The following is a 72,089-nucleotide window of genomic DNA, read 5'->3' as shown; positions in this document are numbered from 1 at the left end:
CAACTACTTTTTAATATTATTTGTTTTTCTGCTACAGTATATACAATGACTGGTTATTAATGCAATTGGATCTCCGTCCATGGGGACTGTACTTTGAAAAGATCCAAAACCAGAATGTGTTTTATAGCGTATATATTTCCGAGATCCCAATAAAAAAACAAACAAAAACATTTATGGGGACCCTTTATGCTCTATGAAATACATTATTTAAAGATTATATTACCATTCCACTGACCACAGAGCAATACATATTTCTGTTGGTTTATCTATGCAACAGTGACTCAGAAAAGGACTTAATGTACATTCTTTGGATAAAGGTGGAATACATTGTCCTGATAGACATCCAGAAGAAAGCAGATTATTAATAATTCACAGGGAAATAGCCTGAATACAATTGTGCGGTGTGAAGCTCGGCAGTCGGCGGCCACTCACATTTCCAGTTAAAGCTTTCATTATACTTTTTTGTAATGAACCGCTTTTGCCCAAAAGAGTTTTATGACTCAATTATTAATAAAGCCGTATTATATCTGATTCCAGCGCTGCCGACCCCTAGGTCATAGAAAATGCCCGTCGGTTTGATGTCAATGCAGGTAAAGTTTGCAATAATTTCTTACCGGCTTCTCCCAATATTGTGTGCTGAGCAAAAGTCAAAGTGGGAGACAGAAGAGAACAAATCTACCAACCTCATTTACACATAAATCCAACGGAAAGTTCTGTTCCTTTTCATAAAGGTGGTAAATGGATGAATGGGCAATAGCTAGAAGCCGGTGGAAAGGGTTCTTTCCTGTAATAGCAAAAATACAGAATTTCTTTCACCATAATGTATTGAGAACAGTAGGATGTGTCCTTAATAAATGTATTCAGATCTCAGGGCAACTTTGGCAATGGGAGGTAAAGGTGATCTAATTTCGAAATCTTTATCTTATGAAAAATATGAAGGGTAATTTGTGAAAATGCAAGAATAAGGGGTCTACAGTATTTACTAGGGACGAGCGGTTCCGATTCAGTGGAATCTGAGCTTTTCCGAACAGTGGAGTCGAGAGGAGGAGGGTGGTGGTTTACTTTCCACCTGGCTCGGGTCTGCTGGTGGGGCAAGGAGACGTTGCAGGGAGCCGGGCAGTGGGGAGAGAGATGACAGGCCGCCACCACAGAACTGCAGCTCTATCCAGCTCAGCACATGCTGCTCAGTGCCGTGTGCTGAGATGGGGGAGAAACAGCTCCAGCAGCAGCCTGTCCTCTCTCTACCTCTCATTTATTTTTTTCATAGAGGTCACATCCCCTTCCAGTGGCCACATCCCCTCAATTTTTACTGGGGCAGCCCTGGCTCTGAACAATTGGAGACACCTGAGTTGTAGTTCTGGTGTTCCCACCAGACTTGGATCCCACTTCAAGGCCAAAACGTCATCCTCCCAGTATCAGATTCTCGCAGGACTTGCATCCTATATAAGGCACTGCAGCCCAGTTCCATTATACGTTAATGCGGGTGTGGTATAGGGTTCCGACAGTCGGGATCACGACAGTCATTAGCCCAACGTCAGGATCCCGACTGGCCGGACCCAGACAGCATTGTGAGCGCAACTAAGCCCCTTGCTCAGGGAGAGTAGCTGGTGGCAGTCGGGAACCCATCTGTCGGTGTTTTAACAGTCAGGATCCCGATGTCGGGTAAATGACTGTCGGGATCCGGACTGTCGGGACCATGTCCGGAACCCGTTAATGCACACTGCTACTTGCTGCAGTGCTATACTCTGCTTTGGCACACTGCTGAATATATAACACTTATTATATTATACTTATATCCTTACATGGTATAAAGTAAAGTCCCTGAAGCAAGTTTGTCTGTCTGAATGCCATAATCTCAAAAAAAAAACGGCCAAATTTTTGTGCTGATTTTACTATTCGGTTGTACAGTTCTCCCAGAGGGTTTACGTATATCAAGGTTGCCTACTTTCTGTCAGCCAGCTCCGTGTGGCAGGGGGCGGGGCCATCAGCGGGGCAAAAAAAGTGAGCAAGGGCAAAGCTACTATGGAAACATTTTGGGGGCATGGTCAGCGTAATCACATCATTGTGGCCATGCCCTCATCATGCAATGCTGGTAAGGTGGGGATAAGATGGCATTGCATAGCAGGAGGTGGCGATACGATGGCGAGATTCTCGTCATTTAATTCCCATGGATCCACCCACTGAGGGGAAGCAGAGGAGACAAGGGACAATGTGGGGTTTTAGAAAGGGGGGCAAGTACATAGTAAGTACTTTATGCTGTGTAAATCATAGATCAGTGCTAGCAGTACAGTTTCCATTCTAAGCATATTCATGTTCCTGGAACATACCCTATGCTAATCCCAGTAACCCATCTATGCCATGCGCCTTCACCTCGGTGTCACAGTGTTGCATCTCCTACTTCCTCTGCCCCACTCAGTGCTTTGGATCTCCAGCCCGCACTAATAATAACATCCGGCACACAGCTGTTGATGGCGCTCACAGCTCTGAACAGGACCGGAAGGAGGCTGGGGGCACGGCACAGGATGGCAATTGTGCTGAGGGATCCAGTTTGAGATCCAGCGGAGTCTTGCAGCTGCATGTGGGACCCGACTTGGCCTTGGAGACTGTGTGGTGGATCGGACTTGGGTCTCTGCAAGTGTCCCTGGCCATCGGGAGCAAGTGAGGGCAGTTTTCAAATGTATCCGGTGGTATTTGCGTAGAAGTGAAGAGGAGACGGGTGGGGAACGGGTGGTGGGAATGAGATACTACAGTATGTCAGGGGTGTGGGAAGGTGCCTGCATGGGGGATTCGGGGGGCAGTGGGTGAACGCCAATGTGTGTGAAGATGCAAAAGGCAGATAAGTATATGACAGGGGTGTGTGGAAAGTCAGGTGCACATTGTGTTCTGGGGAGCGTTGCAAGTCCTGCGAGGCGATGGTGACTATGTCGTCACCAAAAAACGTGAAAAACACATATCGACCTTCTCAGTGTTGACCTTATCCAGTCAACCTTTATTGAATCGACCCTATGGCCCATACCCCAATAGCCTGGGAGATTTTAGCTATTAAGCCGTCCGATTAAAAAGATTTTTGTGGTTTGAAAAAAAAAATTGGTTTAAATCTCGCTGCTATATCCCAAAAATGTAATTGCTACTGTAGCTGCAACTCTGAGGCTATTACATTTGTGCTGCTGTGACGCACTGGGATGTAAAGCTTATTTTACGGTATTTAATACCTGGTAGAGCCAATATTTGTTGCTCCAGTTATTTATTCCACAGAGCTATATACATTATTACAGGATGGCTGCATATCTTATTTCTATTTTTACTTATATTGTAATGAATTACCTCTTATCAGTTAATTAAGAATATCATTCAGTTTGTTCTCGTTTTGCTATCGTAACACCGGGGTTCTGTTTATCGTTTAAGTTCAGCTAATTTAAATTAATAAATTACCCAAAGGTTATGACAATATGACATAACTTTGGTAGCAGAAGTGGAATTACTACAATGTACTAAATTCCAAAATTGTAAACTCTTTTACACAGAGGATTAAGATGAAAAAAAATACATTTTTAGAGTATATCAGCTTTCACTATTACTAATCTGTTACAATGTAACGTTTAATAGCCTATTGCCTTCTTGCAACAACTAGTTTCAGGCTTGTGCCCTACTGAGATTCAAAACTGGGCAAAAAGATTACATTTCAAGCAGGTGCGTACATGGGGGATTCGGGGGGCAGTGGTGCGGGCAGCTACGGGGAGGACGTGGGAGCAGCGGGGAGGTGGAGGAGGGTGGCAAGCTCCATCAGAATGGAAAAAACACCAGAAAAATAAAGTTGCTTCTGGCAGGCGAGATTGACAGAACCATAAACAGATCAATAAGATCTGTGCATGGTTGTGTCCAAAAAAGTCGCCACACTATATAAAATCAACTCCATGCCGACGTGGATAGTGGGGGTATGAAAAGGTCAGAGGATACGTACCGCCGTCCCTCGCGGGCTCGCTGCGCTCGCAACGCTTCGGGTTGGCGTTGATCGTGGTGTGGCGTTAACAATGTGGGGGCATTTGACATAGTAATTACCCATCAGGTAATTACTCAACCTGTTAATGCATGATTGGCATCACCTGTGAGGAGATGGGTAATTGATATGAAAGGTGTTTCCCCAGAAAGTGCTGGCAATCATACATTACCAGGGAATTCCAGGAACAGAGCATTTTCTCCCTGAAGGAGAGGGTCAGGTAGGCAACCATGGGGTACCTGTTGTAACCGGGGCAGTGTCTGAAGTCGGAGAAGGGGACCAGTCTATCAACATAGGTAAATATGGATGAATGGGCTACTGGAGAAGGGGACCAGTCTATCAACATAGGTAAATATGGATGAATGGGCTCCGTGTGAAATAAAGTTTTAATTTTCATGTGTCGGTGTGCTTTTATTTAACTATTGGTTTTGCTGTGGAACTGAGTTCCATCAAGCCCATTAATGGGCCCCATGCTGGGACTTGTGGTTCTCCAAGTCCCAGTATGCGTTCCAGGCTTGACCCAATGGTTTTCTCTATTTTTACACCTACTGTATAATCAGCTTGATGCCCACCGCTGGCATGGAGGACAGCACCCTGGGCAGGTAAGTTCTGGAGGGGGGGACCCCTTTATTGGGGTGGTCCCCACCTCCCCAGGACCCCTGCCCAGGCTGACTGGTCGGTAGGGTGAATGCTTTGGCGGGGCAGTGACAATCCTTCCAGATATTATACAAGTATAAAGAAACTACACTGGTCAATTATATGTTACAATGGAGTAATGAAGAATAGCAGGTGGAATGTACAATTGCCCAGTTCTGAAGACCGGAGGTAAGGCTTTCATCCTAAACATACTGTAGTACTGATGACATTGAGTCTGGAAATCAGAGCTGGCATGTGTAACTCGAGTGCACTTATATTAAGATATAAATGGAAAGACAGTGCTAATTGAAGGTCAGGATGTTGAGGATGTTGATGGGTTATTTGCAGTTTTCTACAGTGATTATCCCCTGGGCTGATTTACAATATAATGTTGCTGCGTTAACTTAATAAAGTTTCACTTAGTGTGGGAATTATTACATTGTTATTGCTGCTGTTATCTGTCAGGGGTATGGGTCATTCAACTATTGCTCTCTCTCTCTCTCTCTCTCTCTCTCTATATATATATATTTTTTTTTCTATTATGTTTTCCTCATTCCCTCATTCTCAGGGAGAAGCTGCAAGTGTAAAAATACTTACGGTTCCTCATTCCGTTTGCTGTTGGGTATTTGCGTGGGTTGGTTTTTTTTTAACCCCGGACCAAAGAGGATGTGATCTACGCAGGAAGGGTGGTGAGTATATTTTTATTTCACATGTACCAATTTGGATTCTACTGGAGAAGAGGAACAAACCTACAGGATCAAGATAGGTAAGTCATTATGTATGTGTGTATGTGTGTATGTATGTATGTATGTATATATATGTAAAAAGTGTGTAATAAGATTATACTTTATTATGTTTGTGGGTCAGTTCTCCTCCTCCATGCTGGAACATGTGGTTCTCCAAGTCGAAGCACGTGGTGGAGGCTTGCTGGGGCTTGAAATTTTACTATAAACTCAATTCATTATTTTAACATTTTATTTTTACACTTTCACTGCCTTCAGCCTGGCGCCCACAGCCCAGCGGCACTGGGGACAGCCTCGGGCTTCAGCCTGAGCTGAGGGTGCCCTGGTGGGAGGGGCCCTTTATTCGGGGTACCCACTCCCCCAGAGACCAGGTCAGGACTGAACAGCCACAGTTGTCATGTTTTGGCCACAGATTCTTATTTAAGGTTGTGGCATGACACCACTGGCTGATGGAGCCTGGTGCTGGTTATAGAAATATAGGTGGACCCCGGTTTTTGTTTCCCAGTATTTCTACAACCAGCAATGGCTCACAGAGCCCACATTGTTCATGCATCAGCAAAATACAGATGGGAAATAAGGGCCCTGATTCCCCCAGTCGCACATCCCCCAATGTTTAGCAACTGCATATGTGCATAAACTTTTATGTACAGCCGCTCTGTGCGAACAGGCATGGCGAGTTGCTTATTCGCTGGCCCATTCGTACCTAGCAGTGCGGGTGTGGTGCAGCGGCAAAGGGGAGAACCCATGGGAATGCCCAGCATTTCATGGGTGTCCCCATGAAAAAAACTGGGTGTTCCCATGCTAATGCAACCATGACGCAAGTGCGGGGGGCGGGCTGCGGACATCTTCAGATGTCAGATAACCCCCACTTCCCGTATGGGCACCACAGATCTCAGAGGCTGACTTAGAACTGCGAGCGCTTGCAAAACCATTCAAAGGTCGGCGGCGATCAAATGATTTTGCCCCCACATGCAAGGCTGCGAATGGATGTTTATGATAAACATCCATCTCGCATGTGTGTGTGGAAAACGGCGTGCGAGGTGGGGGGGTGTTTCGTGCGGGCGGTGTTTAGATGATCCGCATCTGCGAATGTCCCAGCTTTGCGGGTCAATCACAATGACCTCCAAAGTGGATTTTCCATTCGTATTTTCAGCTGAATTCAGAGGCATAAATAATAGTAAATATTGTGATCAGATAGAACTTTATGGTTATATAAGGCTGAGTTCTCCTGATGGTGTATTCATTCATTCAGCCAAATTTGGGTGAGCTTGGTGTACTGAAACACCAGAAATCAGCCAAATTCGGTTGACTGTAAATTTGCAGATGCAGGGTTCCTATTACTATGTAAGATCTAAATGGGTAGGAATGGGTGCATTCATACCTATTCGATCTTAGTATATTCCACCCCTAGAACAAAGCACAGTTGTGAAAACCTCATTGTATGACTCCAAGATGTTGACAACCCTTGGGTCCAGGCAAATGGAAGAAAGGAATTGATCTACAAGTCTGACATACTTAGCAGATAAGAGGAATTGCTTGAATTGCTTTACGTCATCTCCAAGTGCCGATTGCAGCCGCCGGGACCCATACCGCTGCGCCGCCGAGCCCTTGTCCAGGAGGTGAATGGTTGCCGCACACAGGCATCAATTCACCTCCTCCGCTCCCGCCACTGCTGTCTGCAGAGTATAGCAGACAGCAGCGCAGGCTGTGTGTCACCCCGTCCAACCTGCAGATGCTGCGGTCCGCAGGTTGGAAGTCCCCCATTGATGTAAATGGGAGCTGGGTCGGATGACCCGGCATACCCATTTACACTGCCCTCTACACAGGTCCTAGCCGTGTTCTACCCAGGTCAGGACCTGGGTAGAAGTCCCGTGTAAAGGGACACGGTGTGACCCATTTATACTGCCGCTGACCCGTGTCTGACCCGCCGAAGACCCAAGGTTTTGCGGCGGTGTAAAAGGGGTATAACATACCCAAGATGCATGACCCGGGTTGACCCTTTCACCCTGAGCCAGAACCACAGGTTACACTGGCTTGTCCAGGCAATAACCCTGGTTTTCCTTCTCTGTAAAAGTTAGGAGAGAGATAAAGTTGAGGGCGATAATGTAGCAGCCAATATGACCAGAACTATTAAAAATAACAGTTAGGAGCACAATGGCTGGTACTTTATTGCTTTCCATTGTATCTTTTTCCAAGCTTTCCTGACTCTTCCCCTGTGTACTGAACGGAGAGAATATTTTATACTTGTCTACCCTCCCGGAATGGCCATGAGGATCCTGAAAATCGGGGCCCTCCTCCCGGCCTACCGGAAAGGTGAGCATGTCTCCAGCATGCTTCCCAAAGCCCCCGCAGCCTCCGGAGCTGTTGATACAAATTCCAGAATTCACGGGCCCCCGGGAGACTAAGTTTTGCGCCTCACGTAATTTATCATAACTTTTCGGGGCTTTGTGACGTCAGCCTTGTCCCCACCCCCTGACGCGCAGCATTGGGTCTCCCCTCCCTGCTTCTCCTGGAGAGATAACTTTAAAAGTCGGGATGTATGGCTCAGACATTACTGTGCATACGCAGACCTCCGGAAAAATGTTGCAGTGAAAATTTTCTGGCGATTCTGGCCGCACTGCTGACTTCATCGCTGGGGTCGCGGCTGCTTGGGGGAGCAAGCACCAGCGGGGCGCCGCCGGTGCCCAGCACACTGCTCAGAGCCTCCCCCTTACCCCTCCGTATGCCGCCGCCGCATTCCTGCCTGGTCTGGCACCGCAGATATCCTCCTGGCTCCATCTCCTGCAGTTATGAAAAATTACACGGCAAAATGGCTGCCCCCATACAGCAGACAGGTTTTTGGGAATGTTAGAGTAGGCGGCGGCCTCCTCTAGCATCCTTAAAAACTGTCTGCTATTAGGGGGCAGCCATTTTGCCGTGTAATTTTTCATAACTGCAGGAGATGGAGCCAGGAGGATATCTGCGGTGCCGGACCAGGAATGCGGACAGGTAAGGGGGGGGGATCTTAACTTTACTTGGCGGCGGCGGTGATGTCAATTTTGGCGGGGGGGGAGGGGGGCGCGAAAATATTAGTTAGGCCACTGGCTCTGGATGGGAAGTATAAAAAAAATGGGTGCAGTGTGTGCAGTGGGGGACCATGTTCACCACACACACTGCGCCCATTATATAAATATGCTCCTGAATCTTTTACCGTTACCCCACAGCTTTCCGCTGAAGCAGTGCACTGTACGTAGAGATCCTGGCTTTTCATGAAAAAAGCCAGAAGGAAAGATCTGCAACCTCCCATAGCCAGGAGTCATGCTGTTAAATGTGTTGGAAAGTCATTAACTGCGTCGCCTGCAACATATTGCACAGCAAGATTTTATAGACAAGCAGGCGTGCGAGCTCTCCAATATGTCACCAAGCCCGTAAAAGGACAAAATAATGAAATAATACCTGATGGCCCGAAATGACCAGATTTGTATAAAACCGGTGCTGGAGCAGACGGCGTTTGGAGAACGCAATGTTTAGTGGCCGGATAAGTAATCCCAAAGTTAACGTACAGATTGACCTTAACGATTAGCTGAACTTCTCGCGCTGCTGAGACGCGCACAGAATCCATAATCAGAAAATGTTCTCGGACGAGACAAAAGGAAAAGGAAATGTGTTTGATGCGGAGCCAGCGCTCAGCCATAAAGCCGCTCAGACCGCGCTCAGAACAGACTTGTACATGGGAAACGGCTGTAATGTGCAGCTGTCTCAATGGCAAATCCCAGTGCTGACACAGCACTTTCCAAAAGTCTAAAATAGTATTTCTGGGCTTGTACGGTGCAGAGGCATCTGTGCTGAGCGTTCACAGATGATGTCATTGAGGGTTGGGGAAAATAGAGGGTATTGGAAGAATAGTCACTGCTCTATTCCTCTATTCATTGCACATAAACTATATATATATATATATATATATATATATATATATATATATATATATATATATATATTGATATTTATTGTGACAAGGATCACATACAGGGCCTTCATCAGATCTCTCTCTTTAACTCTTTATCTCTGCACATGTTACATCTGCCCCACCTGCAGTGCACATGGTTTTACCAATTTTCCAAACAAATTTGTACTGAGCTCAGATCTGAATTAGGCCCACTGGATAAGAATGAAGTATGTTTCGTCACTGATAGCAGTCAGACAGCATACCGGGTGGACAGTTTGGCAATTCAGAGGTTACAGCAAGGCAGGTTTCCCAGCAGGCAACAAACATGCATCACAATGAAGGTACAGTCCATAGATCTATAGAGTAGTACCCCAAATTACCCCAGCCTATTTCACAGCCACTGAAAGGCATTTGGAACCCTGACCCTCTGTTCTGAACAAACATATAACATGTAACCACAGGTGTCGTTAATTAGCAGACAGTGATTCACAATGGATCTTAGAAAGCCCAGACTGAATCCAACCAGTTCTGCTGCTGCTGCTGCTCTCAACCCTGGACTGTATATTTTACATTTACTTTATGTGGGATTATGCTGTCCCTGCCACTCTATGGACCTTATTCTGGTCCACACGCAATGCTGCGAATTTCATGTGTGGACCAAACGCCGCCCACAGAGCCCCCCCCCCCCCCCCCCACCGCACGGCCAATCCCCTGTATGGCTTCAAATTGATGATTTGCATAATCATCCATTCACAGCCGGGTAGAAATCATTCGATGGGTGCCGACCATCTCTATGGTGTCTCTGATCTGCGAGTGCCCTGTGCGGGACTCAGGCGGGCAACTGACATCCGCTGATGTCAGATGCCCAGCAGCCGCGTCACTGGCCGATTGCCATGGGAAAGCCTAGCGTTTTCATGGGAATGCCTCACGCCCCCCGGCTGCACTGCTGTGCATGTGCAGACGCAAAACATTTATCCCCGTGCGAACGCACAGGGAACCTATCAAATTAGAATAAGGTCCTACAGTATATACTGTACACACACAACTAGGGATGCCAATCCCGGGGCATTTTTTCAATCCCGGGATTGAAAAATGCTCAATCCCGGGATTCCCAGGATCCCATTATTGCCATCCCTAGTTGTGTTAGGCATGTCGCATACACATCCCCACACATTTACTTACATTAGTGGGCAGGCGGGCGGGAGTGGGTTCGGAGGTGCACGGTGCCCCCGGGCAAGTGCACCTCCTCCTTAGCAGACAGCAGCTGGAGAAGAGGCAGACGGGCTGAGGAGAAGAGGCGGGTGAGCAGAGGAGAAGAGTCAGGTGGGCTGTGGAGAAGAGGCGGGCGGGTGGAGGAGAAGAGGCAGGTGGGCGGAGGAGAAGAGGCGGGCGGGTGGAGGAGAAGAGGCAGGTGGGCAGAGGAGAAGAGGCGGGCGGGTGGAGGAGAAGAGGCAGGTGGGCGGAGGAGAAGAGGTGGGCGGGTGGAGGAGAAGAGGCGGGTGGGTGGAGGAGAAGAGGCGGGCGGGTGGAGGAGAAGAGGCAGGTGGAACAGTAAGTGCAGGCATATTACCACTTGCAGCGGATCTGAGAAGTTATGCTAATGCTGCAGCCTCGGATGCACATCAGTCTCATCATCTGAACTCTCAGCACCCTTCATGGTTGAACCATAACTAAACAGCTAGGTCCAGAAAAACTGCATACCAGAACAAAGCCACCGGTAGCCAGCAATTTAGTTCTGGTACGCAGTTTTTACAGATGACAATTGTCACAATACGACTACTAATCTAGTGTCATGTCTGAATGAGCTTGTGCTCCCGAAATGGTACTGTATCTGGGGTTGGAGTTGAATGAGAGGCCGTATGATGGTGCTTGTTGGCTTGATAAAGACTTGATACTGAGTTATACTTACCCAAGGCCTAATGTTTCTCTGGTGTCTGCAGCGACGTTCATTATATGGTGGTGGAGGCATCTTCAAACAAAAACACGTCTGTGCCTTTAAAAAAGATGAGAGGCTGTGCCAAAACTGTTGCTCAAGATAAGTAACAGTACCAGAACCAAAAATGACGAGTAATTCTCCTGTGACAACCGATATTCTTACAGGACACTATGGGGTATTTTTATCATGACCCATCCCTGCGGTATGATATGCTGTATTGTGTGTGTTGTGGCACATATACTGTACAATATAAATAACAGGCTGTGGTACCCTTTAGAACCCTAGAGAACTTTGTTCCATTACACACCTCACAGGCGGCCTATCATTGCCATCAGTGAGTCCAAATAACAGGAGCACTCAGGGCCAATGATATGGAAAGATATCATTCAGTAATTAATATGAATTGATTCTGGGCTGGATTATCCACAAGGTGGCAGTCAAAAGCCCGGAAAATACTAGCAAGAAGATCTGCCTACTGCCTCCAACATGTGACTATACTGTAATGCAGGGACGGGGGACCTTTTTTGTGTGCCAAGGGCCATTTGTACGGGGGAAAAATCCTTCGGGGGCCATATGTAAAAATGTATCTGGCAAATTGTCCTGCTGCAGCCGTCCCACACTCCGGCGGCTGCCGCTGAATAGGACTGGCAGTCTATGGCTGCTGTTGATTAAGAGGAATCTCACGAGAACTACCGACCTCTCACGAGAATTCCCCTGTACTTGACTCCCGGCAAAGCCGCCGGCAGGTGGGAGGGCCTGAGGTTCCCCACCCCTGCTGCAATGTATACAGTAATTAAATGTGCTATTCTAGACTGCATTCTGGTAATAGTCCTAAGTGTGCCATGTCCGGAACAGCCATTATGTAAGGTCACCCAGCTGGTGACTTTTGACTACCAGGTTAGCCCCACTGGTGCTGATTGGTGGTGACTAGCCCTTCAGAGGGTTATGGCGTGGATGTTCCAACTCCCTCCTTTTTTCAAGACAGTGAACTTCCTTCTCTGCTACATGCCCACTTTTAACTGTCCCACTTTGCCTCTGTTTGTAATAATGCTCTTTAGAAGGGTGGTGTGGTGTGGTGTGGGGTGTAATAATGTCATTGTGGTGTGGCGGTGTATTAATATTCTCTACGAGTAAGCAGTGGGATGTGCAGGTGTATTAATGTTCTCTAGTAAGGAGTAGTGTGATGTGCAGGTGTATTAATGTTCTCTAGCAGGGGGTAGTGTGGTGTGGGGGTGTTTTAATGTTCTCTAGCAGGGGGTAGTGTAATGTGGGGGTGTACTGTATTAATGTTTTTTTTAGAAGGGTGTAGTGTTGTATAGGGGTGTATCAATGTTCTCAAAGAGGGAGTAATATGGTGTGGGGGTGCTTTAATGTTCCCTAAGAGGGAGTAGTGTGGTGTAAGGGTGTATAGAGATCTCTAGGAGGGAGTAGTGTGGTGTAAGGGTACATTAATATTCTCTAGGAGGGTAATAGTGTAGTATGGGGGTACAGTATATAATGTTCTCTAAGAGGGAGTAGTGTGGTGTAAGGGTGTATAGAGATCTCTAGGAGGGAGTAGTGTGGTGTAAGGGTGTATAAAGATCTCTAGGAGGGAGTAGTGTGGTGTGTGGGTACATTAATATTCTCTAGGAGGGTAATAGTGTAGTATGGGGGTACAGTATATAATGTTCTCTAAGAGGGAGTAGTGTGGTGTAAGGGTGTATAGAGATCTCTAGGAGGGAGTAGTGTGGTGTAAGGGTGTATATAGATCTCTAGGAGGGAGTAGTGTGGTGTGTGGGTACATTAATATTCTCTAGGAGGGTAATAGTGTAGTATGGGGGTACAGTATATAATGTTCTCTAGGAGGGAGTAGTGTGGTGTGGGGGTATAGTAATGTTCTCTAGCAGGGAGTAGTGTGGTGTGGTGGTGTTTTAATGTTCTCTAGCAGGTGGGTAGTGTGGTGTAGGGGTGTTTAATATTATCCAGGAAGGAGTAGTGTGGTGTGGGGTGTATTAATGTTTTCTCAGAGGGAGTAGTGTGGTGTGGGGGTGTATTCATGTTTTCTAGGAGGGAGTAGTGTGTTGTGGGGGTGTATTAGTGCCCTCTAGGAGGGAAAGACATCAGTGGAGGAGAAGTAGATGTGAGTAATATAAGAATAGATGTAATATTGGAAGTGAAATGAGCAAATGACCTCACCTAGAAAGAGAGGCTGTATAGAGAGAGAAAAGGAGAGGAACAAGAACAGATCTTTGGGGGACACCTACTGTTAGGAGAAGTGTGTGTCTGTGTGTGTGTGTGTGGGGGGGGTGGAGTCATGAGACAGAGAAGGAGCAGTCAGAGAGGTAGGAGGACAGCCAGAAGGGGGCAGTATCATGCAGATCAAGGAACGGAAGGATTTGCAGGAGAACAGGGTGGTTCACAGTGTCAAAAGCAGCAGAAAGGTCAACAGAGAGTAATGGCCATTGGAGTACAGAGGAAGACGGAATTCAGGGCTGTTAAGCTTATGGCAACCATCTTGCATTAATACAGGAGACAACACAGGAGCGCACTCAATATTCACACTTAAAGCTGTGCGTGCTCTTAAATAAAACATTGATATTCATAACCTTTTTATGCAGTTTTTTACTTTTCGGAAGCATCGCTATAGGCAAAAAAAGACCTCAATCCTGCAGCAACATCAAATATTTATTTTAGACCGGAAAATTTATCAAAATTTAGTTTCACCTGAAGAAAAGTTTATTGCTCGTTAGCTCTGAGAAATCTTTGAAAACTGCATTTGCCAGCGCTCTGCCCCAGCTCTGTCTATTTATTGTTTAGGGGAAGGCGAGAGAACACACTTCAGAGGGAATAGGAACCCTTATTATCCCTGAGGCTTTGCCTGGTTCTCTCACATCACACAGAATCTCATAGAGAGGAGATGGCTGGATCTCCCTGCAGCATCAGGCTTAGGGCATGGGTGACACGTTCTATGGGACTTAGGGATTGCAATAATGATGGGTATGTGGAATGTGGAATATGCAGGACTGGGCAATCTAATGTGGCACGAGCTGAACTGGAGGGCTCTGTGATGTGGCATCATCTGAACTGGGCATTGTAATGTGGCATAAGATGAATAGGAGGGTACTGTAGTGTAACATAATAGTGTAATGTGGCATACTATTAACTCGGGCAGCAATGCAATGTAGCATAATATGACCTGGAGCTACTGGTATAATATGAATAAGGGATTCTGTATGGCGCAATGTGTACATACTGTAGAGCCACAGAGATGTACATTATTTTTGCTTCTGCGTGTGTTTGTGGTTTTTAATTAATTAAAAACGAACCGTAATTATTTTCATTAAAAAAAATGTATTTACCTTGGCTGTTTTAATACACTCGTATGTAAATTTTCACGATCTTGGCTTGTAAACTGCGGATATGTATAGAAATCCAGACGGAAGGAAAGACAAATTTAAGCTTTTCTATAGTATATAGACCCTTTTTGGCTCCACCTTCTTCCAATTGACCCATGAATCAAGGCAAAAAATGCAGCGAGGGATGGGGCTTAATAAATCATTGCTCGCTTCCCACATCTCTCTTGGGGAGGGGCTTTTCTGGGTACTCATGACCCCCCATGAGTGCGCAATTATAATAACTATTTTAATTTCTAATGGACTTAATTGCAACTTGTTCCCGAAACTGATGCTATTAATAAACATTCCTCATTGAAACAAAAGGGAATGATCATTTCTGGCAACGAATAGTTAATTTTATGAAACATGCCTCATAATTGAGGTCAGTAGCACTTATGTACTATTCATAAAGGATGTATTTTCACTTTAAACAAGCTACATTTAATAAAAGTCAATGACGTTTATTCAAGGTCACCAAACTTTTCCAGTTCCTGTTCTATCATCCTCTCATGTGTAAATCTGTATAATTAATTCATGTGCGATGGTATAAAGTGCTCGGTACACATGGGGACTTTTTTAGTTCTGTGTCGGCAGTTATTTTTATTCTCTCTTCTTCCCTATTGCTTTATTAGTGATGCCAATTGGAAGAGTAATCTATAATAGCCTCTCTCTCTCTCCCTCTCTCTCTCTCTTTCTCTCTCTCTCTCTCTCTCTCTCTCTTTTTTCGGAGCATTATACAGTATTTGCTCATCTGCTCCAGTCAAGAGATCGCTTATATTCTTTCCCCTTAATATGCTATTACTGAAGGTCTCAGCCTGACTTCTCCAATTATAGCATCACTTTTCCGAATGTGTCAGTGTTTCATTATGATTTTTCTAATATGCTGACATAAGTATTACATCTCAGAATGAGCATTAAGCATTCTGCTTGATGTGTCTATTTCTCTGAGCGCTACGCGGCATACTTCTGTCACTTTTGAAGAAACTTTCCAGTGTTGTTCATTGTCTTGTTCGAAGGCGGCTTTGCCTGTAAAATATTATACGTATTCCAAAATTAGTGAAGAGCGGTGGAACTGGCGAGTGGCGCGTCAGCCGCCGGGGTTGTGCTGTAGAGAAGCTCTGCGTATTCATTACATGTTGCTGTTTATATTGATATTTTACTATGGAAAGCTGGGTACACACTGTAAGATAATTCCTAATGATATGCGCAATAACGATATGGCTAATGATATTATCGTGCAAACCATCTAGTGTGTGCCCAGTATATCGTGGAGACGATGTGTCTCATCTGTACATGCAGTTAAAATGTCATTTATGACTAGGCGCATATAGTTCAGCGTGTCCGAATGATAATAATAATTTAAAAAAATTCCGTTAAACAATACGGTCAGGGGTAATGCCAATGATATATCTTTATCGTTAGTGTTTGTCAAATAGTTTAGTGTGTATGCATTATATCAATCATTTTGGAGCTCCGGGGAGTAAAACGGAAATCGTAAACGATATTGTTGACATATGGCATAGACATAAGTGTTACCCCGGAGGCTGCGAATGGATGTTTATGTAAAAAATGTACGCACCTTGCGAATGGTGGGCCGGCGTACCACCATTTGCAAGGTGGGATCTGGTTCACTTGCAAGGATGCAAAATCCCATCCGAGCGAATGACCCAGAATACCCCCCATAGTGTGTACCCATCTCCCACACTTGTACGACTTCTCGGAGGCTTGAGGTCGCATGCGATCGTCCTTAATCTTCCCGCCAGCTTCCTGGTGGCTGGATCACATGCGATACACCATATGCAGTCCTTTTGCGTACGATGTATCATATGCAATCCCAGCCATCGCTTCGAGATCCGATAAATCTTTATGGCAGCCATTGCAACCTCAGGTTCCGATCCGATGCGCACCGAACCAGATCAGAGGTAAAACACAATTGGACTCTCTTCATCCAAATTTCTCGGACGAATGAATCATAATCGGATGAAAAGGGCCCAAATCACACCAGTGTATGGGCACCGTAATGAATTAAAAAGGCCCGTCTCCAATGGTGGGGGGTGTGAGTATGTGCATCGCCACTCATGTGCATTCACAAACCCCGGGAGCCAACGCCTCTGGTGAGTTTTTCACTTCCTGGATCGTTCGCAAATTGAGTGAAAGGCAGGAGGGGGGGGGGGTGGTCACTGGGGTCCGACCAGCATTTCATGGGTGTGCTCACCAAAATGTTGTGCGCCCATGGCTGGGTGGACACCTGCAAACACAGGTTTGCCCTTGCCTGCTTGGGTTGGGCTGCTGAAGTCACATGACGTCAGTGCCCGCACCAGATTCGTTGGGGAGCGTCCATCAGAACAGCAATTCTAGGCTTATATTTCTTTACGAGCAGAGGAGAAATCATTGGAAAGATAAGTAGCCATGGAATGATATCTCCTCTGTGCACGCGTATGCGTAAGCGTACCCAGCCGCTCTCATCGTAGCTTTGGAATTTGGGCAGCGGAGTGGGTGTGCGGTGGAAGGGTGGTATTTATTTGGTCGCTAGGCAGCGAATATATGCAGCCTAGAGAGCAGGACTGAATTACCCCCAAGAAATGATAGATTGGGCAAATTTATTCTACAAAAATGCCCGATTTCGGTCCGCATTCCGCACCGTTAGTAATAATAATAATAATAAAAATAATAATTGGTACTTGTGAGTTATCTGGGCGCCCGATTTCTAAATCGGGTCGGATCGGGCACATCGCATCGCATCGCATGCGACCATCGGATGCGATGCGATGACCCGATTTTTCCATAGGAATCAAGTTTAAAATGGACTGAGTCCATTTTAACATGGAATTCAATGGGAAAAAGGGGTCCTTTTCATACCCCTACTATCCAAGTGGGCATGGAGTTGGACATAAACCTGTGGCGAGCGTAGCGAGCCACCGAGCCCGAAGCGTGGCGAGCGTAGCGAGCCCCGCGAGGGGACACAGAATACCGTCCCCTCGCCACGCTTCGGGCTCGGTGGCTCGCTACGCTCGCCACAGGTTTATATCCAACTCCATGCCCACTTGGATAGTAGGGGTATGAAAAGGACCCCTTTTTCCCATTGAATTCCATGTTAAAATGGACTCAGTCCATTTTAACATTGATTCCTATGGAAAAATCGGGTCATCGCATCCGATGGTCGCATGCGATGCGATGCGATATCGCATCGCATCGCATCTGATTGTATGCCTTAACTTAAGGCATACAATCAAAAAATCAGGCGCCCAGATAACTCATAAGTACCTAATAATTTTATTTATAGAGTGCTCTTTCTCCAATAGGACTCAAGGCACTTAACAGATAGAATCAACATAATATAGTACAGAAACCATCAAATACAAAACAAAAAAAAAAAAAAAAAAAAAAAAAAACTTTTCATAAAATACATAGAGCATGGAGATACTAAGGGGACATTATGGAAATGCTTGAGTAAACAGGAATGTCTTGAGTCTCCTTTTGAAGGATTCTAGAGTAGTGGCCCCCATCGAACTGTGCAGGGAAATGAGTTCCATAGAGTTGGAGCATAGTACATATGTTCCCCCAGAAACCAGGATGGTGTTTCTATGTGTTTACGGTCATGGGCTCTGTAAGGCAGGGAACATCCGCCTCCAGTAGACTGGTTAGTATTTCCTGTGTGTCGCTGTTAATCTTCCATTGAAATGATGATGAAAACTGTGTCTGCCTTTCGTGTGTGACCTGGGGCGCTCAGCCTCGCAGCACAAATCTATAACAGATCAATGCTGCCAAGCTTCTATCCCACTTAAATTGGTATATAGGAGGCCAAAAGTCAATGCGATACTAAGGAAAAGCAAGAGTAGATCTGACAGGATGGAGAAATGTACCCTGAAGACAAGTATTCTGTATATATAAGCTTGTGTTTCTTATATTGTTCTGTTCAAGACTCTTCAGATGTTTAAATATGTGTATTTCAGATGTTTAACTAAAATTAGTACCGAAAAATAACTTAACTTTATAGGGCGAAGCAACGTCACCTATAGCTTTTTGCAGAACTAACGATCCTGCTATCCTGGGACCTTTAGCATCACAAGAACTCTAGAACCCCGATTTCGGCAAACTGCTATTTAAACTCTGACACGCAACATTATTCTGCAGCGAATGCTACGTGACTTTTCCTTTTTTTCATAATTGTCTCGAAACTGCTGAACTTAAAACATCTTCTTTTTCCACTTTCCAAATCTCTGGAGACATCTCGCGGGTTGTGACTGCTTGACCCCAAGTAGCTGAAACATCTTCAAAAACTTGCAAAAGTTCTAATCAGTATAAAACAGTGCAATGCCTGGGGCGGGAAGGGTTCCGACAGGAAGCAGCGGGATTGGAAAGTTGAGAAAAGGATTGAATAGAATAAATGTATAGATTTGAACCTTTAGAGAACGTTTATTAAATCCAGGACGAATACATCATTTGGGGCCTGGTTCAGCTTATTTGGTGAAGTAAAAACAGGGTAAACCCGTGTTGCAGCACAGGTGGAGCAGATGTAACATGTGCAGAGAAGGCGGATGGCGCGCCACAGCTTTCCGTCTCGGCACATTGTGTGCCAAGACTGGAATGCGAATGCATTTGAGACGCTCACGCAACCCATTTACAGCAATGCGACGCGGGAGCCATCTTGATGAGAGTTGCATTGAAACGGAAAGCTGTGGCGCGGCAGCCGAATGAATGAGCTCGGATACATCTGTATTTGCCCCCCTTGCACAGAAACATGAGGTGTTAGTCAGAGATGACTGCTGTTTAGCAAATTCGCAATCGGAATGATTATGGCTTGCAGTATGCATGTGATATGACAAACAGCAACAATATTCAACAATTTTTTTTATTTGCACCGAGGCCGCAATTTGCCTGACAGGAAGTTGCTGTTTATGGGTGGTAACCGGCCATTTTCTTGAAGTCTTAAAAAAACCCAGGCGTGCCCAGGCGTGTTCAGGGCGGCCTATGACGTCAGCTCCGGTTCAGCCTGTTTCTGTCGCAGACATGTGGAAGTGAGTTACGCACAGACTGCACAGACAGGGCGGGATGTCACTCTGTCTGGGCGGAGACTATCTGATTGCAGGCCTCTGCAAAGTCCAACAGCAGCGATCAGGTCTAAATCAGGCCCTAAGCACAAATACAGTAGAATCGATTTAGTTATTAATTAAAACAAGTCACCTGTACTTAAGCATGGATATTTTAAAATGCAGCACTGTCTGGTGAGCCAATTAGAGCTTGTGTATCGGCAGCCATTCTGATTGGCTGCAGGGCCAAAAGCCCAGATTGGCTTACAAGTCAGCGCCATATTTCTGTTGAAGATGGAATGTTGCTATGGGCAACTAATCCAACTCTATTATCTTCTAGAAGGTGCTAAGCAAATAATAAATTAATTCTGATACTGGACTGGGATGCTCATCATTGCTAGTTAAATTTATTTTTATTCTTGTCATATCTTTTTCAGGCAGATAGAGGCCACCTACTGTTAGCTACAAAGGTAATGAGCCATTGCTAATGGGTGGACAAAGTCATTATAGATCATAGACAGTAAATGCTGTAAGTGGAATATTTCACTTTATGGTGACTAGTTATATTATATAAATAATCCGGCACAATTCCTGTCATGTATTCTTACAGTCATATTCCTTCCTCCACCTATATCCTCCAGACTTTCTCCCGAGATTCTAAAGTAGTTCTGTTATCTGTCCAACAGACACAAGGAAATGACAAACATTGTTAGAATTGACATCTGTCTCTGTCTCTGTTCTTTACTGAATGGGAAGAAATATCATGACACCAAATGTTTTAACCTACTGTATGCGCTGCTCGCAATGTGTACAAACACTGAATAGTTTGGAATGAAGGTTGAATGCAAGAATATTTCCCCTGGGCCTCCACTTGTCTGCTTTACTCTTCTATAAAGACAGTGACGATCTGAGTCTCTGAGACAAAAACACGGTTTTGTGTTATATAAGTATAACGTTATCAACGCGCAAATAACAATAAAAAAAAAAAACATACTGTACTGTAGGAGCCGGACTTGAGGCAAAGCCTAGGGTTAGGATCCCCTGACAGGGTTTGTAGGGAGCTGATTAGCAGGATAGTCTTAGAAGGGGTGTCTAAGGAGAGGGTCATAGGGGGAGGGGCTTAACGGGGTGTTGTAAGGGTTTATAAGCAGGGTTCAGGCGGGAAATAGGGGTCACTGGGAGAATTTTTTCAACAGCTAAGCAGCCATGGCATCTCCCATGGCTTCCCCAGGCGACGCTGATGCGGAGGTATCCGCTGCGCTTGCTGCCCTTAGGGAGGCAGCGGGCACTAGAGGGGCTGAATGGCTGCAGCAGCAGATGTCCGGTTTGCTGGGGGGACTGGGAGCAGCAACGCAAGAGGCTGCTTCAGCGGGCGCACGGCCTCGGAGGTCTAGGCCTCCGGAGCGCTTCAGCCCATCGGTGTCCCCCAGGGTTCAGCGCCGTTCACGGAGCCCCGTCAGGGACCCTCCAGGCCTGGCTGCGGGCCGGGCACCTTCCGCCCGCAGGACCAGGTCTGGGAGGAATCCAGTTAGCAGGCAGAACCCTCCGCGCGGGGGGGATCCCCCCCGTGCATGAAGATCCGGCGGTGCGGGGTGCTGGACCTGGAACGGCGGGGCATGCTGCGCATGCCGCTGCCCAGCGCGGGGTGAGTCGTGCCAGGGGGGCAGACGTACGGGCTGAGGAACGCAGGCCTGGTACACGGAGCGAGCGGCGCTCATCTGGCTCCGCCTCCAGTGAGGTCACGCCGGCTAGCGCTGTACCTGAGGGTCGCGATGACAGGAGAAGGGAGATGCCGCCAGCAGCAGATGATGGAGAAGTACCTGGTCCTTCCACATTGACTGGGGCCCGTCAGGACGCTGGATCTGCGGCTGCTGGGTTCACAGCCCCCAGGCAGCCTGGTGAGTCTGTCTCTATGTCTGTTAATGCTTTAGCGCAGAGTCAAGGGGGGGAGGGTTAGCCCTCCAAGGGGAGATGAGCAGGGGTTTTACTGAATTGTTGAGTGGTTTTGCAGATTGGTTGGCTGTTTTGCGGCAGGGGGCGGGGCCATCCCCGGCGGCGGCGTGGGTGCCGCAGAATGCGGGCACACCGGCCAGCAGTAGCGTGGTAGTCAGCAGTAGTGTGCCGGTTAGCAGTGGGGTGTCGGCTAGCAGCGGGGTGCCGGCAGCCGGCAGTGGGCAAAGCAGCAGTAGTGCAGGGGCACAAGGGAGCAGTGGGGTGTCGCAGGAAGATAGTGGGAGGCTTAGTGACACTGCAAAAGGGGAGGTGTATGTCTGTTTTGAGGGGCCGTTAGGGGCCCACCTGAAGCAAGAAGTGAGGGAGAAGATTTGGAAAGGGGAATACGTGGATATATTTTCACTGCTCCCTTTGGAGCGTTTTAATCTGGATAGGCCCCGTAAAGAAGAGAAGAAGGAGGAGGAGGAGCGTCGGCGGTATCGGCTGATACCGCGGTCATTCACGAACTGGCTACAAGCATTTGCCATTTTAGCTAGTGTGATTGGGGAAAAGGCACCTGACAATTGTTCAGGTTTGTTTTGTTACATGGATGCGATAGGGGAGGCGCACCGGGTGTATGGGGGCCTGGCCTGGCCTGGCTCCGGTATGATGAACAGTTTAGACAGAGGAAGGCGGTGCGCCCTAACATACGTTGGGACCATAAGGATATTGCTTTATGGTTAAAGGTGACGGCTCCCATGAAAAGCGGGCAGCCCTTTCGTGGGGACGGGGGGGGGGGCGAGGGAGGCCACAAACGGGACGGCCATGCAGAAGGGACTCTGTTTTGCCTTCAACGACGGGTCATGCCGGTTTGGGGCAAAATGCAAATTCAAGCATGAATGTTCCTCGTGTGGAGGGACCCATGGTGCAAACAAATGTTTCAGGGGGAAGTCACGGGACGGTAATTCAAAAGGGGGAGACGCCGGTTCGACTGGTAAGGATGCTGGGCTATCTACATAGATATCCCGACCAGCAGACAGCCGCGTTGTTGGAGGAGGGGTTTAAGGAAGGTTTTAAGATACCTTCCGACGTGCGGGTTTCAGGGGTTTTTAGGAGGAATTTGAAGTCTGCAAGGGAACACCCAGACGTGGTTCGGGATAAATTGTTTAAGGAGGTACAGCTGGGTCGTATGGCGGGACCATTTGGGTCGCCACCATGGCCAGATTTGATAGTCTCACCATTGGGGGTGGTGCCAAAGAAGGAGGCGAACAAGTTTCGTCTTATACATCATTTATCTTTTCCAAAAGGGGCGTCGGTCAATGATGGCATTGACCCCGACATCTGCTCGGTGGTTTATACATCGTTTGACGCGGCTGTTCAGTGGGTGAAGCGGTTTGGGAAAGGGGCCCGGTTGGCAAAAACTGATATTGAATCGGCATTTCGTTTGCTGCCGGTTCACCCAGCTAGTTTGCGTTTGTTAGGATGTTGTTGGGACGGGGAGTTTTTTGTTGATCGATGTTTACCGATGGGTTGCTCCTTGTCGTGTGCTTATTTTGAGGCCTTTAGTTCCTTTCTGGAGTGGGTGGTTAGGGATGTCTCTGGGTGCAGTTCAGTTATTCATTACCTGGATGACTTCTTATGTATTGGTCCTGGGGGTACTGGGGTATGCGACTTGTTGTTGAGGACGGTTGAAAGGGTGGCGGCAGACTTTGGGGTCCCTCTTGCACCTGGCAAGACAGAGGGCCCTGCGACAGTGATCAGTTTTTTGGGTATTGTCATTGATACCGAGAATATGGAGTGCCGCTTGCCCGAGGAGAAATTGCTGGGTTTGAAGGCTGAGGTAGGGAGGGCATTGCTGGTGAAGAAAATTAGATTGCGGGACTTACAGTCCTTGCTGGGTAAATTGAACTTCGCGTGTCGCATTATGCCTATGGGCCGCATATTCAGCAGGAGGCTGGCAGCAGCGACGGCAGGGGTGGTTCTTCCTCATCATTTTGTCAGATTAGGTAGTGAATTGAAAGGAGACTTGCGGGTATGGGCAACATTTTTGGAGGCTTTTAACGGCAGAGCTTTGTGGATGTCGGACACATGCGTGGCCACGGAGCTAGACCTCTTCACAGACGCGGCCGGGAGTGGCGGTTTTGGGGCATATTGCCAGGGACATTGGTGTGTAGGCCGGTGGCCCGAGTGTTGGGTGCAGAGGGGCATGGTAAAGAACTTGGCATTGTTGGAGTTGTTTCCTATTTTGGTTGCAGTAGTGGTTTGGGGGGAGTTGTTCCGCAATAGGAAGATTTGTTTTCACTGCGATAATTTAGGGGTTGTCCTGGCCATTAACCAATTGTCGGCATCTTCACCGCCAGTGGTCACTATTTTGCAGCAGTTAGTATTGGAATGCCTGGCGTTGAATTTGTGGGTGGTGGCGAGGCACGTCCCCGGTGTCTCTAACGGTATTGCGGATTCTTTATCTCGTTCACAGTGGGAGCGTTTCCGGGAGTTGGCGCCAGAGGCGGACAGGGAGGGGACCGGGTTCCCGAGTCGGCTTTGGGATCTGCTGGACGGGTAGTTGACCAGCTCATCAGGGAATCTTTGGCCCCGAATACATGGTCGACGTATAATCAGGACTGGCGGAGCTGGTTGGAATGGCGTGAGGTAGTAGGTTTGAAGGAGGATGACGATGAGTTGGCCGTTTTGTTATATATAGGCCATTGTAAAGAGATTGGTTGGTCAGTGGCAAAAATCACGCGCTGCATGGCGGGCTTGGCTTTTGGGTTTCGTGCTGGCGGTAGGCCGGATGTCACTAAGAATTTCCTGATTGCGCAAGCATTGAAAGGTCGGAGGAGAGGCCATGTGGTTCAGGATCAGAGAAGGCCGGTTTCCTTTCAGTTGTTGCAGAATATGGGCTTGAAGTTCGGGGCGGTTTGTAGTTCAAATTTCGAGGAACGGTTGTTTGGAGTGGCCTTCTCGCTTGCCTTCTTCGGCGCATTGCGGATAGGTGAGCTCGTGAGTCCAAGTGTGTCAAGGCCAGGGGGCTTGTTGGCGGAGGATGTAGATTTATACTCGGATAGGGTGGAGCTATTGGTGAGGAGGTCAAAGACGGATCAGTTAGGGAGGGGGAAGAGGGTAGTTCTCTTCTCAGTACCAGGGTCGGATATGTGCCCGGTGACGCGGCTAAGGAGGTTTAAGGAAGTCAGAGTGGGCAGGGGAAGTGATCCTTTGTTGGTGCATGCTAATGGGTCTTTTTTGTCACGGTTCCAGTTCACGAGTGTGTTTAGAGCAGTCCTGCGGACGTTGGGCCTCAAGGGGGAGGAATACGCTGGTCACTCTTTCCGTATTGGGGCCGCAACTGAGGCTGCTAGAATGGGGTTTGGTGATGAGTTAATTAAGCGTATTGGGCGGTGGGAATTGTCTCGTTTTCGTTCTTATGTTCGCTTAGGGGATTGTTGAGGTTGACTGCGTGTTTTTTCTGTTTTAGGGCAGTTTCCGTGCCTGATTTGGATTTTAGGACATTCATATGTCTTTTGGGGAGCTTTACGGGCGGATGTCAGACCGAACGGCCGTCAGCTGGGTTTGGATTGAGAGGAGGCATTGGTCCGCTGGCTGGGGAAGCGCGGTATGGTATGGAGTGGAGTGTTGCAGGAATTTCACCGTTTCGTTCGGCTCGATAGGGCTCCCGACATATTAGTGTTGCATGTAGGTGGTAACGACCTTGGGGGTAGACCATTCAGGGAGTTGATACGGGATATCAAGTTTGATCTCCTGCGTTTATGGGCAATGTTTCCGGGAGTTATCACGGTTTGGTCGGACATTGTGCCACGCCAATATTGGAGGGATGCAAGGTCGGCTGACAAGCTCAATAAGGCACGTATTAAAGTTAACAGGGCGATTGGGTGCTTTATGGCCAGAAACGGGGCTGTGGTGGTGAGGCACAGGGAACTGGAGTCTGGTTCCGGGGCATTTTGGAGAGGGGACGGTGTGCACCTGAATGCTGTTGGGATAGATATTTGGTCTTTGGGAATACAAGAAGGAGTTGAAACAGCGTTCCGGATGTGGGGGGGGCGCACGGGGTTAAGGGTTTAATCCCGTGCTTGGTGGCGGAGGGGGGTCCTCGAGGTTAGTGGCATTGAGGCTTAATTATGCGGCGGGGAGGGCCCCATGAGGGGGCTGGACTCCCCTGGGTGAGGTTAAGTAATGAGCACTGGGTGTTGACAATTGGTGCCCTCGAGCCAATCGCTATCGGCTGGGGGTAAGAACTCCTGGAAGTGCTTGAACGTGTGGATAGATTTATTGAGGGCCTCGGGGACCACCTCCGTGGGGAATGTTTTGGTTATTGTTAAACTTGTATTGTTTCAATAAAGATGGCCGCTGGGGCCAATTTTATCCAACAGGAGAGTTGTGTCATTTTTGGGTGGATATATGGGCACAGCGATTAGACAATACCCTGTCATGTAGGAGCCGGACTTGAGGCAAAGCCTAGGGGTAGGATCCCCTGACAGGGTTTGTAGGGAGCTGATTAGCAGGATAGTCTTAGAAGGGGTGTCTAAGGAGAGGGTCATAGGGGGAGGGGCTTAACGGGGTGTTGTAAGGGTTTATAAGCAGGGTTCAGGCGGGAAATAGGGGTCACTGGGAGAATTTTTTCAACAGCTCCCACCCACCCTCCCTATTTTTAGACGATTTTAGGTAAAATAATTGATAGAATGTCTTTTTGTCACAGTGGCCTGTGCGGAGGGGGGTCCTCGAGGTTAGTGGCATTGAGGCTTAATTATGCGGCGGGGAGGGCCCCATGAGGGGGCTGGACTCCCCTGGGTGAGGTTAAGTAATGAGCACTGGGTGTTGACAATTGGTGCCCTCGAGCCAATCGCTATCGGCTGGGGGTAAGAACTCCTGGAAGTGCTTGAACGTGTGGATAGATTTATTGAGGGCCTCGGGGACCACCTCCGTGGGGAATGTTTTGGTTATTGTTAAACTTGTATTGTTTCAATAAAGAGGGCCGCTGTGGCCAATTTTATCCAACAGGAGAGTTGTGTCATTTTTGGGTGGATATATGGGCACAGCGATTAGACAATACCCTGTCATGTATTTTGGACTGTATAGTATCCAATGCAAACAGTGGCAGCTGCAGCATGGTTCAAACTTAATTAGGGGAGCCACACCCGCTGCCAGTGAGCACGTTTGAAATGGCGGTTATTGGCAGTGGGTGATGCTCCAGTTTTTGAATTTTGAACTGTGCGGACGCCCCCAAACCCCTCCCCCCCCCCCCCCCCCAATTAAACTGGCTTCAGATGTGTGTGGAAAAAAAAAAGAGGATGGGACATGTTATAGACAATTAATATTAAATGACTGATTATTAATTATTCAAATGAGCAAAACTAAAAAATCAAGACTGTACACAACACCTCCGGGAGTGGCATATTAGCGCCGTGTACATTAAGCCGTATGGCATATAGCTGTATGAGGGTGCATAGAAACACAGAATTTGACGGGCAATAAGAACCATTTGACCCATCTAGTCTGCCCCCTTTTTTAAACATATTGTTACCTCAAACCCTATTTGATCCTTATTCTTTGTAAGGATGTCGTTATGGGTCATAGCGTCAACAAGATTTAGGTCAACAATTATTAGGCTGACCACTAATGGTTGACAGGTCATCTGTCACACCTGAAAAAAGTCGACACGCTGAAGGTTGACAGGGTAAAATGGTTCACACAAGCAAAATGGTGACATTGAAAAGGTCAAAATAAAAACAGGTCGACGCCAGTTTTTCATGTTTGTTTATGTTTATGTTAAACTTATACAGTTTACCGCATCCCCTCACATAGTTAGCTGCACTTGCCAGGCTTCGGGCACGGGGCCTCGTCGCCCTCAGTACAAGATTATATTCTTCCTCTTACCCCACTGGAATGGTAACGTATGAAAAAAAATCACGAAAAACTAATGTCAGTCTTTTTCGTGTCGACCTTTTCAATATGGTTTGTGTAGACCGTTTGACAATGTTGACCTTAAGGATGTCGACCTTTTTTCAGGTGTCGACCTATGGCCTATAGACCATTAGTAGTTGACATAATGCTTGTCAAAATAGACACTGTTGACCTAATGACAGTATTCCCCTGTGTCAGTGCATGTCAACGCTTTTCTTTATTTGATGTTTTCCTCCATTCATTTGAATAATGTTTCCCATCTGTGTAACATTACTTTGCGTGACCTCAGTGTTTTCTGTTACCACTAGGTGGCAGATGTATGCCGCACCAATCGCCACGTAGAACTACTTTGGCAATATGACGCATTATTGACTCCATGAGCAAGAAATGGGTATGAGCAGTGGCGATTCGGCAACAATGAGCGCGGCTACATCTGTACGTACTGTATAGGTTGTACGTGACAGAGCTTCCACAGTGAATGCTATACAATAACAAACTATAAATCACTTATTTTCCTAATAGCAAAATAAGCGGTACTTGTGAGTTATCCGGGCTGCCGATTTTGTCCTTAAGTTTGGTTAACTTAAGGACACCCGACCGACGCGATGCCCACGATTTAGCTCCAAATCGGGGGCATCGCGTCGGTCGTGGCCGTTATAAGGGGCCGCGACGCGATGCCCCCGATTTCCCATAGACAGTAATGTTAAAAGACACGATATCGGGGGCATCGCGTCGGTCGTGGCCGTTAAAAGGGGCCGCGACGCGATGCCCACGATTTCCCATAGACAGTAATGTTAAAAGACGCGATGGACCCGATTTCTCATAGACAGCAATGTTGAAATAAAATTACAAAGTGAAATTGGCCAATATGTTTTTAAAAAAAATGTTTCATGGCCCCCCACCACCGTTAACGCCACCCCGCTATTGACGCCAACCCGAAGCGTGGCGAGCGCAGCGAGCCCGCGAGGGGCGGCGGTACGCGTCCTCCGACCTTTTCATGCCCTACTATCCACTAGGGCGTGGAGTGAGAATAGAATAGTGTGGCGAGCGCAGCGAGCCACCGAGCCCGAAGCGTGGCGAGCGCAGCGAGCCCCGCGAGGGGACGCGGACACCTGTGAAGCCCGCAAGGGCACGCGGATACCTGTGAAGGTGTCCGCGTCCCCTCGCGGGGCTCGCTGCGCTCGCCACGCTTCGGGCTCGGTGGCTCGCTGCGCTCGCCACACTATTCTATTCTCACTCCACGCCCTAGTGGATAGTAGGGCATGAAAAGGTCGGAGGACGCATACCGCCGCCCCTCGCCACGCTTCGGGTTGGCGTCAATAGCGGGGTGGCGTTAACGGTGGTGGGGGGCCATGAAACATTTTTTTTAAAAACATATTGGCCAATTTCACTTTGTAATTTTATTTTAACATTGCTGTCTATGAGAAATCGGGTCCATCGCGTCTTTTAACATTACTGTCTATGGGAAATCGTGTCGGAAATCGGGTCCATCGCGTCTTTTAACATTACTGTCTATGGGAAATCGTGGGCATCGCGTCGCGGCTCCTTATAACGGCCACGACCGACGCGATGCCCCCGATTTCGGGCGCGATGAAAAAATCGGCAGCCCGGATAACTCACAAGTACCAAATAAGCATTTCACCAACGCCTTTATTTATTACTTCAGGGCAATACTTACAATCAGTGGTGACATGTGTGTAGATTACATTACTCATATGTACTGCAAGCAAATAATCGTTGTGGTCTTCATGTTGTTCTATTTTACTGTATGTTCTTTCCAGCAAAGATTAACATTATGGATAGGGACAAGCGTAGATTCTTCTCTTTTCATGTGGAACCTCACCCGGCTGGAAATGAGACATGAATATCCCATAAATATGTGTATAATGCTTGGTTAGTGTATGTTATGCCGCTATCAGACAAACAATCAATATATATCACTGCAAATAGATGCCATCTGTTTGTCGCCCACATAGTGATAATTATAGGTGGCTCTGTTGCATTGATAATGCGTCATTAGTTAAAATGGAGGACGAAAGTGTTGTCAGACCCTTTATACAGTTTTATTTCCCTACAGGTGCACTGAAACCAAGACAGTGCTTCATTAGCCATGCACAGACCCCCCTCCAAATTTAGTTATGGGCAGCAGTCAAGATTTTATACTTATATTTTATATCAGTTTCAACTAGACAGCAGGATTTTGTTGATCTAAGCTGAACCAATACCAGGTCCAGACCTATTAAGGAGAGTCCCACTTTGGAACTTCCCGTGGTTTGGAATTTGAATTTGAAATCTGAATTTCAAAAATGACCTGATTACATGATTTTAGCTTTTTTTATTAATAATTATCAACTATTTTTGTACAATTTTTAACCCTACCAAAAACCGTTCTGAACTAAGATACTTTAGAACTTTAGAACTTTAATGGGATTTTAAATCAGAATTTTGTGTTTTTAATTTGCAAAAATTACATGATTTTAGTTGTTTTGTTGATTTTTTATCATTTAAAAAAAAAATATCAGCGATTATCATTTTTTTTTTAAATCAATTTTTAACTGAACCAAACTCTAAATGTGAAACAAAATACTTCAGGGTGGTATTGCAAACCCCCCTCCCCCCCCCCCCAAAAAAAAAAAAACCCACAAAAGCAAACATACAATGATGACTTAGAAACAAAACCAAATCATAGGGGTCTGCAAACATCTCAACAAGTTTGTACAATGAATGAACGAAGATGGGTTCAGGCCTCTTCTACCCCGGAACATCAGTTAATATCATCACGACTAGACTACTGCAATGCTCTCTAGCTGAGTCTTCCAGCAAAAGAATTGCACCGCTTGCAGCTGGTACAAAATGCAGCCGCCAGACTATTAACTAACCAGCCCCGCCCCAGCCACATAACTCCCATTCTCTACGCCCTTCACTGGCTACCAGAAAATGGAGAATTGTTTTCAAGATTGGCTTACTAACTTTCAAGGCCCTACATGACCAAGGCCCAAGGTACCTGCAGCAGCTGCTGATCCCTTACTGTCCTACTCGATTACTACGATCCGCTGAAGAAGGACTACTAACAGTACCCAGAATTTCCCTGAATTCATCTGGGGGTCGAGCTTTCAACTTTGTTGCTCCAACTCAATGGAACTCTCTTCCTCGCACAGTGCGAGATGCCCCCACTGTAGAATCCTTTAAAAATGGACTAAAGACATTCCTATTTACTCAAGCATTTCACTGATATCTACTGTTAAGCTTGTTGTGTATTTTGAGCTGTAAAGACAATGGTGAAGCACTTGGAGTCCTATTGGGAGAAGAGCGTTATATAAATAATATTATTATTATTATTATTATTATTATTATTATTATTATTATATTAGTAATTGTTTTGAAAAGTAATTCGGAGGAGTTCGGAGTCTTCAAAACCATATAGGGGCAATGCAATGTGTAAAAAATACTCTGTGTTTTGTGTTGGTACTTCTTTTACCATATAATATTTTCCTGGATTATGCCTCATATAAGTGTTTTACAGTATGAAAGTTCTTTTATTTTTGGCATACTTCAGGGTTGCCGACTTTATCAGAGGAGACTTCTCTTGGGAGATATATTGTTATCCCTCCCTTACCTGTTAGACCTCAATGTGATCACTCCTTAGAATTCCGTGAGAGAGGGACCCTGCATAGAGATGATCAATAATCGGAGACCAAGTAATGCAGGGTACAACTCTGCTTTTAATGGGGGCGTACAACATATTTATAACATTACATAGGATGTAAGCTCGACAAGCTAATAGGCTGGCATATAGGTAGGTGGGTACAGTGTCTAGGGAGGGGTGAGTACAAGTTACCATATAGGGCCATAGTGTAGAATACAGCAGTTTCGAACAAATCACAAAACATACAGTTATCTGGAAAATACACCACACAGAGTAAACTGAAACAGAATGGGGAAGTAGCAACACGTGACATGCAGGAAAAGAAACTTACAGAGTGTGTAGGAGAAACGAAACTCAGGGACACATTAAGAATGTACAGGAGAAATGAAAACTGAGAAGTACATTAAGACAAGATGGCTGATTAACCCTTCAATCCCCTCTTAGAATCATAGTCTCTCAGACTATCTGATTCTTATAAACGGCTTCCCTCTTCTGGCGTTGCTGTGTGACATAAGCAGCGTAATCTTCTGGGGAAGGGGTCTTGGCAGACAAATCAGTATACATAACAGGTGTAGCATTGTCTAGGTATTTTGCCCCAATCTTCTTGCACAGGGGGAAAACACAATAAGCAATAATCATAAATAATATCAGTACTACAAGTAGGAAAATGCCTAGCTGAGCTAAGGCATGTTTCCAATTGTTCATCCATCCAAACCAAGCACTCCAGGGGTCGGTGACACCTGAGTTCTTCTTGAGTTCGATGGATAGATCTTCTAACTTTTTAATAGCTAAAGTGATTTTACCGTTGGGACCTGTGTTGTCAGGTATGTACGTACAGCATCCTGTTACTTTATTAATATACACACAAGTTCCTCCTTTTTCAGCAAGAATCATATCTAAGGCCATTCGATTTTGGAATGTCATCTGGGAGGTGGCCTCTAATTGTTCAGCTATACCTTTCAAAGCATCTCGGGTATCATTAACAAATCTCTGCTGATTATAATACATATAATTTATCCATGCTACATTTTTATTGATTGTCACAATGGGTATCAGTGATTCAAAGCCGGCAGCAACTTCGTTTCGTGCTTTGAACTCATCTGGGACCCCTCTTGGGACACCAATAGTATCTATGTATACATGAGGATCAAAACTTTCCTTAGGTGTTTCTCTTTTACTTCTAATAATGTCTAGTGGTTTTGTTGTGGGTGCAGGTGTGGGTATTTCAATGCTGGAGGGTAGAATGTGGATAGGCATAATTACTTTAGCCAGGGCACATTCTCCTTTCCATGTGTTTTCGAGTCTGGTTCTAATTTTCATATCACCACAGATAAAATAAATATCACCAAGGGACTTTTTCATAATGGGTAGGGCGAAGAATCTGCGAGTGGCACAGAATCCTTCAGGAAATACTTTCAAATCAGCTCCATTGGTGATATTTGAGTAATAACAAGTGTAATTACCTGGGTAGATGGTGATAGCGTTATCTGGGTTGGTGTGTTTAGACAAAATGGGATAATTCCTTTTCCATGACTCACATTCATTATCTAATGTCTTATTATCAGTGTACAAGGTAAAAAAGCATTTATCCTCTGATTCTGGTATATTCAGGGGGACAGTACCTAGATGAGGTCTGGATTTAGCACATACATAACAATCAGTATTATTACTTTTATGGGCATTATATTTCATCCATTCTAACCAAAAATTAACATCTGAGAATCCAGTTTCCATAGCTATAGTATCTTCATAAGTGGGGTTGTTGATAGCTAACATGTCTTTGAACTTAACTATGTGTGGCATAAGAGGCTTACCTGTGTCATCCCTTCCCCTCTGTGCACTGGGGACATAGTTTTTATCATTATACATATCCTTTAGGTAGAAGGTTTGCCGGGGGCTAGGGACTAGGCCTCGGGGGAAGTGAAGTCCAAATACGTACAGGCCGCTGTCTTGGGGGCTGGGGTTTTCTATATTTATCGTAAACTGGCAGGGCTTGAGGGTCTTAGGTTTCCAGTACCCGTGGGGTCGGTCTGCGTTAGAGGAGGTGCAGCTGGTGGTGGGCCTAAAGATAGTCATTCTGTCTATGAGGGCCCTGTTATGTTTGTCTTTCCTGTTCAGGGCCTCGGTGGGGCGGTAGTTCCACTTGTTCCCTGAATTCCAAGCTGCCGCCCCCCAATAATCACAGTTGTGTCCCCAGTAATCACTTGTTACACAGATATAAATAACTTCGGGCCTTAAGTTGGACTTTGGTACTTGATCGAATCGCATGGCTAGATCGATTTTTTGTCTCTGTTTAGCTAGTTTTGGGAATTGGAAATAGTCAAGCACAAATGTGGCAACATGGGTATTAGATGAATTATACCATAGGGTTAACAGTTCGTCATCTCGAGTTATATTTACTTCAGCTTTAAGGGGTATATATACTGCAAGACCTAGCAAAGTCACTAGGGCTAAAGTGGGGGGAATCATTTCTCTCAAAGTCCCCCTCGGCTTCAGGAGTTTGTAAATCCTCGTCCTCGGTGTCTCCAACCGGCAGTTCTTCTCCAGGGTGGAGGTCAGGGTTGTCTACCCTCGTTAGTACCTCGCTGGTCCGGCCTGTGTCAATCTCTGAATCGGTGTCGACCTCTGTGTCGATAGCAGCTGAAGTTGGGATTTTCTTTACTCTGGATGCGTGGATCCACGTTGGTCCCTCGTCTGTAAGAACAGCCGTTCTTGTGACAGCGACCACTTCTGTCTCTGGTCCGTATGCGAAGTCTCCGGGGTTCTTGTTCCTTGGCAGGATCTTCACAACGACCTTGTCTCCAACCCTGAATGGGTGAGTGGGTATCTGTGGATGAGAAGGATTTTTAAAGATAACATTTTGTTCAATCTCATCTAGTTTCTGTATTAGGGATCTTATGTATTCTTCTCTTATTACTTCTAAGTCCCCTTCCGCTATGACTAATGGTTTCTTCGCCCAGGGCGTGGGGAAGGGTCTGCCCATTAGCACTTCGAAGGGGGAGTAACCTAGAGTCTTTTGTGGCGTCATTCTAATTTCAGCCAGTATGATAGGAAGGACTGTCTTCCATTTGCTGAAGGTGCCGCCTGTTGCTTTTCTCAATTTATCCTTTAAAGTCCTATTCATTCGTTCCACGATACCTGAGCTCTGGGGATGATAGGGAATGTGGAATTTCCATTGGATTTGCAAGGCTTTAACTAGAGCTTCAGTGACTTTTGCAGTAAAGGCTGATCCTTTATCGCTATTGATTTGTAGTGGGCATCCCCATCGCGGAATGATCTCCTGCGTGAGAATGCGGGCAACTGTTTTTGCGTCCTCGGACTTTGTTGGAAATGCTTCTGGCCATCGTGAGAACATATCAACTATGACCAAAGCGTATTCTTGTTTTCCTGTACCTGGTATATGGGTAAAATCTATCTGCAGGTGAGTAAACGGGGTGGTTGGGTATTCAAGATGCTGGTGTCTTGCTTTGTTGGGGTTGTTTGGGTTGTTTCTAAGACACACAATACATCTGCTAACATATTGGTTTACAAGTTCTTTTGCATTTGTGATGTAAAAATCATTGGTGAGGAGCAGTGTTGTCGTGACTTTACTGTGGTGACCTACTCCGTGGTAGTGTGCTATGAACAGTGAAGCACTTGTTTGGGGGATACACGGTTTCCCCTCTTTGCAGATTAATCCAGTCCGTGGATTCTTCTGCAGAATTGGATATGTCCAATCTGATAAATCAGAGTTAGAGGCAGCCGCCTGTAATTCCGTAAGTAAGTATGTGTCATCTAATGACGGTGGCGAGATTACGGCCAGTGTGAGATTGTATGTCGATGTGGTAGCAGCCTGTTTTGCAGCAGTGTCAGCAAGGGCATTGCCCCGCGAAATATCGTCCTTTCCTCCGGTGTGTGCTTTGCAGTGGAGGATGGCAATGTGTGAAGGCAGTGTGATTGCATGTAGGAGATCAGTGATTAATTGGGCATGTGATATGCCTTTTCCATCAGCGCCTGTGAAGCCTCGGCGCTGCCAAATCATACCATGGTCGTGGACAACGCCATAGGCATATTTGGAGTCTGTGTAAATAGTGACAGGCTTTGCAGTGTATAGGTGGCATGCTCTTGTGAGAGCAATTAGTTCAGCAGCTTGTGCTGATTGTAGAGGAACTGCTTTTGCTTCAAGAACAGTTTGAGGAAGTTTAACTACTGCATAGCCTGCCTGGTACGTGTTGTCATTTGGTCGACTGCAAGATCCGTCAACAAAAATTATGTCGGCGTCAGGTATGGGCACAGTCGACATGTCACTTCTGGGTGAAGTTTCTGAGTCAATTGTCAGAGAACAGTCATGTGGAGGAGGTGCCTCGTCGTCAGGTCCTTTTAAGCCTAAAAGGGCATTGAGTATGGGCACCGGTCCCTCTGAATTTGTTGCGTACTTGATAATGAGTGATGGGTTACCTAGTAGGAGTACCTCGTAACCACTGAGTCTTTGGGCTGACATGTGTTGTGTATGTAAGCCTTTGAGGATGGACAGTACGTTATGTGTAGTATGAAGAACGGTACTGTGTCCTAAAGTGAGTGCGGCAGCCATTTCAACAACCATTGCACAGGCAGCCAGTGCTCGAAGACAAGCAGGCATTCCTTGTACAGTGACCGGCATTACCTTTGAAAAGAATGCGACAGGTCGCATTTTGCCTCCATGAACTTGAGTGAGCACACCCGCCATAGTTTTAAAGGTGTCCCTTGCAAACAGGTGAAATGGCAAAACATAGTTGGGGAGACCAAGCGCGGGGCTTTTAACTAACATTGCTTTGAGCTTTTCATATGCAGAAAACATTTCATTTGACCATTGTATGACTTTGGGTTTGTCTTTGAGTGTGCATTGTCTCAAGATATTATCGTAATAGGAACAATCAGAAATCCACTGTCTGCAATGAGTGTGTTAATGTCTGGCACTATTGGTGCAATTGGTACTATGAGGTCATTTACTTTCCTCAAGTCCTGTACGAATCTAATGCTTCCATCAGCCTTAGCGACCGGGTTGATGGGTGTGCAGTATGGTGAGATCACATATCTCAGTATGCCTTGTTTTAAGAACTCCTGTATCATTGGTCTAAGACCTTCAATTTTCTCTGGTGATAATGGGTACTGTTTACTGTACACGTGACTTGAATCTGGTTTGAGTTTGGCTTTGTATGGCGTACAGGGTATGAAGCCTGTGTCATAGGGACCGTTGGCCCAGATTCCTGCGTTGATTTTGTCAATTGAAGCGTTAAGTGAGTCTTGGGACATTAAGAAGTGTGGTGAAGTGACGTGAAGTCCACTTCCCTTGGGTGAAGGTGTGATGGAGATGCGGAATTTATTGAAAAGGTCCCTTCCCAATAAGTTGACAGGGCATTCTGCGATGACCCTGAATTGATGTTCACCTAAATAACGTCCGTTTACAGATTGTATGGTCAGTTCGTCAGTCAGGTAAGTGTCAGTGGGTATCCCGTTGATTCCCATTGAAGGAGTAGTCTTTTGTAATTCACCATCATAGTGTAAGGAACACAGGACACTGGTTGTGGCACCGCTATCTACCAGAAAAGGTAGTTTCTTCCCATTCACATATAATGTGACAAGGGGTGCATCTTCCCAGTGGGTGGTAAATTGGACAAAAGATAGGATACCCTCCTCCGGGCCCCGTCACAGGGTGGGGTCGGACCAGTCAACCCTAAAACGTACATGGTCTTGGACCGGTGTGGGGCCACGGGATGGTCTGGGTGGCCCTTGTGTGAAAGGTGGTTGTTGGGACCTGTGTGGGCCTTGTGGAGGTCGATATGGTTGTTGTGGTCTTTGGGGTGGGAATGGGCATTCCCTAGCCCAGTGTGTATCTTGGCCACAATTGTAACATGTTGTTTGTTTTGCTATTGCGCCAGTGTTATTATCTCTGTTGTAAGGAGGGGCCCGATGATGTTGGTGTGGTGGGCCTTGTGATGGTCTGAAGGGTTTCCTTTGACCATATTGGGGTGCCCTACTCTGTCTATTTGGTGGGCCCCTGTTGTCTTGTTGATAACTGTGTGTTGTGACAATTGTCTTTTTCATGTCAAAACATCCAGCTGCCTCCTTTTCATACAAATGGGTCTCAAATTCCTGGAGGGTGTCTGAAGTCCAGGAAGAGACACTTTGTTTAACTGGCGTGGAAATGGAGGGGTGTAGGTTATTGATAAAGGTGGAAATGAGTAAAGGGAATATTTCAAGAAGTAGTCCCGCTTCCTCAGTCCAGCATCTTTTAAATCTCTTCCAAAATTCAGTAACTGATTCAGTGGGTTTTTGTTTGCACGCCACTGCGACAGGCAATGAGGACCTCATTTTGAAGACCTTGGTCATTCCTGCTTCTATTTCTTTCAACATTGTGGCTATTCCTTCTGAATTATTTAAGGGGTAGTTTGCTGTTCCTACCGTGGTTGTAATGTTTTCGAAACTTTTGATCTTATTCCAATCCCATGCATGGTGATGGTCGATTACATTATCAACAATCAGTTTTATGTCATCATGGGTGTAATTTCTGCCTACACATGCTTTCTTCAGATAGGCAATGGTTCCTGCCGCGGTTACAGAGGGTTTTGGGCAGTGTTTAATGATCCTATTTAGGTCTTCTATGTCAATTGGTTTAACAAGTAATTGGTCACCAATTGTCATGAAGGGACAGTATTGAGTTGTTGTGCCATCATAGGTGGCACCAGATTTTGTTGTCTTCGGGCCAAGTTGTGTAGTAACTAGTGATTTGTCTGCATGTACTCTGGTGCCTTTTGTTAAAGGTTCTTTCTCTTCTCCTTCTAATAGAGGCATATCCTCCGTATTAGTTTCCTTTTTATCCTTTAAACTAAGATCTGGTTTGGGTGGAGGTGCGGTAGGATGTAGAACATGGTGACCCACGGCCATCAGTTCTGAATCCGTGAGGGAAGGATATACTGGACTGTAAGGTGGAGGTGACAGGATTTTTAGTGATTTGTTATATCTAACTTCTTCAATATTGTGGAGTTTAGTGGTGACGGCTTTAATTTTCCTTTGTTTCTTAGACAGGTTTGTGTCATGCCAGAAGGGAGCAATAGTAAGCCATTGTTCTCCTCCTGCACGCATATATTTCATATCCCATTTGGGATCTCCTGTATAATATGGCCAGGCTTCTTTATCCTCTAGACAAAGACCTTTGACCATATCCATGAAGAAAGGGTAATTCGAGCCATCACGTGGGAAGGGGTTTGGACTTACTGCTTCTGTCCAACCTGATAAATTATCTACCCAAGGATTGATTAAAAAATAATCTGTGGGTGAATTACGGGCTACATATTCCTTACATGTTTCACTAGGTAATGGGGGTGGATAGACTGTTTTATTCTTACTATTATTTCCACCCATGTCGGGGTATGATTGTGTATCAATATTTCTGACTGTGAATGGGAGCGTGGAAAGTTCTTAATACTCAGACCAGGGGCGCCGTCTCAGTCAGGCAGGTCGGGACCTGTGGCAGCAGACTGTGAGGGTTGGTCTTTATCTGAATATTATATGAACTATATTTCCTCTAAGTACATCCCATTAATATAAAAGTACAAAATGTTAGTGAAACAACAGACCGTCTACGTGACGGTGGACAGAGTCTTGTTGTTATGTGAATACTGTATATGAAGCCTCACGTAGCGTTATCCTTAGAGGTAAGGAAGCATCAAGACCGCTAGTCTGTTGGCATACAGTAAACAATATTTTCCTGATGTTTATTGTGCGTGAACTTACCAACCGCACTTACAATGGTTATACAGATATCAATTGTGTGTTCACTTACCAACCACACAAAGGATATTCAATAGAACAGACAGTTTTAAACATACAATAAATGAAGACAGAAAAGAATGGCCATAAGGAGACGAGTGATCAAATTGAGGTCACTAAATCGGACCCCAGGTCCTGTCTATGTGTCCCAGACACAAATGTCAATGTTCAGATCCCAGATCTGTGTGCGCACATTGAAGTGAAGTCCCTGACTTCAGAAGTCCCAGACTTCGTAAAAGTGTTCTTCTGTTCCCGGAACAGAGATACACGGGTTCAGATTCAGACTGTCTGCAATCCCACAAAGACAGAGAGATTACTCGTCTGTCAGTCTGGGGACAGACTCTGAATCCCGGACTCGCAGCCCCCAGCTCTTGGGAGATATATTGTTATCCCTCCCTTACCTGTTAGACCTCAATGTGATCACTCCTTAGAATTCCGTGAGAGAGGGACCCTGCATAGAGATGATCAATAATCGGAGACCAAGTAATGCAGGGTACAACTCTGCTTTTAATGGGGGCGTACAACATATTTATAACATTACATAGGATGTAAGCTCGACAAGCTAATAGGCTGGCATATAGGTAGGTGGGTACAGTGTCTAGGGAGGGGTGAGTACAAGTTACCATATAGGGCCATAGTGTAGAATACAGCAGTTTCGAACAAATCACAAAACATACAGTTATCTGGAAAATACACCACACAGAGTAAACTGAAACAGAATGGGGAAGTAGCAACACGTGACATGCAGGAAAAGAAACTTACAGAGTGTGTAGGAGAAACGAAACTCAGGGACACATTAAGAATGTACAGGAGAAATGAAAACTGAGAAGTACATTAAGACAAGATGGCTGATTAACCCTTCAACTTCCAGCTGCAGTTTTTGGGGCGGGGCTTGAGAGTGACATCATTAAGCCCCGCTCCCAGGATGTAAAATACCCCAATTCACGGATCTCTGTGGAGGGGGTGGGGCTAAAATGACGCGATTGTGGACATTTTAGCTCCGCCCCCTCCTCTGAGAGACTCGCAGATTGCTGCATTTAAATCAGGTCAGGGGTACGACACTGCAATCGGGGGGTGGCGTGGAGGTCCCCCAGAATCCGGGAGGGTTGCCCACCTTTCCAGGGGGATGGGAGGAAGACCCGGTTTTCGGGATCCTCCAGCCCCCCGGAAAGGTGGGCAACCCTGGCATAATTCTAGAAATTTTCTTCATGCTACAGTATATATCCTTACAAAGTATTCTATATCATGCAAATTATAACATACTCGTATAAAATGCCACTGGTGTATTAACAATTAACAACTACAAGAGACCTGCCCTATATTTGTTACATTTTTGCATAATCAAAACCAATCAAAAAAGTTGCAAAAAATAATAAATAACCTACATGTGAAATATTTTACCATATTCAAGTTGTACAAATTTTAATAATAACATGCAAATATGTCAATGTATGATGTAGAAATATGGCTGTTAAAATGAAATATTACATATTTGTGCCCTAGTTCCTTCAATGAACTGAAAGGAAAAGAATAAAAATATGTATATATTTAGGTTGTCTCTAGAGAACCGCAATCTATAATTTCCCATATTCCTCTGCTGGAGTGTCGTGGGTTTATGGGTAATTCCTAAGAGATCCCCATACACAGAGCTTATCATAATTCCAGAAGAAAGTAATGGCCCCCATACATCAGCAATCACAATGAATGGATTTCCAGATCCAGGGATTTTTGGGCCAGATAAATGGATTTTACAATCTATCTGACTTTGCCCACACATTACAGATTTATTTTAGTGATCGGCAGATTTTTCCATCTAAAGATTGCATCACCATATCTGGAAATTGCCCAATCGATTGCTGTTCATAATGTAAATAGATGAAGAAGACGAATTGGGAATGCCCACACATATAAAAAAGATCTGCAGATAATACCAGATTATTAAACATGTTTAAAAACCTGATTAAGCAATCGATTGGCGATTTTGATTGGGATTGCCAAAAGGGGGAGCCCACACATCTAAAATTAATTGTGGCAATCATCTCCATATCTGAAAATTGTCACAATTAATTGCTGATGTATGGGGCCCTTTAGTTATCTAAGATGAGACCATCAAGACATGTTAAACATATGAGTACTGCTAGGTTATATTTACTTTGTAAAATGAGAGTTAGCGCAACTGAATTAGTGCTAGGCCTCAGCTAAAAGCTGCAAATTGTGTCCAAGTTATGTTAACATACAAATTTTGTTTATTACATGCTGTACTGCTGCCTCTTCGATTCAAATATTGCATAGCTTTATTGTAACACTTACAATAACAATTCAGAGTTGAGTAAGAAGTGTCCCCATTCTAAATGTGTCCTTACGTTTTAAATTTGCTTCCTTTGAAGCACAACAAGGGTTTATCATGCTGGAAAATTGGACTTTGTGATGTGCTCTACTTTTAACTTAAAGAAGCCAAAAAATATTTCTACAGAGTTTTAATTTTTCCATTATCCATATATCTTCCTTTCATCAACGCATTATTAGGAAACTAGGGAGGTTATTAGATTCCGAATTTCTGTAAATATATTTTCCATACCTCCTGTTTATATTCCTAGTTATGTCTTTATAGGAATTTGTAAAGTGATCTGTGCGCAAATCACCACAGAGTTATGCGGAGCTGCAGAAGTGTGTCTTTACTTGCTGAGGTTGTGTGAAACAACTAGCCTTTAAACTTTCAAGCGTTCCCTGAAAACTCACCTCTACAGGCAATCCTATCATAGTTAAGTTCTACATGCATAACTCTCTGATGCACTTATGTAAAGTATTATGAAAAAAAAACATAAAAAAAACAGGTAATAAGATATATTGACAATTATGGTTAGGTGAAAGCGCCCTTGAAGCAGAAATTAGTAGCGTCTCTAGATGGCAATAAATGCTAAAAAAATTAATCTTAGTAGTTTAGGATTAGTTGCTTATAATTGCCAAAATTGATTATAGGCAGTTCTTATGGGTGCACAAGGAGGTCAGCTTTATCCTCTAGGTGGTTTGTTAGGAATTAATATATTAAGGCAAGTCATTGTTGTTAGTAAGCCTCATCATTACCTTACTTTAAGTTCATTTAATGGTCATGTCATGTCACCACACTTCGGGCTCGGTGGCTCGCTGCGCTCGCCACACTATATAGAGTCAACTCCACGCCGACGTGGATAGTAGGGGTATGAAAAGGTCAGAGCATAGGTGCAGATTCTGTGGGTGCTCAAGGGCCCGAGCACCCACAGAAATTGATGAGAACCCACAGGCCCGAGTCCCACTGCTGGGCAATCATATTAATTTGCTAATTTGCAGCTGCAGCACCCACATCGCCCGACCCACCACATGGGAAACAGTATGCCGGGAAGAGTGTATTCTGTCCGCGGAGTACCTGCACTGTGGGGGCATTTATGTACCTGCACTGTGGGGGCATTTATGTACCTGCACTGTGGGGGCATTTATGTACCTGCACTGTGGGGGCATTTATGTACCTGCACTGTGGGGGCATTTATGTACCTGCACTGTGGGGGCATTTATGTACCTGCACTGTGGGGGCATTTATGTACCTGCACTGTGGGGGCATTTATGTATGTGGAACTCTGTTGCCGTAATTTGAATATTGAAGACAACTGTGCTCCATGATATAAATTGGTATTATTTTGTGGCCACACCCCTTCCCCATGAAGCCACTCCTCTATATTTTTGGCTTGAGCACCCACCAGCAAAAACATAAATCGCGGGGTTCGCCGTGATCGCCATGCTTCGGGGTGGCGTGGATAGTGGGGGGGTGCCTAAAACCTCATTGTATGTCATACAATGATATAATTGTATAGGTAATGTAATGGCATCGTACACCCTATATATGCTGGAGGTGCGATGCAATGCGATCCCCTGGGGCTAAGAAAGCTGTGAATAAATTACCGTTAAAATGGCCCATGCGATGCGATTTTCCTACAGTGCGGTACGTAAGAAACTTGGGCACCGTGATAATACACAAGTACCCATTTTTCTTGCATGTCTCCCTTCCCTATAATATTGCCCCCTTTGCAGTTCAATCCCCATTCAACATAGCCAAATACTCTTTAAACAACAGCTGCCTTATCGCTAGAGGTCAGACTGTAACTGTAATATAGACTGTACAACTGTTTGAAAGACTAAGAAGGCCATACCAAGCCTTAGAGAATAGATGTACTGTGCCTTGAAAAGTGATAAATTGGAGAGAGATAGCAGATACACTCTATTAAGCTTGATTAAGTGATTATTATTTATTATTTATTAACAATTTCTTATATAGCGCACACATATTCTGCAGCGCTGTACAGAGTATAGTTGAACATTCACATCAGTCCCTGCCCCAGTGGAGCTTACAATCTATATTCCCTACCACATGTACACGCACACACAGACATTCTTTAATTTTTTGGGGGGGAGCCAATTAGCCAGCCAGTATATTTTTGGATTGTGGGAGGAAACCGGAGTACCCGGAGGAAACCCACGCAAGTACAGGTCGAATATACAAACTCTGCACAGTTAGGGCCATGGTGGGAATGGAACCCATGACCTCAGTGCTGTGAGGCAGTAATGCTAACCATTACACCATCCGTACTGCCCCAAGTGATAATGTGGCTATTACTTTATTACCGACCAAGCAGCTCCTAACTGCCATGTTTCAAACCCAGTCTGTAACTTGACAGTTAAGAGTTGATTGGTTTGGTGATAAAGCACCAGTCACTGTATTATTTCACCAAGCTTAATAAATCTGCCCCACACTTTGTAACATGGCAGTTAGGAGCTGATTGGCTGGTACTTTATATCTCTCCACTTTATCTACATCCAAGGGTTAGTACATCTGGACCATAAGCATGGGGGATGGTGACGAGGCGGCAGGAACCCGGGTGGAGCTCCGTTTGAAGGTGATGTGCATGCATCTTGTGCGCATGCATCCCCTTCCAGCGGCTGCCGGGGGCTGTCGGATAGCGAATCTACCGCCAGCCCCTGCCTGAATGAGAGGGGCTTCAGCTAGGTGGTCTGGAAAACGTGACAGTTAGTAATGACTACACCTGTGCACCAGCTAGGTGATCTGGAAAATGTGGCAGTTAGTAATGACTACACCTGTGCACCTGCTAGGTGGTCTGGAAAACGTGACAGTGAGTAATGACTACACCTGTGCACCAGCTATGTAGTATGGGGAATGTGACAGTTAGTAATGACTACACCTGTGCACCAGCTAGGTGGTCTGGGAAATGTGACAGTAAGTAATGACTACACCTGTGCACCAGCTAGGGGATCAGGGAAATGTGACAGTTAGTAATGACTACAGCTGTACACCAGCTAGGTGGTCTGGAAAACGTGACAGTTAGTAATGACTACACCTGTGCACCAGCTAGGTGGTCTGGAAAACGTGACAGTTAGTAATGACTACACCTGTGCACCAGCTATGTAGTATGGGGAATGTGACAGTTAGTAATGACTACACCTGTGCACCAGCTAGCTGGTCTGGGAAATGTCATAGTTAGTAATAACTGCACCTATGCACCAGCTACATGGTCTGTGAAATGTGAAAGTTAGTAATGACTACACCTGTGCACCAGCTAGCTGGTCTGGGAAATGTCATAGTTAGTAATAACTGCACCTATGCACCAGCTACATGGTCTGTGAAATGTGAAAGTTAGTAATGACTACACCTATGCACCAGCTACATGGTCTGGGAAACGTAAGAGTTAGTAATGACTGCAGCTGTGCACTGGCTAGGTGATTTGGAATACAGTACATGGACTGTTGGTAGTTCTCGAGGACCAGTTTGGCCACCCCTGCACTACGGCATATAGCATCATCCTTAATCCTGCCCTGTATAGATTGCATGGATTGTCTAAAGCTGGCCATACATCTACAGATTTATTGTCAGATTGGGCTGGTTGTAACTAAAACCTGGTAATACAGTATCTGAGAGACAGTTTGGCAGTTTTCCAGCATTTTGAAGCAAATGGTCAACTGTCATTTGCTCTCATCCATTACCAGGTTTATGTTCCAACCAGCCCAATCTGACAATAAAACTGTAGATGTATAGAAAATATATAAAGAACAATTTGGTGGAATCCTATGACAACCCACACTATGGCCAGTATTCAATGCTCCCAATTCACAGTGTTTGCAGTGAATCTTTTTCACTAAAAATCTATTTCACCCTATTCAATGTTCACTGTTTCCCGAAAGCGACCAGTGAATGCCGGCCAGTTCTCCGTTTCATGCTCGCTGCAATTCGCTGGTGTATTTCCATGGTGTTTTCACTGGGATTCCCGAGAGTGTATTCAGTGCTAGGATGGCGAACTGCTTTCTCCCTGATTTTTGCCATGATTCACCATTTTGCATTCGATATCTTTTTTAAGGTGAACTGGAAAGTGATCTGTCAAAAAAATCAGATTTTTTTTTCTGTGAAGGGGCATGCTATTTTTATTCATGTGCTTGAAGCACATTAGTATATATTTAATTATTATTATTTTGTTACACTTTTGTCAGCAGGGGGCCGTGAGCCGCTCATTAGATATTCATATATTCACTTCACACTGGTCCTGGCTTGTTACGAGCGGGACCAGTGAAGCGGCTCCCTACCCCTGTCCCTTGTCAGCTCTCCGCAGGGGCAGCTTCTGCTGCCTGTGTCTCTGGGAGTCCTCCCCCACAAATTCTGGGGCAGGCAGGGAGGCTTACATCTCCCTGCCTGCCCCCGTCCCCCGTCTCCCTGCGGCGGTTAAAGTTCGCCGTCAGGGGCAGCGAGCCCCTGCGGCATTGAATACTGTGTCAGCGAGGGCTGGCAGCGAATGCTGCAGCCATCCGGAACCCTGCGAATGTGCAGCGAATCCTAAACAGGATTCACTGCACGTGGAGAAAAAACCCATTGAATACTCCCCTATGTAATGATTATTATCCACTAAGACCACAGTGTTCTACAGTATGTGGAAACAGGATATTTCTTATTTATTACTGCCACTAAACTGAGCGTTGACACTACACATACTGAGTAATTAGCAGAGATACAACACAGCTTAGGGTAATTACCAGCATTTCCAACGGGAATATATCATTTCATTTTTAACTAATTTAACCAAAAAAAAGCACAAAAGAAAAGCTTTCAATCATTGTAGATGAAAGCTCCATAAATGCGACACTTAGTACAGAATAAATGTTAATGTCACATTATATAGAGGGTGTGCTATTAACCTTGTCAGAGCCCGAAATAACAACAAGGTTCCTGTCACTAGCTAGTAAGGCAAATGTCCTGAATATACTGGGAATGCAGCATAAGGTTACCTGTGGTGGGGATGTGAGAGGGAAGGGGAGTGCTGATTACCTGGGTCCTGGCTTGTTGGAGGGGCCCAGCAGGGGCCAGGGGCCATGCTCCCCTCTCTCCCTCCTCTTCTTATATGTGATCCAGCCAGATCCCATCCACTCCTGAATCTGTGGGCTACAGCCCTGCTTCCAGTGTTATCATAAACACATACATAAACACTTACATCACACTCAATATACAACAAACATTCACAGCCAGGGCTGGTGTAAACCGTCTCAGTACCTAGGCAAAACTTCAGCCATACAGTATCTAGTGTATAAAAAAACAATATGTACATCTACAGGTGGAGCACCTCTCAGCAAGTGGCGGTGCTCACCAGAATGCCCCTGCTGGCAATCGCCAGCAGAGAGGCGCTCCATCTGACTGGGATGCGTGAGCATCTCATACTCGCGCGCGTCCCAGGTTTCGGGCGGTGGGGGACGCTAACCCTGCACTTCTCCGCTTCAGGAGATGAGCAGGGATAGTAGGGTGCGGGGAGGCAGCAGAGACTGGCGGACAGTGACAAGGAGGCGGCGGGGACCGGTGGGAAGGGCAGTCAGAAGGGAATGCACAAGCCTCTCTTGCGCGCGCCCACTTCTGGCGGCTGGCGGTTGGTGATTCGACCGCCAGCCCCCTGCTGAATGATGGCGGCTCCATCTGTATGTCCAGGGTTATTACCAGGTACTTCTACCCCTCCCCCAGACTCCCGCACTTGCTCCGATGTTCCGCAAAGTGGGAGATTGTGGGCTGCACTTGAAAACTCCTGTTCCGCGCATCATCAGCAACAGGGGCAAATTGTGTGGGGCCATGCTGCGGAATGCAGCCCAACCCCCACTCTCCCCATAACTCCAACCCCCTTCCCCCACCCATTGTCATTCGGTGCGGCTGGCATTGACAGGTGTGTATTGTCCAGTGTGTACACAGCATAAGGGGCCTATTTCTGCCCAATTTTTAACAGGGCAGTATACATATGAGTAATAGTCTGTGCCCACAGTGCAATACTGCAGCTGCCAATATCGATTCTATATCAGCAGCCGCAGGAACGCGGCAGGGTGCCGGCATGGGCTGGCGCGGGGGGCATTCCAAGATAGTAGAAAAATACTGCAGGCTTTACACCAGGATCAGATGCAGCCAAACCGGGTTCGATTTTGACTAACTTGGTTTCGATTTTCTATGTAGTGAAAATCGATAGGTAAATTCGCTGGTAAAAGCATTGCCCTTTAATATATAGGTATAAACTTTGCTCCATGGTTCGACATTCTGCGACATGCAGCAGATCGCATCGATGAGTGATCTGACCGCCATAGGTAGGATAGATGAGTGTGGTTATACTGTATCTGTACACGTTCAAATGTGTTGAGTTTTACAACCATACTCTTCAGTTGTGCAATGAGCGTTACTTGAACCTTAACTTTCTTTTTTTATTTTAAGGGTAATCCCTCGCCATGACCAGGTGTGACCGGCATACATCAGTCTGTGGTCAGTGTCTTGTCAGTGTCTTGTCCCCAAGGGGTGTCTTGTCCCCAAGGCTAGGGGTGTCTTGGGGACAAGACACCCCTAGCACACCCGTGTGGGTCCCGAGGGGCCAAAAAGGGTGTGCTAGGGGTGTCTTGTCCCCAAAGTTTTTTTCTCCAGATTGTAGATCATATGTGTACCAAGTTTTGTGTACATTTTTTTCAGGCATTCCAGAGTTATGCTGGAACACACACACACACACACACACACACAAATAAATACATTCATACATACATACATACTGTACATACATGCATACACACACATACATATCAGACTTGCCTAGCCTCCTGCAAATCGGGTCCCCCTCCCGACACCCCCCCCCGGTAAGGTGGGGAAGTCTCCTGCATTTTCGATACAGCCCCGGCTCCCCCCTTCCCCACGGTTTAAAGCTCCGAATTTTGCGGGTCCGCGGGGAGGGGGCAGGGCTAAAATGATGCGATTCACGTCATTTAAGTCATTTAAGTCAAATTGATGCGGCAGCCAGCACTTGGGGCGGGGCTTAGTGACATCAGCCTTGCCCCACCCCCACAAGGTAGCCTCTTCCCGCCCCCCTTTCACTCCTCTCTGGTCTTCTCCCGTAGAGGAGTTTTAAAAAGTCGTCAAGTATGATACATACTGTGGAACGTGTATAACTTCCACAGTGCTATTGCAATGCTGATGCAAGAAAGACATTACTGAGAACCAGTCTATAAAACAGACTTATTTATTCTTCACCATACAAAATAATACAATACCACATGAAGAGACATCTTCCCCTCATCTCTGCTTCCATTCTCGCTGGACAATCCCTGGGTGTGGTTGTTTCAATACTTATAAGTTATGATGATTTGGGCAGACACTCCTACTAATACGTCATGACAGGCCCTTTTTGGACATACCCTGTCTATGTATAGTCATTTCTATCTGCGTAGAGATGTTGGCAGAAATCATATCTATTTGGTAATATTACAGCATGTCTTGTGACTTATAATGTGTACACATGGTGAGATTCCCTTGCTATTCGTCTTAAAGATTCGAGTGCTATGCAATCTTTGCTATCTCTGTACTTTTTACATACAAGTCATGCTATCTACATTAGATTTGAACTATATAGTCAAAATTTCCGTGTGTACACACCATTAGTTATGTGTGCAAAAGATCACTTCCAAGGGAGTGAAGATTATTCTGGAAGGAACATTACGTAACATATCCTGTTGTGTTATACAGAACATCTGGATTTTTTTTATAGATAGATGGATGGATAGATAGATAGATAGATAGATAGATAGATAGATAGATAGATAGATATGCTTCAAAATAGAAAACACAATTAAAAGAGTGGGCCAGACAACAGATTCTTCATTACATTGGATTTTGCACTGCATATTACAGAACAGTGGTGTAATGGTCAGCATTACTGCCTCACAGCACTGAGGTCATGGGTTCTATTCCCACCATGTGTTATATATACGGGGCAGTACGGATGGTGTAATGGTCAGCATTACTGCCTCACAGCACTGAGCTCATGGGTTCTATTCCCACCATGTGTTATATATACGGGGCAGTACGGATGGTGTAATGGTTAGCATTACTGCCTCACAGCACTGAGGTCATGGGTTCTATCCCCACCATGTGTTATATATACAGGGCAGTAATGATGGTGTAGTGGTTAGCATTACTGCCTCACAGCACTGAGGTCATGGGTTCTATTCCCACCATGTGTTATATATACGGGGCAGTACGGATGGTGTAATGGTTAGCATTACTGCCTCACAGCACTGAGCTCATGGGTTCTATCCCCACCATGTGTTATATATACGGGGCAGTACGGATGGTGTAATGGTTAGCATTACTGCCTCACAGCACTGAGGTCATGGGTTCTATTCCCACCATGTGTTATATATACGGGGCAGTACGGATGGTGTAATGGTTACATTACTGCCTCACAGCGCTGAGGTCATGGGTTCTATCCCCACCATGTGTTATATATACAGGGCAGTACGGATGGTGTAATGGTTATAGCATTACTGCCTCACAGCACTGAGGTCATGGGTTCTATCCCCACCATGTGTTATATATACGGGGCAGTACGGATGGTGTAATGGTTACATTACTGCCTCACAGCGCTGAGGTCATGGGTTCTATCCCCACCATGTGTTATATATACGGGGCAGTACGGATGGTGTAATGGTTACATTACTGCCTCACAGCACTGAGCTCATGGGTTCTATTCCCACCATGTGTTATATATACGGGGCAGTACGGATGGTGTAATGGTTAGCATTACTGCCTCACAGCACTGAGGTCATGGGTTCTATCCCCACCATGTGTTATATATACGGGGCAGTACGGATGGTGTAATGGTTACATTACTGCCTCACAGCGCTGAGGTCATGGGTTCTATCCCCACCATGTGTTATATATACGGGGCAGTACGGATGGTGTAATGGTTACATTACTGCCTCACAGCACTGAGCTCATGGGTTCTATTCCCACCATGTGTTATATATACGGGGCAGTACGGATGGTGTAATGGTTAGCATTACTGCCTCACAGCACTGAGGTCATGGGTTCTATCCCCACCATGTGTTATATATACGGGGCAGTACGGATGGTGTAATGGTTAGCATTACTGCCTCACAGCACTGAGGTCATGGGTTCTATTCCCACCATGTGTTATATATACGGGGCAGTACGGATGGTGTAATGGTTAGCATTACTGCCTCACAGCACTGAGCTCATGGGTTCTATCCCCACCATGTGTTATATATACGGGGCAGTACGGATGGTGTAATGGTTAGCATTACTGCCTCACAGCACTGAGGTCATGGGTTCTATTCCCACCATGTGTTATATATACGGGGCAGTACGGATGGTGTAATGGTTAGCATTACTGCCTCACAGCACTGAGCTCATGGGTTCTATTCCCACCACGGCCCTAACTGTGCAGAGTTTGTATGTTCTCCCTGTACTTGCGTGGGTTTCCTTCAGGTACTCTGGTTTTCTCCCACAATCCAAAAATAAACTGGTAGGTTGGTAACAAAAGTAAAGCTAGAATGTGAGTGTGCGTGTATATGTGGTAGGGAATATAGATTGTAAGCTCCACTGGGGCAGGGACTGATGTGAGTGTTCAACTATACTCTGTACAGCGCTGCGGAATATGTGTGCGCTATATAATAACTGGTAATAATATTCTCTGTACAGCGCTGTAGAATATGTGTGTGCTATATAATAACTGGTAATAATATTCTCTGTACATTGCTGTGGAATATGTGTGCGCTATATAATAACTGGTAATAATATTCCCTGTACATCGCTGCGGAATATGTGTGCGCTATATAATAACTGGTAATAATATTATCTGTACAGCGCTGCGGAATATGTGTGCGCTGTATAATAACTGGTAATAATATTCTCTGTACAGTGCTGAGGAATATGTGTGCGCTATATAAATAACTGGTAATAATATTCTCTGTACAGCGCTGAGGAATATGTGTGCGCTATATAATAACTGGTAATAATATTCTCTGTACAGCACTGTGGAATATGTGTGCGCTATATATATAACTGGTAATAATATTCTCTGTACAGCGCTGAGGAATATGTGTGCGCTATATAATAACTGGTAATAATATTCCCTGTACATCGCTGCGGACTATGTGTGCGCTTTATAATAACTGGTAATAATAGTCTCTGTACAGCGCTGCGGAATATGTGTGTGCTATATAATAACTGGTAATAATATTATCTGAAAGCGCTGCGGAATATGTGTGTGCTATATAATAACTGGTAATAATATTGTCTGTACAGCGCTGCGGAATATGTGTGCACTATATAATAACTGGTGATAATATTGTCTGTACAGCGCTGCGGAATATGTGTGCGCTATATAATAACTGGTGATAATATTGTCTGTACAGCGCTGCGGAATATGTGTGTACTATATAATAACTGGTGATAATATTGTCTGTACAGCGCTGCGGAATATGTGTGCACTATATAAATAACTGGTAATAATATTCTCTGTACAGCGCTGCGGAATATGTGTGCGCTATATAATAAATGGTAATAATATCCTCTGTACAGCGCTCCGGAATATGTGTGCGCAATATTAATATCTGGTAATAATATTCTCTGTACAGCGCTGCGGAATATGTGTGCGCTATATAAGAACTGGTAATAATAGTCTCTGTACAGCGCTGTGGAATATGTGTGCACTATATAATAACTGGTGATAACATTGTCTGTACAGCGCTGTGGAATATGTGTGCACTATATAAATAACTGGTAATAATATTCTCTGTACAGCACTGCGGAATATGTGTGCGCTATATAATAACTGGTAATAATATTCTCTGTACAGCGCTGTGGAATATGTGTGCGCTATATAATAACTGGTAATAATATTCTCTGTACAGCGCTGTGGAATATGTGTGCGCTATATGATAACTGGTGATAATATTGTCTGTACAGCGCTGCGGAATATGTGTGCGCTATATAATAACTGGTAATACTAGTCTGTGTACAGCACTGTGGAATATGTGTGCGCTATATGATAACTGGTGATAATATTGTCTGTACAGCGCTGCGGAATATGTGTGCGCTATATAATAACTGGTAATAATATTCTCTGTACAGCACTGCGGAATATGTGTGCGCTATATAATAACTGGAAATAATATTGTCTGTACAGCGCTGCGGAATATAAATATATAAATAACTGGTAATAATATCCTCTGTACAGCGCTGCGGAATATGTGTGCACTATATAATAACTGGTGATAATATTGTCTGTACAGCGCTGCGGAATATGTGTGCACTATATAAATAACTGGTAATAATATCCTCTGTACAGCGCTGCGGAATATGTGTGCGCTATATAATAACTGGTAATAATAGTCTCTGTACAGCGCTGCGGAATATGTGTGCACTATATAATAACTGGTGATAATATTGTCTGTACAGCGCTGCGGAATATGTGTGCACTATATAAATAACTGGTAATAATATTCTCTGTACAGCACTGCGGAATATGTGTGCGCTATATAATAACTGGAAATAATATTGTCTGTACAGCGCTGCGGAATATAAATATATAAATAACTGGTAATAATATCCTCTGTACAGCGCTGCGGAATATGTGTGCACTATATAATAACTGGTGATAATATTGTCTGTACAGCGCTGCGGAATATGTGTGCACTATATAATAACTGGTAATAATAGTCTCTGTACAGCGCTGCGGAATATGTGTGCACTATATAATAACTGGTGATAATATTGTCTGTACAGCGCTGCGGAATATGTGTGCACTATATAAATAACTGGTAATAATATTCTCTGTACAGCGCTGCGGAATATGTGTGCGATATATAATAACTGGTAATAATATTCTCTGTACAGTGCTGCGGAATATGTGTGCGCTATATAATAACTGGTAATAATATTCTCTGCACGGCGCTGCGGAATATGTGTGTGCTATATAATATAACTGGTAATAATATTCTCTGTACAGCGCTGCGGAATATGTGTGCGATATATAATAACTAGTAATAATATTCTCTGTACAGTGCTGCGGAATATGTGTGCGCTATATAATAACTGGTAATAATATTCTCTGCACGGCGCTGCGGAATATGTGTGTGCTATATAATATAACTGGTAATAATATTCTCTGTACAGCGCTGCGGAATATGTGTGCGCTATATAATAACTTGTAATAATATTCTCTGTACAGCGCTGCAGAATATGTGTGCGCTATATAATAACTGGTAATAATATTATCTGTACAGCGCTGCGGAATATGTGTGCGCTATATAATAACTGGTAATAATATTATCTGTACAGCGCTGCGGAATATGTGTGTGCTATAGAAATGCACGTAATTATATGAAACAGCAATAAAGTTAATATCAATATAGAGGGCTTGTTGGAATGAATACCATATAGTAGGGCTTTGAAGATAAAACTAGACGTCTAGTTTGGGAGCTCCGCTTTTTAAATGGATTGTATAGCACCAATTGTAGAAGTCCGAAAAGTTTATTATGTAGTGATGGTTTAATGAATTAGTATCCAGATAAAGTTATTGTAAATATTATGAATAATTGATACACTGGGTGAGTTGTTAAATTGAGCATGTAAAATTCACACGCATCCGAAGGTAAAAAGCCAGGCAGTGATGGTAATTGCGGTAATTGCAAAGGTATAGTTCAGAGCGGGGCTCTGGTTGTATCTCACCCCTTTGTAGACGGGTCGTCAGCTGGTTGCTCCTGATAGAGGGGGCGGCTGGAGTAGATCTCATACAAGACGCTTCAATGCGCCGTCAGCCAGCGCCAGTTCCTCCGGCAGCAGGAGCGTCCAAATCGTGCAGACGCTGTGAGAGGTATTGGAGGCGTGAGCCCGGCAGGATAAACGGAGGCGTGAGCCCGGCAAGATAAATGGAGTGGACGAGGGCTGGAGATGTACAGCACAGATTCGTCTCCTGAATCCAATGGAGACTTTCTCAAGACGTCCGTCTTGAGAAAGTCTCCATTGGATTCAGGAGACGAAACGCGTTGACGTCACTAGATCACAGACGCATTTGGGCTACAAGCTGCCGCATACGAGAGTGCTGTACAACTCCAGCCCTCGTCCACTCTGTTTATCCTGCCGGGCTCACGCCTCCGTTTATCCTGCCGGGCTCACGCCTCCAATACCTCTCACAGCGTCTGCACGATTTGGACGCTCCTGCTGCCGGAGGAACTGGCGCTGGCTGACGGCGCATTGAAGCGTCTTGTATGAGATCTACTCCAGCCGCCCCCTCTATCAGGAGCAACCAGCTGACGACCCGTCTACAAAGGGGTGAGATACAACCAGAGCCCCGCTCTGAACTATACCTTTGCAATTACCGCAATTACCATCACTGCCTGGCTTTTTACCTTCGGATGCGTGTGAATTTTACATGCTCAATTTAACAACTCACCCAGTGTATCAATTATTCATAATATTTACAATAACTTTATCTGGATACTAATTCATTAAACCATCACTACATAATAAACTTTTCGGACTTCTACAATTGGTGCTATACAATCCATTTAAAAAGCGGAGCTCCCAAACTAGACGTCTAGTTTTATCTTCAAAGCCCTACTATATGGTATTCATTCCAACAAGCCCTCTATATTAATATTAACTTTATTGCTGTTTCATATAATTATGTCTATATTTTTTTATTTTTGTTTATTTCTATATATGTAATTATTTTTATACTGTGAATTGTGAGCCTCTTTTATCTTTTATACATAAAATTTGTACCATTCAAGCAGTGTGTCCTCCATTCATTTCTCTGCACAATTGTCCAGCAAAAAGAGTGTTAAATTCTCCCAATAAACTGTCAGCAGCGCAAGTACACACCTATCCCCCAGATCCAATTTTGCTACCTTCTACCGTGGGTTAAGGCACCCCCACAGGTGTTGTATGCAGCAGCAGACAGCTGATTAATTAAGCACTATAGTGTGAATATATTTAACTCTTTATACAGCGCCGGGGACCTTGCTAAACTGAGATTGGGCTGCTTTGCCACTCTCAGTAAGTAAGGAATCTCCTGTTTCTGTGCTATAGAAATAACTGGTAATAATAGTCTCTGTACGCGATATATAAGAAACTTAATAAATAATAAATAAATAGGACAAATACCTGTCAAACTGATCAATTGCTGATATGGTTATGATTTTTAATGCAAACAATAAACTCACCCCCTCCCCCCACCACAATTTTTTTTTTTTGCATATTACCGCATCAAGCAAAGGAGCAGAAACAATAAATTAGGGAACAGCAGGAAGCTGAGAGATTCGGATCAGACTTATTACAATGGAACAGTTCTGCATTCAGTCTAATTATTGTTATTAGTTTTCTGCAAGCTCTGCTGGAAGTACAGCACAGAATCAATCACAGGAGCTGCGAGCTGCGAGTGTTCCGCTCATGTGCACCGGAGTATGAGTATAAAGGACAACCATTTGTTACCAGTTATTTACAGTATACAGCACACTCACATATTCAGCCGCCATTTACAGAGCACCAATCCCTGCCCCAGCGAAAGTAACAATCTGTGGGCCTTATTCAGATCTATTTGCTACGCTGCGTACAGTGGCAGATTAAGCCTTTGGGGGGCCCGGGGTACTTTAGAGCGGGGGGCCCCCTTGCACTTGTCATTACTGGCCGCACACTGCATGGGCGAATATTATACTGTCAAAACATAGAGTAAAGGCAGAATAAACTTGGTCAATGGTTACCTGCAGGGGATATATATATATATATATATATATATATATATATATATATATATATATATATATATATATATATAGACAGGGGGTTGGCGGCACTCGGAATAATAATAGACACCATATATATATATATACACACACCACATGAAAAGCCTGTGTTTGTCCCTCTGCCCCTTACTCTGGAGGAGACCTCACAGTCAAAGTGCTGCCTCTGATTAAAAACCCTCCTATGACTAAGCTGCTGCTGCTGTTCTCCATGGACCTGAGAAGCATGTAATGATCTCCACCAATCAGAGCTCAGCACAAACTTCTCAGCCTCTGTCCTCTGGTGCAAAGTGTCATGGGACTTAGTCAACTCCCAGAAATGCACTGCACACTTGTGCAATCAGTGTGCCTTGCCTCCCGATGCTCAGCACCATAAATCATTGTCACATTGGCAGATAGGTGAAGCTGCAGCACTACCCCACCCATGCACAAAACATTTAGCTAAAAAAGAAAAAAAACAACTTACACATTTTTTTGGTCAAAAATACATGACAACCACAGGGGGCCCCTAGCTACAGGGGGGCCCAGGGGCACTGACCCCTTGTGCCTCCATTATAATCCGGCCCTGGCTGCGTACCCTCGCCCACCGCCCCTGGTAGTTGAGACTGATATAATAGGCAGGGCTCCTCCACCTCCCGGCATGCTCGGTGAGCCCCCTGGTGTCCACAGCAAGGGAACTTACTACTTTACCTCTATATTGCTTCAAGGGAAATGTGAACTTTGTTTATGACCATTAATACTTGATAGTTTCCAGTCCTGAGATCCCTTTTGGACCAGTCCCAGTAATGGTGGTGACCCTGCTGAGAAAACTACACAAAAAATTGGACACCACTGGAGAGAGAGCCAACGTGTGTGGAGGGGGGGAATCAGTGTAGCCGGGTGGGGGTGGAGAGTCAGTGAGGCATAGGGCCAGAGGTGAGACCTCTCTGGGTCGAGGTCCACCGCCGCTGCCCCCGATACTTAAGCCATACCTCCTCCTTGGGGGCTTTTCTGGGGGGGTCACCCTGCCCCCTGGAGCTGGGACTAGACGGGCTCCTCCACCACCATAATTTCAGACGGGGGGCACAGGCCAGGAGTCCATCTACTTTGCAAGCTGAGCACCTGGGGTCCATGTGTAGCAACCACGGCCTCCCATCCAGCCGGGGATCCTTCTGGCTGGGATGCTGTTGCCGCACCTGGGGGTCATGCTGGGGGCACCACCTAAGACACTCGGCACTCCTGTAAAGCAAGTCACTCCTCGTCAATTTACTCCTCCTTTCACAGCAACAGCAGCAGAAGCATCTCTGGAACGTCAGCTCCTTCCAGGGCAGGCTGTGCTGTGTTTAATATACTGTGTATCACCGGTTCCAGTAAGAGGCACAATGCCAACAACCACTTAGAGAAACTGAGGGAAATCATCTTGCAGTGGCTTACCCCACTTAGACACTCCAGGGGATTTGTGGTATTGGACAATGCCAGTAACATTGTGTGGGCATTACATATGTGCAAATTCCAAAATATGCCATGTTTTCCCCACACAATAAATTTGGTGGTGCAGCATTTCCTTAAAAGTGACAGGAGCATGCAAGAGATGCTTGCGGTGGCCCATAAAATTGCTAGAGACTTTTGCCATTCTGCCAATGCCTGCTGAAGGCTGGAGCGCCATCAAAAACTCCTGAACCTGCCCTGCCATCACCTCAAACAAGAGCTGGTGATGCGCTGGAACTCTGCCCTCTTTATGATGCAGAGGATGGAGGAACAGCAAAAGGCCATTCAAGCCTACACGGCCACCTACGACATAGGCAGAAGCACGGGGCTGAACCTGACTCAGGTGCAGTGGAGACTGATTTCCGTGTTGTGCAAGGTTCTCCAGCTGTTTGAACTTGCCACACATGAAGTGAGTTCCAACACTGCCAGTTGAGTCAGGTGATTCCCCTGATCAGGCTGTTGCAGAAGCAGCTGGAGAAAGTGAAGGAGGAGCTAAAGCGTTGCTATTCCACAAAGCATGTATCTCTTGTGGATGAAGCCCTTCATAAGCTTTGCATGGATACAAGGATGGTCCTATTAAAGTCAGAGGTATACAGTCTGGCCACCATGCTCGATCCTCGGTTTAAAGTGTATGTTGTGTCTCTGTTTCCGGCAGACACAAGTCTACAGCGGTGCAAAGATCTGCTGGTCAGGAGATTGTCATCTAGAAGCGGACATTGACACGGTAACAGCTCCTCCTTCATTTTCTCCCACACCTGTGGCTGCGAGATAAGAGCTAAAATTTCCTACTCAACCCACTGGCTGTGATGCAGGGCAGGCAGGCAGGAGGGAGTTTGGACATCTGGTCCGAACTGAAGGGCCTGCCAAAGATTGCTGACATGTCTACTGTTCCTGCATTTGATGCTGTCACCATTGAAAAAATGGTGGAGGATTACTTTGGTGAAAGCAGTCCATACCTGTACTGGCAGGAAAAAAAAGGCAATTTGGAGGCCCTTGTAAAACTGGCTCTATTTTACCTGAGTTGTCCCCCCTCCAGTGTGTACTCCAAAAGAGTTTTTAGTGCAACCCGGAACCTGGTCAGTGAGTGGCAAAGGAGGTTGGTTCCGCAAAATGTGGAGAAGATGATATTTATCAAAATGAATTAAATTCTTTATGAAGACCAGCAATTGCCTCCAGAGACTACAGAGGGACCTGTGACTGTGGAGTCCAGCGGGGATGAATTGATAATCTGTGAGGATGGTAGTACACACTGAAGGGGGTGAGGAATCAGAGGATGAGGATGAGGACGACATCTTGCCTCAGCAGAGCCAGTTTGCATAGGAAGAGAGATGAATTGCTTATTTTTTAGTGGGGGCCCAAACAAACCAATCATTTCAGCCACAGTCGTGTGGCAGACCCTGTCACTGAAATGATTGGTTTGTTAAAGTGTGCATGTCCTATTTATGCAACATAAGGGTGGGTGAGAGGGCCCAAGGACAATTCCATCTTGCACCTCTTTTTTGGGGTGCATTATGTGCTCTTTGTAGCTTAGTTTTTCAAACTGCCATCCTGTCTGCAGCTGCAGTGCCACTCCTAGTTGGGCCACATGTTTGTACCACCAATTTGTGTTGCAGAGAATCGTCATCCAGCTACCTCTGTGCAACCTTTTGTCCTGAAAACAACATTGTGATGTGTGAGATGTTCAGGATAGGCTGAAAATTTGTGGAAATTAATGTTATGGAGGTAATAATAGCGTAGGAACACAAAAAAGCCAGATCCAATACATGAAGCACGAAAGGGCGGTGGTTTGGAAAAGATCCAGACACTGCCAGTTATACAGACCCAAAACTCAAAAAACGAAGAGTACCCAGTGCACTTATGAGATAGGTAGTAATGATGACACATAGGTGATAGATGTGGGGAAGGCGACTGACTGAAAGACTGCAGCAACAGGAAAAAAGAAATAAGGTAAAGAAACAAGTTGAAGTCCGGGGTGCTGCAAGCATACATCAACCTGAGGTAATAGAGAGTAGGTGATGGATTAGATACAGTAGGACTTGTGTGCAGAAGTGAATCAATTTTAGGAGAGGGATGATAGGAATTTCAAGACAGACTGGTAAAGAAACTGGAGAGGAAGAAACTTAATGACCACTGTTCGAGGACATCAAAGGGATAATTGACTTCAAACATACGATCATTTAAGAGAAAATCTATTATGGACCGTGTTGCTTCTCAAATTAATGTAGAGGTATTAGATAGTATTATCTGGTGAAGATGTATAGCTATATGGCACAAGACGTATAGCTATATGGCACATGATGTATAGTTATATAGTACAAGATGTATAGCTATATGGCACAAGACGTATAGTTATATAGTACAAGACATATAGTTATATAGTACAAGACGTATAGTTATATAGTACAAGAAGTGTAGTTATATAGTACAAGACGTTTAGTTATATAGTACAAGATGTATAGTTATATAGTACAAGACGTATAGTTATATGGCACAAGACGTATAGTTATATAGTACAAGACGTATAGTTATATAGTACAAGACGTATAGTTATATAGTACAAGATGTAAAGTTATATAGTACAAGACGTATAGTTATATGGCACAAGACGTATAGCTATATAGTACAAGACGTATAGCTATATAGTACAAGACGTATAGCTATATAGTACAAGACGTATAGCTATATAGTACAAGATGTATAGCTATATAGTACAAGAAGTATAGTTATATAGCACAAGACGTATAGTTATATAGCACAAGACGTATAGTTATATAGTACAATACGTATAGCTATATAGTACAAGATGTATAGCTATATAGTACAAGATGTATAGTTATATAGTACAAGATGTATTGCTATATAGTACAAGATGTATAGTTATATAGTACAAGATGTATAGTTATATAATACAATACGTATAGTTATATAGTACAAGATGTATAGTTATATAGTACAAGATGTATTGCTATATAGTACAAGATGTATAGTTATATAGTACAAGATGTATTGCTATATAGTACAAGATGTATAGTTATATAATACAATACGTATAGTTATATAGTACAAGACATATAGTTATATAGTACAAGACGTATAGTTATATAGTACAAGATGTATAGTTATATAGTACAAGACGTATAGTTATATAGTACAAGACGTATAGTTATATAACACAAGACGTATAGTTATATAGTACAAGATGTAAAGTTATATGGCACAAGACGTATAGCTACATAGTACAAGACGTATAGTTATATGGCACAAGACGTACAGTTATATAGTAGAAGACGTATAGTTATATAGCACAAGTCGTATAGTTATATAGTACAAGATGTATAGTTATATAGTACAAGACGTATAGTTATATAGTACAAGAAGTATAGTTATATAGTACAAGATGTATAGTTATATAGTACAAGACGTATAGCTATATAGTACAAGACGTATAGCTATATAGTACAAGATGTATAGCTATATGGCACAAGACGTACAGTTATATAGTACAAGACGTATAGTTATATGGCACAAGACGTATAGCTACATAGTACAAGACGTATAGCTACATAGTACAAGACGTATAGTTATATAGCACAAGATGTATAGTTATATAGTACAAGACGTATAGTTATATAGTACAAGATGTATAGTTATATAGTACAAGATGTATAGTTATACAGTACAAGATGTATAGTTATATAGTACAAGAAGTATAGTTATATAGTACAAGATGTATAGTTATATAGTACAAGATGTATAGTTATATAGTACAAGACGTATAGTTATATAGTACAAGACATATAGTTATATAGTACAAGACGTATCGTTATATAGTACAAGACATATAGTTATATAGTACAAGACGTATCGTTATATAGTACAAGATGTATAGTTATATAGTACAAGACGTATAGTTATATAGTACAAGATGTATAGTTATATAGTACAAGACGTATAGTTATATAGTACAAGACGTATAGTTGTATAGTACAAGATGTATAGTTATATAGTACAAGACGTATAGTTGTATAGTACAAGATGTATAGTTATATAGTACAAGATGTATAGTTATATAGTACAAGACGTATAGTTGTATAGTACAAGATGTATAGTTATATAGTACAAGATGTATAGTTATATAGTCCAAGACGTATAGTTGTATAGTACAAGATGTATAGCTGTATAGTACAAGAAGTATAGTTACAGTATATCAGGGCCGGACTGGGAACAGAAATCGGCCCTGGCATTTTTGAGCACACAGGCCCACCTTGTGCGGTGAAGAGGGGGCGTGGTCTCATGGAAAGGAGGTGTGGCATTTCAAAAAGGAGGCATTACACATTATGGAGGCATTACACACCATTATGCCCATTACACATGGTGGCACACACCGTAATGCCCATTACAGACTATGACAATACATTATGCCCATCACACATTTTGGCATTGGCACACATCATAATGCCCACTACACATCATGGCACCCACCATAATGCCCATTACACATTTTGGCATTGGCACACATAATGCCCACTACACATCATGGCACCCACCATAATGCCCACTACACATCATGGCACCCACCATAATGCCCATTACACACTGTGGCACAAACTGTAATGCCCACTACAGAATATGACAATACATTATTCCCATTACCCCCCCCACACACACACAAAAATGAAACACACTTTTGAAGCTTACTGTAAAAAAACAGGATGGCAGAGGGTTAAATCTTCCTGTCTTTCTTGGCTCCCTGTGATGTGAAGCAGCAGCAGCAGTTTGTAGAGGGGGAGGGCCGGGCTTGCAATCGGAGACTGGAGTGCAGGGTGAAAACTTCCGTGCTTAGTAGCAGGAAGAGAAATCCATCACGCAGCAGGCAGACGACGCAGGTATTACAGCCAGCCTGCGCGGACATCTTGGGAGGGGTGATCAGCTTTGTGTGTAAGGCTTCCAGCGCTGCTGCCTGTCATACACACTGTGACTAGTGTGACAGGTAGTGCAGCGCAGACCGGAAGCACAGCAGAAATGATAGAGGATGCAGAGCGGGGAGCGTCGGCTCTCTCTGTCTCCTCCGTGGGACCTTTCAGTTTCTCCCACCCGCGGTCGGCACCTCAGCTACCCCCGCTGGTGCGGCTTACACTGTCGCGTCATGACGCTGCAGCGTCATTACGTCGATATGTAATTAATGCGCTGCGCTCAGTATGCACAGAACCGGCCCACAAGGCCATCGGCCCTTCTGGCATTTGCCAGAAGTGCCAGATGGCCAATCCGGCCCTGCAGTATATAGTACAAGATGTATAGCTATATAGTACAAGAAGTATAGTTATATAGTACAAGATGTATAGCTATATAGTATAGCTATATAGTACAAGACGTATAGCTATATAACAGAAAACATATAGCTATATACTGTAGTGCAAGACAATAGAAGGTACCTGAAATTTATCAAGTGATGGAGAAGTTTAATGGGGGTGGTGATATAATAGGGTGAATCTCAAGGTCACAGTTACCCACTTACAATTACAGTAAGTGCGTCCGCAATGCATATAATAAGATAAAAGCAGCATCTGAAACGCTGTATGTCTCATTGGAGATGAATGGAAAGAATGGTATAGAATAAGAGCAAAACAAATGGAAAATAATGTAACAAAGAAAGCGCTATATAATATTATAGGTATAAGAGGAAGGAACTGGGAGTTTCAGAAGAACACGTAAGGTTATATATTGTTGGAGCTGCGTGCATAGGGAGACGGGACTGGTGGCTGTATGGTGCATTAATAATACTGTAATACCTGGAACTGAATGGGAAGAACAACACTTAATGATTTGTGTAATGAAGAAGTGGATGTTGGTTAAGGTGATTATATATCGCTGAGTGCTTAGTAGGCATTTACTGTTGGTAGAAGGATTTCATTCGGCAATCATTGTATCCTGGGATACATACGGATGACTGGCAGTCAGAATACCGATACCAGCAAGGAGGGAATCCTGACAAGGGTAAGGTACATACCCTCCCTCTACCACCCTAACCCTTGCTCTACCTCCTGCAGCCTTACCCATAAAGAGTCTAAACCAAACCCTCTTTCCTGCTAACCAACCCTAACCTTCCCGCCTTCCACAATCTTAATCTTAAAGCTAAATTTAACCTCACTCTTCCCCAGCCCCACAGGATTGCCTGCATATTTACCTTTCGGCATCCCGGCAGTCAAGGTTCCATTCCCGGCATCCTAAGTGATATTGGTATTACATCACCAATCTCCCGTCGGTAGTCAGGAACAGGTACTGAACCAAGGCATTTTCAGGCATTTTAGTTTTTGCTGCACTGCTATGGAAGTTGTGTTTTTCTGCCAGATACAGGGCAGCTAAAGCAGCATGAAGGGCGGTTGAGGCGCTAACCGCGCTGCTCTTGAGTTTATGGACACTCTCCCAGTGTTTTGGCTTCTTCTTACGGAAATGGCACTTAACCACCATCACCAGCTGTCGGGACTCCCCACAACTCATTACCGTTGACCGCCACAAGGACACATACCTCCAGCACCGTGCCTGCAAGCAGATGCAATAGACTTATACGGTGTCCATGTTGGCAGATAGATACCAACACAGATACCAAACAAAGTGAAAAAATCATGTTGACCTTTTCCCGTCTTGACCATTTTCACGTTGACCTTGTGCGTGGTCAACCATTTATTTAACGTCAGCTTATAGTCTGTCATCCTTTTTCATGTGTTGGCCTATTGCCTGTTGGCCAATAGTGGTTGACCTATTGACTGTCGACCAATCGATCCCCCCAAAGTATCTGCTTAATAAATTTTGCACATACAGAGGGATACTGTGCCCTAGGGCTCGTCTAGCATTATTTTCGTGAAGGGAGCAGGAGCAGTGCTGCTATGTGGCTACAGTATGTCTTGTGAGTCATTAAGTGACTCAGTCACAGACCTGGTCAATTCTTATGGATGTCTGTACATCCTACATTAAGCTGTGTGGGCACACCATAGACCCTGTGGCCCAGATGTATCAAGCTTTAAAAAAGTGATCAAATTAAGAGTGATAAACAACCAGCCAATCAGCTCCTAACTGCCATGTCACAGGCTGGGTTTGAAAAAATGACAGGTAGGAGCTGATTGGCTGGTTGTTTATCAAGTTGGAAGCTTGATACATGTGGCCCTATGTGAACGCATCTGCGTTTATTTGGAGTATATTACTGTAGGTGTGTTACAAAATGAGTCTGTAACTTGATGCTATTTCTATTACAATACCCTTCCCAGGTGTCATGGATAGATTGTGAATTTAAAGTGGCTCTGGAATTATTTCCAAATAGTCCCCCCCCCTCCCTTACATGACCTCATCAACAAATTCTACCCACACCCACACCAAAAGGCAAACCAACTATCCTCTCCCAGCCACAGCTGGCCTCACATGTATTTTGGCCTACTGAGAGTCTTCTAACTACCTCCTATTGACATTCTGCTCTTGATCTGAGTACAGAGGGAATTGAGGAGAACTGGGGCAAGTTTACAGATACTGTGTGCAATGCGGGTATACTGCTAGGAAAAAATACAGAGAACCAACTGGACATACTAGAGAAGTTGATTATAAAGTATGTTAAACTAATAATAATAATAATAATAATAATAATAATAATAATGATAATAATAATAATAATATAGTGTAATTCATTGCCTAATGGAAGTGAGAGACAGGGGTGAAGTGGAGGTGTTGGCAATTGACTCTACCTAAAATTTATCAAGTTCACTCTATACAGTACAGTAGCTAGATTTTGGTTGGTAAATAAGGGCAATGGGGCAGATGTATTAAGCCTGGAGAAGAGATAAACTGGAGATAAAGTGGAGATAACTTGGAAGAGTTAACGCACCAGCCAATCAGCTGTGTTTGAAATATGACAGTTTGGATCTGATTGGCTGGTGCGTTATCTCCTTCCACTTTATCTCCAGTTTATCTCTTCACCAGGCTTAATACATCTGCCCCATTGTCTCCACCTGTTCTCTTTAGACAGTTAGATACATCTCTCGAATGGTATGAATGTGTGGCTGTGTATGCAGAGGAGATGAGGAATATAATGTTTTTAGAGGAAAAAGGTAATAGGACAGCAAGATACAGTACAAGTTGCTACAGATCTGAGATAATGTTCCATACCAAGTGTAAACAGCGATATAAACACAGTATCAAGCTTTTTTTTGAAAATCTGAAAGATTTAAGGACCACAGGGGAGCCCGGAGATAAGAGACAGCAAGCAATGTGAGGTCTGGGAATCAAAGGAAGAGTTAATGATCGTGCGTAAGAGAGATGACTCTAACTGTCCTTCTAAATGGAGTTTACTTCCTAATTAACAGATTAGTCTTAATCCTAACGCTTAGATACCTCAAGTTCTAAACATGATCTTTTCTGTGATTTCTGAAGATGTGTAACGAAGGGGATGCCCTCAATGGTGTCCAGTGATGTGTGGTCAGTTTTAATTTGTACTATCATCTTTGTAATCATTCATATAAACTTTGTATTATATTAAGAATCAAAGTTTACCACCAAATCATAAATGGGTGTCTCTATCTGGCCTCCCTAGCCATTGACCTCGCCGCACCTCCTGGCAAAAAAAAGATGCCCACCACTAGAAGATTCTTGCGTGACCCGGAATGCTAAGAGGGGCTGCTTGGATTGACCGCAGCAAAGATGAATGAGGACTTATCTGTAAAAAAGTACTCTCGATTGTTAGTGCACAACTCGCTATGGTGTCCTATAGAGGGGACATGTCCTCACGTGTTTGGGGGCATGGCCAAAAAACTGACCGTTGTTTTAGTTACTGTGGGGATTCAAGAGATGCCAACTGTCCTTAGAGATTGTCTTGGCTGATATTCAAGCAGTGGGACAGGAGCTGGGTTCTCCACTTGCAATACCAGGCCTCTGTTATTGCGGAGGAGTCCGCACTTTGGTATGACCCCTCGGGGGGTGAGACCAGAGTGTGGCCTCCACATCACCGCGACACCCCTACTGATGTCACTGACTCAACTGACTTAAAAAAATCTTTATTGGCAATTTTCCAAAACATAGACTTTCATACTTTAACAATTCAAACTCATCCACAATGAAGCCACCGCCTCCAGCCCCAGTAAGAGACAAATAGGCCCAGCACACTGTGACATAGATAGATGTTCCAGGAAAATACATTTTCTCAGTAGACCATGTTTAAAGTAGATTGTAGTGCGTGGGCAAATCTCAGAACTGAGGTTGAAGTCATACGAGCCTACTCTTAAAGAACAGTATAGTAGATCACCGGCCGGTTATAAAACATCTACATTGTCTAGGTTTACAATCATATGGTCGATCACTAATGGTCGACAGTCACAAGATCGACAGTCAAAAGGTTGACAAGTAAAACGTTGACATGGTTAAAAGGTCAATGCCAAAAAGGTCGATATGGTCAAAAGATCAACATCTAAAAGATCGACATGGAAAAAGGTCAACATGAGTTTTTAATGTTTTTAGGGTGTCTATGTCGACATAGGTCAACATGGACACTGTCTAAGTGTACCGCATGTCCACATTTTTAAGGTCCACCTTTTGACCATGTCGACCATGTCGACCCCGTCAACCCATTGTATGTCGACCTTTTGACCCTGTCAACCATTTCACTGTCCACCATTAGTGGTCAACCATATAACTGTCTATCTTGATTCATTCTATGATCAGTCCGGATACCCTCAGGCCAGTATCTTCCACACTTCATAATAACATTTGCCGATTGGGGACGGAATGATTGTTTAAGAATTGTGTAATCGCTCTTCATGCATCTGCTGTTCTTAGCATTATGCAGGGCCAATGAGAAGAAGAGTCCAGTCCAGCCCAACCCACCTCATTGGTCAACTGGACCCCTTCTCCAAAATCTCTTCTGGTGGGAAAACAATTGTTATTATGAAAATTTTGGGGGTAAAAAATGGGAAGTCCAAATTTTTATTTATTGGCGATTCGAAACATTAAATACAGAAGATCAGTGCTTACCTAAATCTCTGAAGGCCATCCTTTTTGGTGGGCATAAGTCAAAAACACTCTACTGAATGCACATTGCTTTAAAGAAAATCCCTTGTATGAATTATATATAATTTTTCTGCTACTGACAATGTTTCCCTGAGGCCATTTTATCTACCCATTCTGCGTGCTTGGAATTTTATTATATATATAAAAAAAAAAATCAACATTTTATAGAATTTCACATTTCTGGGATCTGAATGAGCATACTGATGCATTTCCTGAATTCCATTACATAATTTCTTTCAAGTTTTTTTGTTCCTCTAATCAATATGTCCAAGTGTGTTTTGCAGGGGATTTAAAATGTCTTTTCTTTTCGAAGCTTTGCTAATAATTGAAATATTCTGAATTAGCATAATACATAGCAATTACTAAAAGTTGGCAGATAATTTTTAGACGGGCTTTTGAGAAATAAACCACACTTGCCTATTTGTTTACCACAAACTTTTGAATATAACTTTATGTAAACTTCTTTTTAACAAGAGAAAGTAAAGACATAATTTCGTACACGGGTACACGATTTCTAGATTTTTACACTATTTAACCAACTAAGTATGCAGATACCAAATCCTGTTATTTTTATCAAATAAAATCTGCCCAATAATTATATTTTACAAAACTGTGAGTGTCCTTGGTAAAGAAACCCAACAGTTGAAGGCTGTCAGCTGTGTTTTGCATCACCGTTCCTTGGCTGACTTCCCTTCAATGTTTGAATAATGCTCAAAAAACGATTAGGTCACTTCAATTACTGTAGTTGAATTGTAGGTGGCCGTGATAGCGAACCTCCATTGTAATGCTTTTTAAATGCTTTCAACTGTAGAGTACAGTACATTGCCCCTAAATCACCCTCACGCTATGCATGTACGTTTTCAGTTATATATACTGTATATAAAAGTCTAACTACTCCTCGCCTTTTTGAAGTGAAGTACTGCCAGTGACCACTAGAGGCCACTTCACAAACCAAATTACTCCATAAAACAAAGTGACAGCCAATTGATGTGTTTTAAACTTGCTGGAAATAGACAGAGGGAGCTGCGAAGACAAAGACTGGAGGTAGGAGCAGAATAAGCTATCATTTTAACCAGGTTTTTGCGGAGAGTCACCATTACAAAAAGACTAATGGGTTATGTAATAAAGTCCGCTTTGCCAGAGGTGCGGGATACAGGGTGATCTTGGATGTTTTTTTAAAGTGCCAATCATTTACAAGGCAAAGGGTACTTGTTTCCTAGAATGGCCACAATCACAGGCATCGTGTACCTTAAAGTTAAGGTACACGATGCCCGCGATGGACCCGATTTGCTTTGAAATCAGGTACATTTTGCCGGCAAAGGCAAAATCTGGGGCATCGCGTCGGTCGCGTGCATTAACATGGCCCCCGACGCGACCGGCGCGATGCCCACGATTTTGCCATAGGCTTCAATGTTAAAATATTTTTAACATTGAAATCGGGAGCATCGCGTCGGTCTTGTGCCATTATATTGGCACAAGATGAGATGGACTCGATTAAGTCCATCTCACATAGGAAACAATAAGAAATGGGCCAATATGACCCATTTCACATTGTATATGGCCCCGTCGCCACCCCACGATTGACGCCAACCCGAAGCATGGCGAGCGCAGCGAGCCTGCGAGGGGCGGCGGTGCGCGTCCTCCGACCTTTTCATAACCCTAATATCCACTTCAGCGTGGAGTTGAGAATATAAAGTGTGGCGAGCGCAGCGAGCCACCGAGCTCAAAGCGTGGCGAGCGCAGCGAATCCCGCGAGGGGCCGCGTATACCTGTGAAGTATACCTGGCCACGCTTCGGGTTGGCGTCAATCGTGGGGTGGCGTTCAGGGGGTTAAATTGGGGGTCTGGGGAATAGTTTACATTGAATCCAATGTAAAATAGGGTCCCAGGGACCCTATTCACATTTCATTCAATGTAAAAATCGGGTCGATCACGTCGGATGGCGATTTGGCGATTTTCCGTCACGATCACCCCGATGCAAATCGTGTGGCTGTGCTAGGAAACAAGTACCAGGCAAAGCTATATCTTGCAAATGATTGGTTCTTTTTAAAAAAAAGTCTACACCTCCGTGAAACCTGTTACATAAAGACTTCCGTAATATAATTTCCTCCTCATCCTTTGCCTTAGAGAATGAAATTTGGTGGAGTAATGGGCCTCATACATCAGCAATCACAATGTATGGATTTCCAGATACAGGGATTTTTTGGCCAGATAAATGGATTTTACAATCTATCTGACTTTGCCCACACATTACAGATTTATTTCAGTGATCGGCAGATTTTTCCATCTAAAGATTGCATCTTCATATCTGGAAATTGCCCAATCGATTGCTGTTCATAATGTAAATAGATGAAGAAGACAAATTGGGAATGCCCACACATATAAAAAAGATCTGCAGATAATACCAGATTATTAAACATGTTTAAAAACCTGATTAAGCAATCGATTGGCGATTTTGATTGGGATTGCCAAAAGGGGGAGCCCACACATCTAAAATTAATTGTGGCAATCATCTCCATATCTGAAAATTGTCACAATTAATTGCTGATGTATGGGGCCCTTAACTGTAAATTCCCAACAAGGAGGCAAAACGCGTTAAACTTGGCAATTACTGTATATTTTCAAGAAGGTACAGGAAAACGGTTAAATGTTTTAAGGTCATTATAATGACTATATTAAAGTTACATATAAAATATGACACCATCAACCCTCTCATCACAAACAGCAACGGAAACGGGGGGGGGGGGGACTTCTGGAAAATTATTGTAATTGTGTTTTTTAAATCTCAATTTGACTGTATAGTTTTATTCTATTTTAATTCTCTTCAAAGCAGCAGAATGACTATCACACACATTCTAATCATTACTTATAGGTAATAAAAAAATGTGTGAAAGGCATTTGAGCTATCAGTCTAATGAATACCGCAAAGTTTATTGGTCAAATTATTATTATTATATGCGATTTTATCATTCAGAATTATGCATTAAATAATCAAATTTATAAATGTGCCAACATAAAGCATTCCATCTGCTCCACTGTTACCCATCTGTTAAATACACATACGTGGAGATCACAAGTTAGACGGAGATGGCATAAAACTGATTACACCTCTCACCAGAAATTACGGGAAAATTATGCAATAGCCGACTCGAGTGGGAGAGACATTTACAGAGATGAATTCTGCTTCATAAATATTTGATGATATCAAGCAGAGTTTGATAAATTAAAGAATAGTTGCAATGCCTGATCTAGCCCCAAAATCGGGAAATACACGGACAGCTACATGATTTGAATTGGTTTCCGGCAATTTTAACAATTACGTTACTGGGTTGTGGATTAGCTCACAGACAATGTTGGTGATTCTGGCTGAAGTTGGCCCCTGTTCTGATGGTTGGGGGTCTGTGCATGCGCAGATCTCGGCACCAAATGCCTTGGCTGGGCCGTTCATTGTGGGAAAGGAGGACTGGGGGTGGAAACATGGCTGGCCCATGAGAATGCCCAGTGTTTTAATGGGGTTCACATAAAAACGCTGGGCACTCCCATGGGATCGCAGACAGGCCAATGCCTGCCAGGGGAGGGCAACTGACGTCAAAGGACATCAGCCCCTGTCCCCTCTTCGGCTTTTATTTCTGAAGGCAGGAGAAATCATTTGATGGCTGATGGATGACAAATGATTTCTGAGGGGATTTGGCTGCTGAAGGGGTGGGCAATGGGCAAGGTGACGTTTCAGCGCTCGGTAAGAGATTTTACTAAGCCAAGAAGAATCAGGCCCAATGCACTAGGTTGACAGTGAAAAAAATTGAAACAACCAAATGTCCATGGATAAAGTTGACAGATGAAAGGTCTACATGAGCAGTTAAGGATTTTATGTGCCAATGTTGACACCTGGGCATGTGAACCCCCAAAATGGTGTAGCGTGTACCCACACATGGCCCTCTTTGAACATCATGTATCATGCCAGGTACCTTGCTCTTCTACTACTGTGCTTTAACCGCTGCTTTCAGTACTCTTTACCCATTCAGGGTCCACGTGATGGTAATACATGAAAAAAAGGGAAAAAAATTAAATAAATTGAATTTTTACTTTTTCATGTGTTGACCATTGCGCATCAAACTTTTGTCAATGTCAAGAAAGTGCATGGTGACCTTGTGGTGTCCACCTATGGATGGTCTACCTGGATAGTGCCTGTGAGGTGCCCAGGTACCAGAATACTGTCCATCTGGTGCTGAAATACATAATAATAATAATAATAATAATAATAATAATAATAATAATATACTACAGTATGACTACTAGAGGGAGGGTGTGCTTTAGTTAGTGGTCTGAGAGTCCCATAGAAAAGTGATTGACATCTTTCCACAGGCGAATTAATTTGATGTTTTATCTTTTTTTTTCTCCTTGAATGCCTGGTGCACATTACTATGTATCACTTAGATTGTTAGCATCTTAGTTTGTATTTTAGAACAAGAACCTGCAATGAGCGTTCTGTGGACATCCACAGCCTACCCCAATGC

The sequence above is a fragment of the Crinia signifera genome, chromosome 1 (genome assembly GCF_055691185.1).
Source record: "Crinia signifera chromosome 1, ASM5569118v1, whole genome shotgun sequence".
Taxonomy (NCBI): Eukaryota; Metazoa; Chordata; class Amphibia; order Anura; family Myobatrachidae; genus Crinia; species Crinia signifera.
This window is presented reverse-complemented; position numbering follows the sequence as displayed.